This window comes from Haemaphysalis longicornis, unplaced genomic scaffold (assembly GCF_048455015.1).
Source record: "Haemaphysalis longicornis isolate Haplotype H1 unplaced genomic scaffold, Haemaphysalis longicornis Haplotype H1 scaffold_2, whole genome shotgun sequence".
In the NCBI taxonomy this organism is placed as follows: domain Eukaryota; kingdom Metazoa; phylum Arthropoda; class Arachnida; order Ixodida; family Ixodidae; genus Haemaphysalis; species Haemaphysalis longicornis.
This window is the reverse complement of record NW_027526295.1, coordinates 39,971,646-40,043,734: the sequence shown is the minus strand read 5'-3', so window position 1 is coordinate 40,043,734 and position 72,089 is coordinate 39,971,646. Positions and strand designations below refer to the sequence as shown.

The 72,089-nt window shown below is 47.0% G+C and overlaps 1 pseudogene; it reads right to left on the bottom strand.

Annotated features, from left to right (window-relative positions):
• Positions 1-34,598: 34,598 nt before the first annotated feature.
• On the bottom strand, positions 34,599-41,910 carry LOC144167916 (uncharacterized; annotated as a pseudogene).
• Between the last annotated feature and the right edge of the window lie 30,179 nt (positions 41,911-72,089).

Genomic DNA, 72,089 nt, shown 5'->3' with positions numbered 1-72,089 from the left:
GCAAGAAGACGAAGACCAAGCGTTTCGGATCTTTGGAGTCCCTACCACCAGCTGAACAACCATTTGATCTTCTGGCCATGGATACCATCGGAGGTTTTGCGAACTACGGTTCTCCAAAAAGGTTCATTCACTTGGCCGTTGATCATGCCACTCGTTATGTTTGGGCTTTTGCGCACCGAAATGAGACGTGCGATGCGTACATTTCCTGCCTGAAGAGCATCTTCATTGCTGGAAAGCCTCGGAAGTTCCTCTCCGACCGCGGAACAGGATTCACCGCAGGCAAATTCAAGCAGTTCCTCAAACACAACAACATTCATCAGCTTTTCACAACTTCTCAACGACCGCAGTGTAATGGCCTAAACGAGCGCACTAATCAATCCATAGTTACTCGCCTCCGCTGCAAAATCAACGACGAACCGCGAAAACCATGGACACGCCTTCTTCCAGAGGTTGTCGATGAGTACAACAGGACACCTCATGAAGTCACCGGCTACCCACCATGTTTTCTCATGTATGGTACACCATCATACCCCTGTCTCCTCTCCAACACTGCCGAAACCCTGCAAGAAGCTCGCGCAAACGCAGTCCGCAATTCCCTGGCGTATCACGAGAAGAATAAGCTCATCTACGACAAGAAGTTTCTTCCGTCAGAGCTCCAGGTGGGAGACTGTGTGTTATATGAGTCACCCTGGCATCCCAACCGCGGCAAACTCTGCGCGATAATGGAAGGGCCGTATACTGTCCTACGCAAGATCTCTGCGGTAAACTACGAGATCGACCGCAGCGTGGCTCCACTCGGTCGTCAGACTGACATTGTCCATGTGGGGAGGCTAAGACGATATTATCCGCCCCTACACCAAACACTCTCTCGGGGGGAGGGGGAAGCGTGTGACGTCCCGCAGATGGATGGTGCAGGGCAGTTGGCCGCAATGGGAGATTAGCCACCAAGAGACGGTGCGGTGCGATAGTAGTGGACGATGAAGAAGAAGTTGTTAATAAAGGTGTTGGTTCGACGGACGCCATGCCTCCTGCGTTACATATATATACATATATATGTATATATATATATATATATATACACAACGTAAAAGTACGCTCTTCGGATACTTTATTTCAAACGTTTCGACCTGAGACAGGTCTTCCACAGGAAGACCTCCTGATCATCGCGTCTTATTTACAGTGACCGACTCGTACGTTGTGGGCACCATCCTGTGCTTCTTCTTCTTCCCCTCATAATCATCGTCATCACCATCCTACCAACCCTCCTCTTGCGAAGATAATCTTCATTGAAGGCTGGTTCCAAGTCCGTGGCGGTGGCAACGCTTCCCTAAAAACGTCCTCCTGCACCTGTCCCTTAAGGCCCTCTCAAGTGGTGGAGGTCGACCTCGATCCTGTCCTCTACGCCTTCTGATTGCACCCCAAGACATCCGTTCAGGTCGCCGTTCACTGGATCAAGCCATGCAGCGTGAAACCGGGAGCAACCCCACTGGCGCTGCTGCTGCGCCTCCTGCGTTTGCTGTGACCACCCGGCAGCGTGACCCACCGTTTTGCTACGGTTTCCGCGGTGAGGACGTCGATGACTCGCTCGACACCTACGTTCGAGTGAGTGCATTCAACCACTGGGATGATACGGCCAAGCTCCAGAACGTATCTTTTTCTCTAAAATAAGCTGCAGAAACATGGTTTTTTAACAATGAAGCCGACATTGACGACTGGGCCAGCTTTGTCCAGAAGCTGCGTAAGGCCTCCTTCTCTCCAACCAATCGTTCGGACGTGACCAAAAGGAAGCTGTCTGGTCGTATTCAACACACTGACGATACGTATGCCTCATACATCGAGGACGTCCTTGCCCTGTGTCGCCGCGTTGACGAAAACATCCCAGAGGCCGACAAGCTACGCCTCCTTCTCAAGGCATCTCTTCATTTGCATTCAATGGATCGGTCACTCAACATCCTAAAAGCATCAGCGATGTGCGCGAAACTTCTCAACGCCTCGAGAAACTGCAGTCGATTCGCTTGCCACAGGACACCCAGGCTACTCATCCACAAGAATACTTGGAATGACGGGCTATATTCCGCGACATCATCTGTTAAGAGCTGCAGCTCCATGACCAGCCTACCCTTCCACGGGATCTCGTTCAGAAGGATGGACCTCAGTGGCGCGACCTTGTCAAGAAGGAGTTGGTATCCATGAGCAGCCGGTTACCAACGTCGTCTCCTATTCCTACCAGACCCGCTCTGTCGTTATCCGTGATCGCCTTAAAGCCACCCTTACAACAAGAAGCTTCGCTGGCGCATGAGCACTTAACACCGATCTCTCCAGCACCTACGTCACCGAACTATTATTACGTCAACATGCAACCCCCCCGCAAGGCTTTCTCGACCGATCACCCTGTCTGTTATTACTGCGGGATTCGGGGACACATTGCCCGTTTCTGCAGGTGACGTCAGGTGGACGAGTGACGAGGGTATGCACCAGTTCACGCGACGTGACCTTTTCTTATGGGACCCGGTACACCGCACCTGTTTCACCCCCTCATCCAGTCCTCCCCACCACCATCCCCTTTTGACACGGCTCAGCGTGACCGTCCTTCACGGCGGCGATCGCCCTCTCCATATCGCCGCTCTGTATCACCTCTTTGCCCTGCGTCTCACGCCTTCGGCCACCATCCGCAAAACTCCAGCCTGCAGTTTTTCGGAGGAAACCTGCATTCGTCGAAAAGGCAAACACTCCTCCAGCGCAACCGTCGAGTACATTGCACATACAAGTGGAAGGATTTGATGTTGATGACCTCATAAACACTGGAGCCAGTATATCAGTCATTAGTGAAAATTTGTGTTCGCGGCTCAGGAAATTGAGAACCTCTTATACTGGACCTACTTTGTGCGGTGCTAACCAAGTTGTGTTCGAGGCATCCGGATACTGCACCGTACGTGTATTGATTCAGGGGATTCGACACCTCGTCCATTGCGCGGTCTTGTCCAGTTGCTCTCAAGAACTCATTTTAGGGTGGGACTTTCTCTCATCCGCCTCCGCTGTCATCTGCTGCCAGTACCTGGACATTGAAATAACCGCTACAGACCGTATGAACATTTCGGATGTCCAAGAGCAGTGCTTGGTGGATAGTGCGGATTACCTTCTGAGCCCTGGATATGAGATGACAATTTTTGTTCGTGGTGGCAAGTGTTCTGATGGTGACGTGCTCATCGTGCCCCGCTCTCGGCTTCTCCCACGAGGCATCGTAATAGCCACCTGTGTGGTGCGCTTTGCGGAAGGGTTTGCCGCGCTCCTTGCCAAGAACACTAGCCCTGAGGCAATCCTCTTACGGAAAGGCACTGCTATCGCTACCACTGCTCAATCTAAAGCTGTCTCTGTTGTTCCCCTCTGCTGTATCCCTTCAGTGTCGACATCGCCCTCTGACCCACCACGACCTGCTTTTTCCGTCACTATCAGCACCGACCTCACCCCGGAACATGCTAATTCGTTGCTGGACGTCCAAGAAAGGCACAAATCACTATTCGATTCTCAGAGTACCACGTTCGGTCAAACATCCGTAGCCACTCATCGAATTGCAACAGACGGGTCACAGATCATTCGCCGCCCGCCTTACCACGTCTCTTCTTCGGAGCGGAAAGTGATCAATGAAAACGTCGCCGACATGCTAGAGCACAAAATTATTCGTCCATCTAACAGTCTTTGGTTATTTCGTGTGGTCTTAGTGAAGAAAAAAGGCGGACCCGTTCGATTATGTATTACCGCGAACTGAACCAAATCACACGAAAAGATGTTTATCGGATGCCTCGAATCGATGATGCCTTAGACTGTTTACAAGGAGCAAAATATTTTTCCAGTATTGATCTCCGACCTAGTTATTGGCAAATTCTATTGCAGGAGGAGGATAAAGAAAAGACAGCGTTCGCCACCCCTCACGGAATGTAGCAGTTTAATGTGATACCCTTCAGGCTATGTAACGCCCCAGCAACTTTTGAGCGGATGATCGACACTGTTCTCCGGGCCTAACGAAAACGTGCCTATAGTTTAACAGGACTGTGATTTGGGCGAGTTGGTGAATGTTCATGATTGACAATCCAGCGCGCAAAAACACGGCACAAAAAAGAACGAGAGTTAGACAGGACAGACTCTCGTTCTTTTTTGTGCCGTGTTTTTGCGCGCTGGATTGTCAATCATGTGCCTATGTTACCTCGATGATATCGTTATTTTTTCTTCAACCTTTCTTGAACCCCTCCAACGGCTGGACGAGGTACTGACATGCCTTTCCAATGACGGCCTTCAGCTCAACACCAAAAAGTGCCGTTTTGCCTCTCGAATCATAAAAGTTCTCGTACACGTCGTCATCCACGACGGGATTCGGCACCACCCAGACAAGATTGCTGCAGTGGTTAACTTCCCCGTTCCCAGGAAGTTCGCTGACGATAGCTCGCTGACGATGGCCGTCCTCTAAGCCATTTTGTTGACAGAAAGAGCACGGGAGAAGTTCCTGCTTACTCGTTGAAAGGTCATCAAAATTGTGTCTAGCTGATAGTATCCAAGGGATGATTGGCCTTGGCATGCATGGGCTGGATGCAGGATGTGAACTCCAATGATAGTCAAAATGGCGCATCTATCATGGAGTATAGATGGTGTGCCAGCGGTTGCAGGCGCAAGCAGGGCGATTGCAGGTGGCTTTTGATTAGAGTAGGTCTTTACCGGCGTCGCTCAAGTTGATGGCTAAGTGATGAGTAGCAACGTACAATATAACGATACTATAATGGGGCTTAGTTGTTGCCCTGTGCTCGGGGAAAAAACAGTGCCCTAATACTCTCTGAACAAGGATGACCCGCGAAGCTTGGCGCAGGGTAAGGATTGCATCAAACAAGGCGCATTTGCTTGTACTTACCTATCGCGCCTACATCATACCTAATTACCAGAAAAAAACTTGCAAGACTACAGTTTCATTCTATGGACGAAGATGGGGCTTTACGCTTGCCTTCCGCACCGTAGGCATCTTACTTGCTGTGCGATACAGCAACCCAACCACCACACAACTGAAGAAAGCAGTCAGTTCACATCTGGCTGTAAGGCGTCCGCGTTGAAGCTTCCTTCCAGCAGAACGGGCATGTCAACGGTCAGTGCGTGAAGCCTGCCCGCACGTTGTCCATTCTCCCTCTCGTATGACCGCGTAAAGAAACAACAGGCCATGTGCAAGGGACTAAGCGTGAAAGACGCCGGCCAAGACGCCTCTCAGGAAGCACAGCAGATTGGGCGGCAACAGCACTGGCCAAAACGCGACTCCTGCAGTCATGTTGGAAGTAGGCACAAAAGAATTTGTAGCCATGGTACATTTTGTGTAGGTGGGGTTTTGCTATAGCGAATTTGTATTCTATCGTTTCTGGTTCACATGGTCTTTCAAAGGGCGCAAGTTGCACTTGATCCGGGAGGAATTTGCAGCTACTGGAGAGGGTGTAATTAGATGCCGGAGTTGAGGCTGCTGCACGTTATGCAGCAGCGGCTTTTCGTTGTTTCCGCGGTTATTCACGCTTCTGTGCTCACCGACGCTACTTAATTTCCTGCTCATCCTGTAGCCAAACGACGCATGTTCGTCCCAGAGCAAGCTCAAAGTAAAACTGCTGATAACGGTGCTCCCAACCTTATGAGGGTTTTCGCGACTTCTTTAAGAGGATTCAGGAGTGGGGAGTGCTACAAAACATATAATAGAGGCTTCTGTGATGACGCGGAGAAAAACAAGGCACGGAGGCAAGTAAAGCGGCTTCCCCTAACGGGGAGTTGGGGAAATATCCACATATAGCTACGCTGTGAAATATCAGGGGTTGCTATGTGGCATCTGTAGTAGCAGTAGGCATATCAAGTGGGATTGGCGAAACGTGGCTTGAATGTTTGCGTGAAGTGGTGCTGTTGCCTGGACTCCACTTCGCTCACGTCTCGAGATGAGCGCTGGCTCAGCCCAGCTCTAGACTGGTTGCAATTAAGATATCCTTTGTTACTACCATCAACATGGATCAGAATAAACGCATTCTTCACAAAAAGCCCACCGGAAACCCATCCCCATCCAGTGGCTGCCCCTTCTGCGCTAGCACACGTTAAATCAGTCACGGGACCGCACTACGCGCATCGCACATAGCGTCCTTCGTGATCCAGCCGCGTGAGCCTTTCTGCTTTGCGGCTGCTGCATAATGCCTCGAGCGGAATGAGCGGTTGGATTTTTCTACACAGATTCTGGTTTCTGTATGTGGAATATTCATACCATGTTGATACACGCTTGTTTACTTTATTTGTGGCTAGGCCGAGCACATCTTCAGAAGCTTCTAATTCTTTGAACAGAATGCCAAGCACATTGATGCCGGTTTGCAGCAGTTGGACGGTTACTTTGTTCCGCGGCGAAACAAATTCTGAACGAAACCGTTTTAACATGTTGATACAACACGACGGCAACTGTGTGGCGGAGTTTCCTATTGTTTTCACATGCTTTGCACACAATTGCAAACTACGTCCCAGTGAGCAAGAAAAGCGGAAAAATGTGCTTGAAAACTGAGATAGTAAGCTTGGACACAATTTTTCAATGAATTCCTTATAACCATCTCCACGAGGAAAACTTCACACTTTTGTGCGTTTACATGTGAGCTCCAAAAAACAAGTAGCAGCGACTGCACACAAACGAAAAGAAATAATACATATCCATCCCGGAGCTGATTAAGACCTCCTGCAGGAGCTTAAGAAACTATTCAATGCTTAGGCTACGGCAGACCAGTAGCCACTACAGTACAATGATAAAGGCAACATGGAAGTCAAAACGCTGTTCACCAGAAAGGAAAATGACGACGCGTACACGGTTTTACAAAAAACGCCACACCAGGCAGGACAAGATCTGTTACAAACTTCAAAGCATTGTGGTCGCAATCGCTGTCGAAAGTCTGCTCGCATACATGAATGAAAATTGCATTAACGGAACTTTCCGACCGCAATGAAAACACGCGGACATCATGCTGATCCACCAACCAGATGAACTCTTCACACTCAAAACCCCTCCACTAAGTTATCAAACTTACGCCGTGCCTGGGAAACTTCATAAAGTTTTTCATAATCAGTTCGAACATTGAATAAAGTCCAACTATTCTCCGACCAACACGTTCCTATTTAGGCCGCATCTCTCTAATGAAAACATGTTGCAGCTTAAAGACATACTTTAGGAGCTATCAAACAAACCTAAATATTTCATTGTTGAGCTTGACATAAAATGGGCATTAGATAATGTCACGCACAGAGATGTCCTGCGTGCTCGCGCTAGTACCAACTACAAGCACAGACTACAAAACTACGTTGCGACAGTCTTCACCAACCGAACCGCCAGCACGTGCATCGGCCATCTCCGCAATGACACTTTTCCAGCCATTCTCACAAAAGCATCTCAATTATCCACTATTTCAACCTTCCTCTTTAAACTTGCCTTGAAGGGCCTAGCACCTCAGCTCCAAGATATTTCACATCTTTGATATACATTCTATGCTGACAACCTCTCTTGGAACAGCCACTGGCTCAATAACGGTTCAGCAAGACGTGCTGAAAATGACAACAGCACCAAACGCCTTGTTCAATGCTTAAAGCTGGAGTGCGCTCCACAAAAAATCGCATTACTTACAATCAGAAAGTAAAAGAAATAACTGCGAGACCACACACGGAACGCCAAAACCAGAGCTATATAAACAATAGCCCCGTCCTGAATATTCTGAACTTAAGATATTGCGCTTCAAAATACCTAAAGACGAATCCTGCTTACAAGGACCTTCCCGAATTAGAACGCGCACTTATCCACATGAACTACCACGTATCAAATCGTCACGTCAGACTTCACACATATGGCACTACATACATCGTCCAAGCCATTCTCAGTAACAGCTTAGCGGATTGCGCGCCACACATGGAGCTCATTCCACCGGAACTGAAAAACCCCAACACCGCTATACACCAGGCCTACAAGACGGCTGTACGTCTTCCAATCTGAGCGGAAGCCAAGATCCTTCAGCAACTACGGGTGCACAACACATGGGAGAGATAGAAGAGGCCAGCCATGCATCTCAGATACAGCAAGTACAGCTCTGAAGTCGCACCATGACAAAACAAGATTAGAATTCCATGACACATTCGACAACATATCCGCGTGGCACCCGTACCCCTGAATATGCATCAAGTTTTCCACAAAAAGCGGCAGATGGCGCGAGCACGCATTATTCATAAACACCCTCACCACTTTGCGTGAACGCAACACACAGACACATTGTCGTGCCCAATCAGAAAACACATGCAGCCTGCGTCGGCTGCTGCAAAGTCATGGAACTGGCAGGCGTAATCATTCTCACCATATCCATCGCCGCGCCTTGGGAGCAACCATCGCTCTTCCTGCCACAACGGGCGAGGAATTTCTCACAATCATAACTTACTCCAAACCTACTGCCGCAAATTTTAAATGCAGAGCATTTCTTTACCTCACGATGTCACCCGTTCTTGGCGTCCGTAGTTGTCCGCATCGCTCGCAGGTGCGCCCTGTCGGCGCGATCGTGGCGTGATAAAGGCGGTTGTCGGCGAGGCTGGAACGCGCTCATCGCCGCCTATCTCGTCAGCCCCGCTCCTCCTCGCCTACTCTCCGCTCGCTTCGCGGGCTCTCTCCGCGGTCGGTTCGCGCCCAACAGGTGGGGGCGCGCGCGTCGCGGGATCAACATCTGCGGCGTGGTCGTGACGTCAGCATCGCGCGCGTGTGGCGCGATCGTGGCGTGATAAAGGGGGCTGTCGGCGAGGCTGGAACGCACTCATCGCCGCGGTATCTCGTCAGCAGTTGCCACAAGTGCAACAACATTAACGTCACGCAAACTACTTAACGTCGTACGCCCCCAGAAATTCTCTGCATTTGATCGTGACCCTCGCGAGGGGGATGTTTCTTCCACCAGGAAAACGGCTACCGCTGGCGGGAATCGAACCCGCGTCCTCGGGCACAGCATTTCTTCCATCCGCCGTCTTGTCATCATTCACTCAGTTAGGACGGTGACGCTGCTGAGCCTAGAAACGGCCGCCAAAAGGGTGCGCCCTAAAATAACAGCTTCAAAATAACATTTTTTTCAGCAGGAGCATATGTGATTTTACTCATTGCGCAATACATTCTTAAAAACGAGATTTCCAAGTACATCATTGATACAGGCTCATTCGGTGTTGTTCGTGCACTGTCATCTCACAAACACAGAAAAAACCACGAAGTTCATGTGGTTCCTAACACCATCATGTCTGAGTATGCTGTATGCCAAAAAAACTTCAACTAGTTCTCTGCTTGCTGTGGGATAACTAGAAATTGGGGTAAGTAGAAAGCAGGTGGCAGATAATAGTGCATTGGCTGCGGCACTCAAAACACAAAAGATATAGAGCAGTACCCTACACTGACCTCAAACCACACGTGAGATGACCGTGTCGTAAAACATGGCAAACACACTGGACTAAATAGACAACAAAATACACGTAGTAAAACAATACTTGGGACCATTAACCCATGACACACGCAACAGATACACAGAAGTCGCCATGGTTAGGTTACGGATAGGGCACCCACATGCAACGCACCCGTATCTGTTTGTGGGATCTTCAAGACCCCTGTGTAGCGGGGCGGAGAGGCCCTATCCGTAGTTCACATCCAAATAACATACAATGCACTCGACACCACACGACACACACTTTCCGGAACTATGCAGGCAACATTTCCCGCTACATCCATTATATGTTTTTGAATGGCCACATCTCCCAACGTGCACTGAAACTTCTGCGACACGTGAAAACGTTATCACAACTCCAAATGATCTTGTTAACAAGCCGCGAGTGCCTCGAAGAAAACGAGGGGGCACGGTGCACTTCGCGTGCTGACAATCGGCCGTTTCTTTGGACCGTCACCACGACCACAAAACCAGGGCCACACTTCACACATACACAACTTTTAGCACAATACAACAACGAGGGCCGTCACTTTTCTACCAACCCCATCATAGCTAACGCACGACGAAGAAACCACTTAAATATGCGTACAAACCAATTTACATCCCCATAGCACGTTACAGAGACTACCCACGCCGCGCCAGCTGGAGCTTCTGTTCTTTTCAGGACCCCTCCGGTGTCCAACGGATATTGAAGTGGTAGCGACACAAAACGTCGTACTAGCCGATATGAGGGATCGGAGTGCCAGCCGACTCATACTCTCATCACTAATCCCAACCATGTGTATAAGGGTTGGGTGGAGCAGCTGACCAGCGTCGATCTGTGGGACTTTCTCCGACTGCTGGAGCGGGCCCGGACATCAAGCCAACACCAAAAAAACGTTCCTCTCTTCTACTTTCCCTCCTTCCTTCCTTCGTTTCCTGAATAGAAAGTCACTCTCAATGCCGGCGCCCCAACATCAGCTCCTGCTCGAAAACAGTTTTTCCTTCCCTCGTCTGTGCTAGCAAGGTTTTGTCGTAGTTGTCATCTCAGTAAGCTCGCAACCTTTAGAAGTTTGTTTGAAAGTGAGCAGAAGCTGGGGTGTCGTCCCAGACTTTGAATTTGTAGTTATCACTGGAGTTTTAGTTTAGAAACAAAACACGTTGAAGCCGAGATATTTGTGATACTGAGGAGTTCTCCGCAGCTGCTCTCAAGATTTCCCGTACAGCTCGGGTTACAACACCCTTCCGGCACTCAGCTGTCCCCAGGCTGCTGCTGGTTTTTCGGTGGAATAAGCGGTCTCGGTCGCTTCTATAAGTTACACAGGTCCGGATTGTGAATCTGAAGAGGCGTGGACAGCAGTGTAAGCGCGAACAAGTGATCTCAGTTAGTCGCTATGACGTTTCACGCATTGTTATGGTCGTAGAAAGCATGGCCGGTACCGAGCCCTGCTCTTATGCCTGCAGGTGTGGCCTCAGGAGTTCCCCGCCGGTGCGCAGCTTTTGCGCTGCTGTGTGGCTGAGAAAGGACTCAAAGTGGTGTTCCCATTGGCTCTTAGGAAGCTGTATAGTACCGAATGCAAGCCACTTGCTTTTGTAGCCGGATGAAATGTAGAACGTGCGTTCTGTTTCCTTCTCCTCGATGTGAAAATTGTCTTACGGAGTATCCTGTACCTACCATGTATGGATGGGGCTTCTTACTAGTCGCCTTAACAGTGCGCTAGGCACACTGGCCACGGCTAATATGCGGTCTCGAAGATTGATTGCAATTTTTAACGCGCCGACGCTAAACAGACGATGAGGTGCCCCGTAGTGTAAGGTTCAGGAATAATTTAGAACACCTGGGGATCTATAATGTGCGCCGAAATATCGAAGCCACGGGCGTTTTCGCTTTTTGCTTTCATTAGAAAAACGGTCGCTGCGGTCGGGAATTGGCCCCTCGTCCTTGGGCTCAGCAGCACAAGAATTTAGTAAATGCGGTCAAGTAGGTGGCGTCGTTAATAACAAATAGCGATGTAGACGGTGTGATGACTTCCAGCCCGGACGCCAGTAAAATGACCTAACATTGACAATCGGTATAATAGTATATTCTGGTGCGCTCCTTCGTGAAACCACTATGCCTGTTAGTGGTCGCTTCACCGCGTGGCCGACCCTCTCACCGAGAGATTGCTGGGTTGTAGTAGCCCAAGTGACTTCTGGAATTCCACCGCGCTGGTTTGGCCCTGAGCCGATACGCGTCAGGACAGTCCGGTTTTTAAGGACAGGCAGATCAACAATTTCTACGATTACTTTGAGGCTCTAGCCCCGCTGGAATGATGTACCATAGCGCCATGTGTTGCTAAGGGCACTATAGCCGTCGTTAAATACTACAGGTTATTTTTGATAAAATACCCGTCGCCCCAGTACCAAGTAGAACCTCTTCTACCGTGCTGAAAATGCAGTCATGACCACCTCACAAAAAAGCAAATTGCTCGAAGCACCTAAATGGCTGGGACTGGCCAATGCTACTTCACCTAATAGCTGACTCGTCACCACGTTGGAGGGCCGGGTATCAACTGCAGTGTCGCGACCGTATGTCACGGCCCGTACAACTTGTTTCTTGCATTTTAATTACGAGCTTTTTGGGGTCCACGGTGTAGTTGTGCCCATGTAGGTAGCTGTTAGCGGGCAGACCCGGCATTCAACTCCGCTCCCCCCTCCTCCCCCCCCACTTCTCCAAGAGTGGAAATAATAAAAATTTACCTGCCGGGAAAAAGCTACTCGAAAGTTCGTTTGACCACCGTATATAACAAGTGGTAGAAGTTATGCCTTTCCGAGCCACAAATTTAAGCCCGGTACCAGATCCTATCTATGACGCCCATTACACCAACTAAGCTTATCATCTGATCATCTGGCTAGCGCTTGCTTATGCGACAGGCAAATAAAAATGATTTGAAAGGTGCGGAGAAGAACTGTAGGCCCTGTTTCGGGAAACCGATTTAGAAAAATCTGGTTCAAATTTGCTGGTTCCAGCTTTAGATCCCGAACTATGGGAAATTTTACTTCAACTTCGAAGCCTATTTATAACAAAGCTGTGTTGCTTTACTTCATAGTCGTAAAACTCATTCTTTAGTGAATTGCAAAGTATACCTTCACTAAACTTCGTTACATTTGGGGCTGCCTTAAAACTAGTCGTAATAGTCCTGCACAGAATTCACAAATAAATCTATCTTTCCCAATAAACGCCTAGCTTCGTTATTGGCCTGTTACAGGACAGTCGCAGTAGGGGAAATCTTGAGCGCGAATCTTGGACCAGACGCGGAAACCTCAGTCAGTTTCCATCGAGCGCTAATTGGAGAGATGCGACGTAGGCCTCGCATGGCTGGTATTCTATTTCTCTGCATAGGAGTGGTTGAATGCATAGCGAGCGCAACTACATCATAATTGAACACGACACAAAATTTGCGTTTTAAAATCAACAAAACTGAGAATTCTGCGCATGACCAAATGTTTCGTCGTCTAACATTTCGCGGGTGCTCTGTAGCTTTACACAGTAGCTGTATAACTTTATTTCAGCTGAATTCTTTTTTTTCCTTCAGTTAAAATACCGATACTATAGAGGATTTCCCAAAACGTTTTCGTCAAAAGTTAGTTGTTTTATTACCTAATTATACACTCACTTTTTTTGCAAACTCTAGCAAAATTTGCGAATGCTTTAGTAGTAAAAAACGTTGGAGTAATTATGTTTGCCCACAAATCAGGTTTTTTCAGGGGCGACGCATTATCACTAGTCCAGAATTTCAGTCTCCAATATATATAGGTACCGTATATGGGCGACATTAGGAGAAGCTATTTGTAATGCACATATGCTAACTTTATGGCGCAACCAAAAGAGACACCAAAATCAGAATGCAGCTTCTAGACATGAGCATTTACGTATATGCTAGAGGCCACAGTCGGTACACTGTATCTGAAACTCTCGAGTAAGTTTTCGAGCGGGAGGAGCCCTATTTCCTTTATACAAGGTCTGTTAGGCTTACCTTTCCATGGTCAGCGCTTGCATTTTACAAGAATACCTAACGCAGGGGTTGCGCAAGTTTTTAACTTCTCCATGATTTAAAGGTAAGGTACAACCACGTGAAAACAAGCAAAGCGCATAGGTAAGTTCGCGCATTCGAATGGTAGAGGGATAATACCGCTTAAGTTATTGTTTTAACCCGAAGATTGTGCATACCTTTACAACTCGCATGCAGGTCAATAATGATTTACACGCATTAACATGCGGTAACTGGAATCTCAATCCTTGTGTTTCACATTCAATCCCGACTTAATGCCTTGTCAGTATTTAGAAATCCCTGACCTATACGGCGATTTTTTGTAGCAATGCGCTCCTACATAGGCCGTCTAACTAGGAGCGCTCTCTCTGCGGAGGATTTGTTACCACAAGACCTCGGTAAAAGGAGTACGCAAGACGAGAAGGACTCAGGCTACCTACATGTTTTAGAGGCAGCCTATAATAACCATGCAGCGCTTCACAAAGTCGGTCCTCAGGCGTGGATCCTCGAATGTGACTTTTAGTTTTTTTTCTTTGTTTGGGCCTCTTCTTTGAGTTCTCATTTTCGATTGTTTAGACTTGAATTTCTTGGTTAATGTTACATTGTTTCTTGTTTGGTCTTGCCTTATTGTAGTGGAAAGATCACGACACTATTTGATATTTCTTACGCCGGCCACTACTATTCCATCTCGGCTATGCAGTTCGCGTGCGCACTTATGCGTGTCAGGGCAGCTTGTGCTTGTCGCCTTTGCCAAGTGTCGAGTGAAATAGCCTCCAGTTGCCGTTGAACTCCGGATCGCGGCGACCATTCATGTACTTGGTGGGTGTAGGGGAACTATGCTGGAGTTCAGAAACCTGTAAGTCTGAGTCTTGCTCCTACAACAGATAACTTTCTATGATTTTTGCAGGACGAAGTCGTAAAACACGCTGAAAATTTCGGAAGAACTGCGTGATGCTGGGCCGTTTTGCGTTAGCATCTGGTACCAGAAAAGCGCTCTCTAGCTGATCAATGCATCGCACCACCCGGTGGTCGCCACCAATACATCCTACCTTTTTGCGAAGCAGGTGCAGTATATTTGTTGTTTCAGTTGTTGCAGGCACCTCTCGAGGCTCCTCTTTATCCTGATGATTGCTACATTTTCCACAGCTCCCTTCAACGATGTCGGTGTCGGACAGCATTCCGATGACGAGACCATCCGCCTCGTACAGGGTAAATTTTTGTTCACGACCACGTTCGGCGTGTAGTGCAAACTAAGAGTCAGAATGGAGGCCTGCTCAGCTTCCTGGGAAGGACTTTGTTTTTTTGTCTTCTCTGTCAAAATTTCGAGACATCCCCGGTCCCCGAAAAATCGTTTTGAGATAAAGCAAGAAAATACATTGCATATACGGGAGATCAATGCAAGGCAAAACAAGGTTTCGACTTAACCTGTATTTCGAGATATCCGAGTTCCAGTTCTCGAGGGATTACTGTAGATCCTTACAACGCTACAGAATTTCGTAGCGGGAGGTAAGCAGGGAGGAATTCTTTGATGATACTAAAGAAAGTATACTGGTTGATGAAGCCTGAAACCATGACGACAATTGCAATAGAGTTGAAATGTATTGGTGCTGTCATTAGGGAGGACGGCATCCAGCATCGGGAAGCCGCAGCCTTTAAACAAAACATAAGAGTGAATTAGAAAGCATCTGATGGTCGTAACAAGATTAGAATATCGATCTCTAAAAACCAGTGAAGCCAGAAGACATCCGAAGCAACCCATAACTGCATTAGAAGTACGCTAAAAGTAAAGTTTTTTTAAGGCAAGGTTGAAGTCCGCCAGCATTACAACTAAGGCTACTACGCAACGCCACACAGGGGTAGCCGGAAAACAAAGCCGTATTTATTGCAATCAGCATAATAGTCATGATATATTCCTAAACATCAAAATGGAAATCCCGTGCAGTACATCCGGTTTATGCCATAAATGCGGGCAACAGCCCCTGTTCTTGGATAGAGTTCCACTCCTACACTTCACCCTGCTAGTACGGCTCTCCTTCGCACGGCATTTCCAAAAACGCATCTTTTTACTGGGAGGTGCATGAATACTTGCGCGCGGATGCCTCTGAGATACTACAGAGCGACAGTACTAAGCCAAGGAATAATTCACATTAAAGGCTCTCCGCAATACCGAGACACCAATATTGCGAGTAATTCTTATACGCAATTCCTTCGCATTGGTGTTATCTTATAGTCGGCGCAACAGGGTTTTCCCGCACTGCCAGTCTTCCATGAAAATGTTACTTTTTCTATCTTCCATCGCTTACCGAAATAAAGGTCCTGAATGTTGTTACGATCAGTAAAGTTGGGAGTAATCAATACGGATGTCTGTATCCTACAACCTACATAAAAATAATTTGGTGTGTATTGCGAGTGTAACATTTAATCATTCTCGAAATGCAATCTGTTCATGACTGTACTGCTTATCCAGCACACGCAGGGATTTCTGCAGGTAAATGCAGAAATCTCCGGAATGTTGAATTCTATACAATTATTCTGCTCGCTCTTCACCTGAAGTGTGAACAGGTGATAGGAAATCAATTCTTCTGTTAGCAGGTTCTAATACACAGGGAACAAATTTTATACTCTATGATTCATTCGCGGACGGACGAAGCCATTTTGTATTGCCCTGAATGTATGCAGGTTCTTGTTTCATACCTGACTTTCTGTATATTCTAAAATAGCGAAACCCATATCAAACCTCCTGTATGAGATGAAGGCTGCGATAGCAAAACTGAAGTAAGAATTCCCACTTGAGCTGAAGGCTTCTCGTGACTCTTTGGAAAGGCTGCTGCTAAAAGAAATTAGGGAGGTGAAAAACGAACAGAAGGAAATCAGAAGACGACCACCCTTGGGTTTGCTCACACAAGTACATCAGCCTCGAAACAGAAAGCAATGGTAACTTTTTAACCGACAACGAAACTACTCTTGCAAATCTTGCATCCCTCGAAAGTTCAACATAATAAGATTACCAACTCCTACTTCTTTCGGAACAGTATTGCGGTAACAACTCTGAAATTTAAAACTTTCCTCAAAGTTCAAGGTAAAAATCTCACGCAAATAATCTTTAGCATTGGGAAGGCTGTTAACAGACCAGTCACTGAATCCGATATCAAGGTTTCGAACGCGTGCACAAAACGTGCATACAACCCTAATATAATCCCGCAGTTTTTATTGCAAGCACGTTCTGACACTTTCTTGAAGAATAAAATGATGTGACTGACCAACAATAAACTTGGCCTAAAAATTTCCTCACCTGTGTACGTACACGAACATCGATGTCGCACTCAAAAGCAATTACTCGCAATACCAGTCAAACAAAAGCATGAGCTTTAGTGCAATTATGCATGGGCGTTTAACGGAAAGTTGTACGCAAAGCAGGTTGGCCGTTGGAGCAGCGAAAGGGGCGCATGCTTATTGTCTGCCTATCTACCCTGCAGGTTGAAAGTCTCTTGCCACTTCCAACGATCCCGAAAGCCCCACCGCAGCCCTGTTGGCGTGCTCCGGCTGCTGCGACCGTTCTCTGAAAATCCTCTGGTGCTTGGCTCACTTCTGGCGCCAATAGAAAGGACAGCACCATCATCGTCGCAGTATTGCTATCGGGGGGAGCGGAAGAAGTGGACGGTTATTCTCCGTCTGTCTACTGTGCAGGTTTGATGTTATATGTTTTTTTCTCTCCCAATCCTTTTCATTGCTGCCGATGCTGCGTAAATATTGTCTACTTTTGTGCACCGTCCTCTGTTCCGTAGGTAGCTGTGAAAATGAGTACTAACTTGCTAAACTCAAACTTCAATGCCTAGAAGAAATCACAGATCTGGAGGGACGCGTAGAATTTATCAGCACAGAATACGATATTATTAAAAAGAGTGCAGAGAGATAAAAAACGGCGCGTGGGGCAAGGTTCAAGATAGAGCAGAGCTCCCGGCCCCTCTCCCTTCGTCGGAGACCTGGCTGTTGCTTCATCAGCAGCCGCAACCAACAAGGTCCGCTGCAGGGCGAAGACCTCTCCCATGGAACTCCAACCGCTCCTTGCCCACGCCACTCGAGCCCATTCTCTGCCTACGAATTTCCTTCTTTCGTCCTTCCATCGAGTAACGGGCTTTCCGGTTTTTGTAGACCCGTCTCTCGGTGTCTGTCACTCTGTTAGTCCACCGGTTGTCATTTACCCGATTGTTACGTGGCCATCCAGATTCCATTTTTTTCTATAATAGAACGCTGATATCTTCTCCTCTTGTTTGTTGTCTCAGAAAGAAAAATAATTTTATATCTGAAAGTATTACTGCGATCATTAATCCTTGCAAGGCCCGTTTAGCAGGCCTAAGTTTGCTTTCCAGTTGTTTAGTAAAGTCGACATTTTGCAATCCGTGTATTATCACCTCACAATTATTTCTCAACTTGCCGCTAAAAGTTTTGCATAACTGTCAGGCCTGGACTGATTTGTTGGTAGTCTTCACACCTCTCCCAAACTAGACCGTGTTTCCACGTGCAACAATGCGCTGCGGACTCCGAAGCCAATGCCCTCGTTACGAACGCGAAAGAAAAACTGTGCGTCCGGAATTCAATATTAGCTGAATCGGATAGACGCGGGTTTCATAAAGCGAGGAACCTAGGCTCGATCGGGACCATGGGAAGTGTTTTTTTATTGGCGGCACATGTTATTGTTCCCCACCGCTGCTATCTAGTTCCCTCTGGCGTTTTTGGTGGCCCAGTGGTGGGATTGCCGGTTTTACGGCATAAAGGGCCCGGGTTCGGTTCCCGGGACCTCCTTAACCACAGTTTATTTTTAAGGCTTCGAGGTTTTCTGCCTACGACGGACAAACTTGTGTCCACCTAAACAGCTCTGCTGCTAAAAGAAAATGGCAGTCTTAGTTCTTCGAGCAAAGACTTGCCACTCCAGCTCACAGCTTTAAAGCCGACGGTGCAGGGATATTCGTTGCGCATCACTGTCCGGGATATTCGCACAAGATAAACCTGCAAATGAAGGGAATCCCCGAGATAGAAAAGAAACGTTTGATGGAAGTGCTGGGCAAGGTTGAATAGGCGATCGGACCACCTATAACCTAGCAGTATGTCGAAATCTGCCACCGTGTTTCCATACGCAATGATGCGGCACACCCGATATTTGTCGTAACCTTTCAATAAAAAGCAAAGCGCAATGCTGTCATTCAGAAGGCACGGAAAATGAGGTGTATCACGTAACGTATAGGATTCACCTCGAAGCAACCAGTGTTTTTTAATGAACACCTCGGCACAAAAATGAAGAAACTGCTGGAAATTACAACTAAAAAAAAGAGAGCTTAACTGGCCTTTGGCCGCAAGGTGGTGAGATCAAAAACTATCTTCAAGAGACATTGCATTGGTTTGCGCAGCACACCTGAGAAAAATGCCCTTGACCACTACCATTTCTGCTCCACCCCCCTCAAATACGGTAATCTCTTTGCTTAGGCGAGCTTTTTCCCCGATTTATTCGCCTGCCAATAAAAATATCTTAGCGATGGTCGCCATCTTTCTTTCTTCCACTGCAATAAAAATTGCCCAGGTAACAAACACTACGCATTTAGCATTTTTCTGAATGGGTTTTATTTTGATTCAAAGTGTTAATGCTTAACTAAAATTGGCGCACGTGTCTTGATGAAGTGTTCCATCTTCCTGGCTTGAGTAGTTTATTTCTCAATAGATCATTGCGAGGCCGGAGCGGCGTGTGGCAGATTGTATTGAATAAGATCCGTTGAACTGTCATGCAGCAGGCTATCAAAACTTTCAACCATCACATCGAAGTTTGAAGATTTGACACGTCAACACAGAAAGCTTATTTGGTCGGCTGTTTATCTCACACCCATTGGGAACATGGATCCATTTTATTCTTTTGGTACAGCTGGTTGTTTTGTGCTTTTCAGCAATTTTGATAACACAATAGTTCGTTCCTATAATGTTTATCTGCTACACTGTACACTCCTGTCGCTGGATATGCGGTGACAACTTGATGAATTGTTTTGCAATAATGGGATTTATAATCTGACGTGCGTTACCGGCTTTTTGAGAGCATTTCTGACTCGTTTGTGAGGATTATCATGTGCGATAGTGTAATATCTGGAAATGCTATTTCATACTTGTTACCATTATATCTGCACGTTTTATTAGTACAATGGAACACTCGGCAAAAAAAATCAGATCTCTATTACCACCTTGTGCAAGACACATGCATGAAAAATCTAACAGAGTTCTGCAGGAATTAAAAACGTGTAAACTAACTAAGTATTTTATCTAACAGCGATGACGACATGAATGTGATTTATGGTTAAGTACCCTTCCCTCATTTCTTAAACCCTGCCTGCTCTCACTGTTGCTGGAAATCCAGGCTGTCACCTTTGAGGCTTACTACAACCTATGTAAAAAGATCGTAAGACACTGAGAGTAGGTAGATGGGTCTGTAATTGATAAGGTGATTGATATATCTGTTTTTACGACTCAAATAAATAATGTTGGCATTAATCCAAGATATCGGTACATTTTCAGTCCGCAATCACTCGGTTTAGCACAAACCGAAGCAAGCCTTTCTAGTACGAGATCTTCGCCTCCGTGAAACGATCCGACGTTTTGCCGTCGTCAGCTGCAGCTTTTCCTTTGTTGATGCCCTTGAGAGCTCTTTCCACCTACGCTTTAGTTACAAGTGGGACATCGCAAGTAAAGCTCATACGCTCAATAATTTCCCCTGTTCTAAAGTCGCTTGCATACATCCTGGTGTAGAATCGTTCTGCTACCTCTATTATCTCGTTCATGCTGTGCCTAATGTTACCCTGCGTCTCTGTGAGTGCGTTCTGCGTTATTACTGCCATTGAATAGCTGTCGTTTTTTTCTGGGACCATAGGTGTGACCTAGGTACACCAAGAAGGCAACATGCATATTTTATTTGAAATATCTAGCCTTTACAACTGGCTTAACAAGATAATCGAGCAAACGCGGACGCAGTCTCACAACCCGTGTCGGCGGCGACGTCGTGCATGGGATGCCTCTGAATTGTTTGTTACGTACTCTATTCCATAGCAGCGAGTCATTTTTTATACTAGCAGCCATCAGTGGATCTCTGTTGGGTAAGCCAATGTCTCCGCTTGCGCCCTGGGCACTGCGCACACAAAAAAATTAGTACCATTCAATTGTGAAGAACGATGACCTGCGAAGCTGGATGCAGTCCACGGAATGAACGAAACAAAACACGTTTCCTTGTGATTTGCGATTCAGCATACTTTCTAGCCAATTAGCAGCATGAAACTAGGAAGGACCCGATCTTTATTCCAGCGGACAAACACGGAGCTCTCTATTTGGAGCTCTCTACAACGAACAGATCGCAGTGGGCCGTTGGACGTCTTCGTTAAAACCTCACGCGAACACAACGGACATGTTATCAATGAGAGCCAGACACCTATAGCTGCGCGTGCACGCCACCGCCTCCTTCCACTCCCAAAATATGCACGCAAACCGTTTATGTGCGCGTGCTTAGCAGTTGAGGACACCATCGAAAATGTCGCTCTGCTTGCAATTTAAGCTGAAAAAGTGACATTTGCTCACGTCGGCTGTGCAAACCAATGAGTTGCTCTTCATCCAGGTACAATTCGCAGATATTCGACGAGCTGGAAATCAAAGCGGAAACTGAGGCGGCAGCGGCTTTTTGTTGTTTTTGCGCCCATTCCCGCTCCTGTTCGGGCCGAGAGTTCTCAATTCACGGTCTTCTTCCTTGAAGTGAACGACATGCCTCCGTCCCATAGCAATTTAAAACTTCGAAGTCCTCGAGCTTTATTCCAGCGGACAAACATCGTAGTCACCATGCTGCCGGTGTAACGCACCCACCCAGAACCAAACCATTCTATTATAGAGGACAGCTGTCAGGGCGCATTGAGCCATGGACTTCCACGTTTCAATCTCGCACAAGCACAACGGGCATTACCGGTAGCGACATAAAGCCCAGCTGTGCATGCACGTCCTCTCTCTTTACACCCCCACCCGGTGCATGCAGAAACCAGCAACCGGTGATGGGTGCATATTTACGCGTGAAATACCTAGGCGTAAATGTCGCTCGGAAAGCCTTTCAAGCTAAACAAGAAATACTGGTTTACGCCGGCGTTCCAACCGGCCAAGTAGCTCAACGCAGCAACTCGACGAGGTGGAATTTGAGGCGGCAACGGCAGCGGCTATATTTTTGGTTGCGGAGGTTTTCAGTCGTTTTTTACCCTCGTTCGCGCTTGATTCTCCCAAATCATATTATAACGGTGCTGCCATCATTGTCAGCCAATTGTGCAACTTGTGAGAGAGGCGTCGGTGGTGGCGATGGGAATAACAGCAGTAAAAGGGGGGCCGGCGGGGGCGAGGTGGAGCCCCTGGGCTGCGCTGAGTAAAGCAGCTTCACAGGAATAAAACCTGGAGAGAGGGGTATACATATACTGCTTCTCAGTAAAAAGTCACATGACGAATACTATCCTCCCTCTTGCAAAATTTGTGCTAAGCGCGAACTGCATTGACCATTGCTATACTCCCGAATGAGAAATGTGCGCGCTGCCTGAACAGCAGTCTTACAGCTCTAGGCCAAGCGCATATCTTCTGGGTCTAATGATGTTATCCCGTCATCAGTGAACACACGGCGCCGCGCGCTACTCTGGCGTTATCTGACATCACTGCGATACCCCCGAGAAGGTTGTTGCAAATTGTGTTTGAACCTCCCGCGCAAATCTCACGTGGTTCGGATGAGCCATTAACGGCGGGCAGCGTCTGGTACAAAAGGGGAGGACGTTAGACATACTGAGCCATGGCGACGCGCTGGCAGATGACGCCTTAGCGCGCTTTCCAGCCTTCCCCTGACACAGAGGCAAGACACTCCTATCCATCTTCTGTCTCCTGGAGTGGCTCGTTCGCTCACTCGGTTACGCGGAAATCGGCCCCGCATTTGGCTGACCCAAGCAAGGGGCGCCAAATGGTTGGGCCCTAAATAACAATTCCACAGACGCTGGCTTGGTCTCGCCGCCCATGTGCATGGCGACGTTGTCCGGGGGATATTCTCTCTCTGTCGTTTTGTCTCTCGCTTTCTCTCTCTCTAGCTCTACCTAGTATGACTCTAGTTGCCCTACCCATACAGGTATAGAGTGGGGCCTGCTCCGGAACTAACCATAATCCCGTATACCTAAGAGGCTACAACGTTGCTAGTAAGGCTCTCGGGGACACAAACAGCACTCCCTCACCGGAGAAGGATCTGGCCACCCAGATATAGTAGCTGGTCGCTACCTCCCTTGACTAAATAACTCAATTCTTGGCCCTCAGTCCCCAGGAGTGTAGATCACCTTTCCACGGTGGTGGTCGTAACAGCGGTACAGCAGAGGGTGCTAGGAGTCCCTGGGGGCAGACAGCCTAGAACCTGACCCTGGTAACGTTGAACGCACGCACCTTGCCTTGTGAGGGAAGCTTAGCAGTACTACTAGATGAGCTCTCGAACATAAGTGGGATTTTATAGGGTTAAGCGAAGTTAGCAGGACAGGAGAAGGCTTCATGAAACTCACCACCGGTTGTATTCTGCTACAGTGGACAAGAGGCAAGGACACCTGCTGGGATTTTTAAACCACAGAGAAACAGCAGATACGTCGGAGGGAGTTTTACATTACCGAGAGAGTCGCGGCTGTTGTGATGAAGGTAAACAAGCGATGCAGAAGAAAGATAGTAAAGGTATATGCACCAACAATAAGCTGTGATGATGAAACCGCGGACAGTTTCTACGCGGACATCTAATCAGTAATGAAGAAGGCAAAAACACGGTTTGCGATTGTAAGGGGGGACTTTAGCGCAAAGGGCGGTGAGAAGCAAATGGTAGAAAGGTCAGTAGGAAACATCGGTATACGCAATCGCAACGGCGTAGGAGAAACACTGGTGGGATTTGCAGGGAGTAATCAGCTATGGTTGATGAAAACATTCTCCTTCAAGCGAAAGAATAGGAAATGGACATGGAAACCTCTCGATGGTAGAACAAAAAACGAACGCAGGTATTGTGCAAGACGTAGAGGTTCTAAGTAAGATTCGGGGCGGTGATCACAGGGTGGTTAGACGCAAGCTAAGACTGCATCTCACACGACAACGAAGGAAACTCGTGAAAACAAGGAATCCTCGGGTAGAGACAGTCACAGCCAGATAGCATGAGTTTAAAATAACTATTCAAAACAAATTTCCGCTTCAAAACGAGCAGAACGAGGTCAGTGTAGACAGGCAAAATGGCAACTCAACATCGGCTCGCAGTGAAACAGTAAAACCTGTTGGAGAAGCAACAAGTAGGAAACAAAATGGAACTCTAACGAAGAAACTGAAAGAACGAATTGCCAAACGTAAGAACATGAAAGTGTAAAGTACGGTAGATCAAATGGAATTACCAGAGGCGTCGAACGTGAATAATGGAAGTAGAACAAACTACATTCGTGCATATAAGATGGAAGTCATCGAGAACCACTACGAATACGGGGAAGCTTGAAAGCAACTAAGAGAAAGATAGCCATCAGCAAGGGTAGGGTGTAATTACTTAGGGTCGAACAGGAACAACGCACTTAGGGTCGATTAGGCACAACGTGAAAGAGATAACAAGAAAGCAGTACTATTCCACAGAAGACTGTATTGCGGTGACGTTAGACAAGAGACAACTACTGATAGTTCGAGATCAACTTGCGATGTCACACTAGTAACTAAAGACGAAGTTGGAATCGCTCTCAAAAACACGAAATTAAGAAAGGCTGCAGGTGGCCACAACCTAAACAGATATTATACTGGAAAAGCTTGCTTAACTATTCTCGGAATGCTTCAAGACCCAAGAAGGGTCAATAGCCGTGAAAAACTATTTCCGTTTTCTGATTCATAAGAAGGCAAATTCCAAGGACCGCAAGAATTACAATCCTCTCAGCCTGCTCCCAGTTGTTTACGAGCTGGTTACCAAAGTTGTATTTCGCCGCATAGAAGACACCCTGCATTCCAAACAACCCAGAGAGGAAGCTGAGTTTAGTTAATGGTACTCAATCATGGATCACATCCATGTTGTCAATGAAGTGATACAAAAATCCGCAGTGTGCACTAAACCCTTTTACATGGCGTTTATAGATTAAAAGAAAGCGTTTGAGTCAGTACTCATCGCAGCCGTGCTAGAAGTACTAAACGATCAGGGAATTGGGGAAACTTGCATAGTTTTAGGAGACCTCTATAAGGAAGGCACGGGCAGGGTAACCCTCCACAAGCAGAGCGATAAATTTCCGATCCTAAGGGAGTTAGACAGGGAGATACCATCTCGCCAAAACTATTCACAGCATGTCTGGAGGGAGTATTTAAAAAGCTTTACTGGGAAAGTGTAGGGCTAAGGATAAACGAATACTTTATTTATTTATTGATTCATGTATTTATTTATTAAAATACTCTCAAAGCCCGAAGGCGTTACAGAGAGGAGTGGTTACATTTCATACAATATTAGTTACGGCCGTTTTGAATGATGTAGGATGCGGAATGCTGGCGATGGAGGCGGGGAGGTGGTTCCAGTCGTCGCAGGTCTTGGGAATGAACGAGTGACAGTAAGGGTTTGGGCGACACTGAGAAACCCCTACCTTGAACCTGTGATCGTTTCGTGCAGAGTTGTAGGATGGAGCAGAAATGAGAGCCTGTTTTAGAATGGGGTCAGTAAAGTAAATCTTATGAAAGAGGCACAAGCGCGCAATTTTCCTTGTAGGAGCAAAATCACTGAGTTTAAGTGATTTAATTGACGTGACGCTAGCGGTTCGCGAGTAGTTTGTGACAATGAATCGAGTAGCCCGGTTTTGAATGGCTTCCAAGGATGAAGACAACACCACCATATGAGGGTCCCAAATCGATTATGCATACTCTAATTTAGATCTAACAAGGCTTTTATATAGTACGGGTTTTATATAGTAAGAGTTTATAGTAAGGGTTTTATATATATAGCCATTTATATTTTGCGGACGACCTAGTCTAGATGAGTGAAACAGCCGAACACGTGCAAGCAATGCTTGAGGGACTGCACTTAGAAAGCACGATCATGGGACTGAAAAAGATGAAGGAAGCTCACACTAGTGCGTGAGCCTCGAAGGTAGCGAAGCCGTACACAATCTACATTAACGACTATCACGAAGGTTTAAGTCCCTTTTGCAGCCGATTTGCTTCTACTTCACTGCTGCAACGACCTTTACTCCATTACTGTTTCTATGCGTGTGATGGTCTTGCAATTTTTTGAAGTGATAATTATTGGGCATCACCTTTGAGGGGCTAACGCTGTGGCATGGCTTTCTCGTTCCTAGCAATTGTTGCCACGATTGTGGCGAACGCTGGAGTCTTTCTCTTGCTGAGCAAGTGTTTCCACGATTACAGCGAACGCTGGAGTTTTTTACCAGTCTTGGCCACTCTCTCTTAGTGGGTATTCTTGGCTTGACAAACGTACGCCGCGGATGCTGGGCGGCCGCCGCCAGGCGCGCACACACGAGCTCTCTCGGCATTTTGTTGGTTTAAGAGCAACACTTTTAATCTCTACCCGCCAACGGTTCTTTCACGGCGTGCGGGACAAGAAACTCTCAACTCGGCGGAGGCGATGGCGATGGGGGGAGGGCAGGTGAGGGTTTAACTCATGCAGCACACTGTAGATAGCACAGAGAATTAACCAGGCCTTCCCAACGCGGAGGTGCCTGTGTAACCGGCGGGCGCGTCGCGGTACGGCTTTGTCATCTGCTTTAGCGACAGTTGTTTGGGGCCTGTTTTGGTGCAGCTTCGAGTCCATTGTGCGCTTCTTTCGCACGGCTTGATAAACCTGATCGGTGGCAACACCTGGGTAACCAGAACCCGACGAAATTAAGTGGTCGTACGGCAAAGATACGTTCAGGATTGGTTTGCAGGGCGGGAAAACAAAATGTAGAGACCACATAGAGATCTGGCCGCTAGAGAAACGCTACCTTTTGCGCACTGATTACCACGGATGGGACTTAGTTTTCTAAATTGGGGAATACCATTTCGGTTGTTTTTGATTCAGTGGCTGGGGAGGGCTCTGGCACTTTTGGGAGTGAATCCCAGGTAATGGCTGGCAGAATCACTGGTGTCACTCTTTGTAGAGCCACGAGTCCGAATTCAAGTGACGTCGCATGGGCAATTGTTGTGATGTCGTTTACAGCTTCGCTTTCCAACAACCTTCACATCGTGGATTGGAGCCGATTTTTATCTGCCGGATGGCCGACGCAATTGTAGCCAATCTGGCTAGGTGGGTATGTTTGGCTTGATAAACGCGCGCAGGAGTTGCTGGACTGTCATTGCGAGGCACGCACGCACGAGCGCTAGGCATTTTCTTGGATTTGTTAACGGCCGGGCGCTCGCCGCGATGCCCACGCTGGGCTGCGTGCCCTCTCCGATTTCTCGGTATTTTTAACGGCGGTCGTGCAAACACATAATATGCTAAACAGCTTCCTGTTAACATGAATAGACATTAATCTAAATAAATGAGCAATGAGCATGCCAATAACGTCATAATAAGCTTAGGAAAATAAACGCCTGAAGAAGTAAAAGAATATAACTACCTCGGACAAATGGTTAGTGTTGGCCCCAAACACGATAGATAAATCAGGCGCAAAATGTGCATGGGTTGCGAAGCACTGGGCAAGCCCTCCCAAATAATGAAAAGTGATGTACCTCTGCCCTCAAAAGAAAAATCTTCAACTTGTGCATACTGCCGGGGATGACATACAGAGTTGATACTTGGAATTTTCCAAACAACTAGAAAGCAAATATAGGTCGGCACAACGGGCCATGGCACGAATTATCGGCACAACGGGCCATGGCACGAAATAGCAGTGAGGAACAGGAAACCAGCTACATGGATTAAAGACAATCTAGAACGTATATCATAGTTCAAATAACGGAACAGAAATAGACTCGGGCTAGCCATGGTGTGAGACGAGCCCACAAGCGGTGGACAATTATGGTAACAGAGTGAATACCATAAAATGGGTGTCGAAAAAGAGGAAGGACATTAACCTGCTGGAGGGATGAAATGGGGGAATTGGGGGGCAAACTGTGGACTCGAGCTGTGCAGTACAGGAGGGGTTAGAGCTCAGTGGGAGACTCCTTTGTCTTGCAGTGGACCGGAGTAGGCTCATGGTGGTCATGATTTTCATGATGATGAGAGCACGAGTTTTAGTTGAAAGGGGCACCCTTGATGCCACCTTTCATCACCGTGATATAAGTGGAGTGGCTGTTAGCCGAATTTCTGTGCCATTTTATCTAGGCGCGTACGTTAGTCAGGCGAGTGTGTTTGTCGATCCCAAGAAGATTTCCTGTATACGTGGTCCTTGATTGTGAGCTGTTTTGTGCACTTTCATCCCTTGCGCTTTTTAGATGCGAAGTATCTCCAGGTCGGGGCTATGTCCCTCCCTTGACGTTGTCGTTGTTGCGCCATCCACACCCCCACTCCGCATGCTCGGCTTGCTGAACGCCCGGCCCCTTCTACGGCTCCTGGAGCGAAAGTGTTGCCGGTTTCTTCCTGGGCCGGCACGATACGAGCACGCTTCATGCACCTTCGACGTTGCATCGTTGTCGGCAGCGGCGTGCATCGGCGAGTTTCGGCGGGCCATTAATACAAGCAGCCCGCAATCATCCGGGGAACGTGCATCGACCTCATATTCTGAAACTTTAGGGTTCATCCACTACAACAGTCCTTGACTTTACACTTCACACAACACAAGGCGGTCAAAATCAAAGCGGAACTCAAACCACAGCTCAACGTTACCTATGTTGAACATGATGACGATACTGCTTAAGTAAAGACAAACTCATACCACGAATAACGTATCTCTTTCTCTCTCTCTCTTTATTACCTCTCCACTCTAATAAGCCCCCGTCCAATAAAATTACACCACCTTCCCGTAGGGGAACCCTCAGTAGTATGCCAAACAGCCATGGGGTCAACGAAATATCCCATTTCGTAGTTACAGTAAGTGAAAAGTGTGTGTAGTTACCAAGAAAACGAAGCCGTAAATACAAAGGTAGCTACGTACCTCAACGTCACGGAAACGCAATTTCCCATTTCGTAATCACGAGAAGTGAAACGTATGGTAGTTACCACTAAAACCAAACGGTAAATAGTATAACGGTAGCTACGTACCTCAACCTCGCGGAAACGACCAACTGAAAACTAATCGGCACTTGAATCGACCCCATGCCTGCTTCGCATACTACTCAAGGTTCCCCTTCGGGAAGATGGTGTAATTTTTGTCTACCTTTTTTTATATGATGCCCAGTGCTGTATGTTCTTATGTTCAGTGTCTTATGTTCAGTGTCTTAAGAACAGTATCTTATGTTCAGTGTTTGTATGCCACCTTCTTGATATTAAACTTTAGTGGTTGGGCCAGTTACCGCCCTTTTGTGCCGTCCCTTGTCTTCGTCTAATTCGCGCTGGTTCCATCGAAGGGGCCTTTACGTCACCCTTAGCATCCGCAACATGGTACTATTGTACACCTCACCGGCAAAATAAGCTTATTTCAATCCAATACAATTCATTGCGTCGCAATGACGTTCAGCCGCCTGTGCGCAAGCTGCGAATTTTTATCGTTTCGCTTGCACATTGCTTCGGCAAAGAGGGTTATCTCTCAGCGGTGACTAGGGTGTCTGTGCAAGGGGTTCCGCGCACGCAAAGCAAGTTACTACGTGAGGGTTTTACGAGTGGTATATGAAAACAGAGCGCTTAGTGAATTTACCGTAAAGAAAACAACATGAATACTTGATGCAAGCAAACTAAAGCAGTGCTTTGCCAGGTGATTTGAGGCGAGTGGTTCATAGCCTCACCTTCGATTGCGCGCTGGCTCGGCTGCCTGTACGTGCGCCTTTGCGGCAAGCTAACGTATGAATCGAATCACGCCGAGCAGCTAGCTATATAGGAGGCCACCAACTATCAAGCAAAAGCAAACTTCCGCAGAGCCCTGTGTTTATGGCTTTTGCCTCCGCTCGTAATAACTAGGTTTAGATGTGTAACCCTCGGCTATTATTTGACTACAGTGCCGACGTGGTCTAGAACAATACTTCGTTGTTTCCAATCCCTCCTATAAAGCGGGTGCTTTGTGGAAATCGTTTTGTACTTCGACACACCTCACTACACTCAAGAAAGCGAGAATATTTCCAGCGCAGAATGTTCGCTGCAAAATTATGGAGTTATGCCAATCTCGACGTTCGTTTCTTTTGCTTGGTGCTTATTTGGGAATTCTCAACTTCCAGATAAACCTTTTTGGGGTGATCTTCTACTCTATTTTTTCCGTGATGCACCACTTCCTGGTAAAGGTTTTACTTATCGAAGAAAAAACCAATATTGGTTATCTGATTGCAGAACACAACGGATGGCCTGTAATATTCGACGCTTGATTGCGACTCTTCCAACAGTGTCTATATTGTACTACAAGGATCTTTTTCTTTCTAATTCAAGATATCTTCGTGGTTGTAAAACGTCCGACCTTCAATAACTCACCTGATGTACTTGCAAAAGTCGGACGCGCATCGGTCACCACTTGATAAAAAGAAAGAAAGGTAAGTTTTTGTGGTAGTTGGGCCACAACCATGAAGGTGTCCTTCACTGAGTTGAAACGGTTAAGTTCTGACTACACTTAAATGTGCGCGCTTGGCATGTCGCAATGTATACTCCGTAATAGCATCTATTCCTGCTTCAGCGTGATCAATTACCGCGTAAATCTTGGTGTGGATATACTGCCCGATATCTGCCCGTTTACAGCTTTGTTGCTGACCACACCGGCACCTCTATCGTGGCCTGCCTGTGTTGAACGCTACAAGGGTTATTCCCAAAGATTTTTTTCTGGTTAAGAATTGTTCAAACAATCTAAGATAAAACATGCACGACGTTTACTGTGCATACAGTCTCAAGAAACACGTTAGTTCAGATAGCATGACATTTTTCATAAAACCTTCTTCCCCCAAACGCGTGAAAGTGTGTAACAGTGGATATTCGCTACACTTTTGTGAAAGCAGACACCAATGTTAGGAGACATTGTAACAAATTTCTACTGAAAATTTTCTTTGTCTGGAATACACAAAAAATCTGAAAGAACTCACACGCTGGCTTTCTAATGCATTGAGTTCTTAGCAGCTTGTCTAGAGTGTGAGTTCTGTACAGCCAAATAGAGGCGCGTAGAGAAAGACATTGAATTGTTTTATTCGTTTTAAGTTTTAATTTGCTTTTTTTGTCAAATATGTAACTTTAAATCATTGCAGCGATGAAGTGCTTTTACTTTGGTAATTATGTTTTTTTTTTCAAAGGTGCAGGGCGCACTGCAGAATTTCTGTTTCCGCTATATTTTATTCGTACTTTTAACGTTATTTTTGTGGACTTTCTTGGGCTTTAATTTTTCGGGGAGATGTATGGGTTGCATAATTTTGATTTCGTCAATCGCTTGTGAAAATTTTTGTTTTTATATTTCTTAAGTTTACTTTTCCAAAATTATGTCCGAATAATTATACCCATTTGTGCTACTATAAGTTAATTCTGCTAAATCTCTGGCAAGTGATGGTTCGCAATTTTTCTATTTTTGATTCGTATTTAGAACGTTCTTTTGCAGACTTCATTCGTTTATTTTTCGATTTTGGGGGGAGATGTAGAAGGTGCATATTTCGAATTTTGCAGATCACTGTTCCTTACAAAAATTTCTATTTCACCAGGAAAGTGTTTTATGCCGGGTTGGAGCAAGACCTCACCCACGCCATATCCGTCGCAGACATGACATCGCCAGAAAATGTTTTATTGACGCGGCGGTGCTAGAATGTGAGCCCCCGATCATTCTCAACGCAACGGGATGTGTGAAACACTCTTCCAACTGTGCTACGAACTCGTTTTTTTATTCATTACTGTTTTTGAAAAACACACGTCAAGTCAAGGATAGATTAAAAAGCTTCTGCCAAGCTTAGCCTAACGGAAAAACTTAAAATAAATATCACAAGTACACGGCTGTTCCTAAAGTGGCAGCCATTCATTGTCAGGGTCTTGTAACTTCTGGATCTCGTAAAGCATGGTTATCTTTTGTGCAAAGTACTTGCTCACAGTGAGCGCTTCAGGATTGGCACGGCGTACAGCCATCCTTCAGCTCCAAATGGCATGCAGGCCTAGAGCCATGAAAAGATCTTACGGTACACTACTGTCACTTTGTACCGAAACGGGCGGGCGTTTCTTTAAAGTCCTTTGCAACAAAACCCAGAAAAAAATGACGTTCCAGCACTTTGTGAACACATCCTCAACGGTTTCTGACTTCCCACATCATGTGCAATTTGTTGACCAGGCAAGAAACAGACCTTTTCTTCTATTTAAGTTTTAAGGGGGGGTGTGGTGGTGTGCAACGTAAAGACAAATGTTTTCACAGGCGCTGGGATAGACCCCTTTTTTATGAATAAACATTCATCTGCTCATGGTGTAGGGCCATTTCACTTTCGTATTGTACCGATTCCTAAAAAAAGAGAGATAAACCACACTTTTTTTTGGTTTTTCAAAATTCTCTCGCACCAAATATCTCCATTCATGCTAGCTATTATAATAATCAAGGATGTTACTTCCGTCAAATCTGCAAATTTGTGGAAATGCAGGGCACATACACGATTCGCCGCTTTCCCTGTTTTTAATTGGCATTTCCCACGCCTTTTGAAAATTTTCTTTTTTATTCTGCGGTTTTGGGGGGATATGCATAACACGCATAATTTTTCTTTTGTGAAATTCTTTTTTGTAAAATTGTATTCTTCTTTTAATATTTTTCATTTTCAAAATTAGGCCTGACAAATTCTCTCCCTTTACGCTACCATAACAAATGAGGGTTTTATTTCCACCAAATCTGCCTTTTCGTGCAAAGGCAGGGCGATCCACGGTCCTTGCTGTGAAGGTACGCGATAAACAATGCTACGCACAAGAAGTTGACGGGTCAATACACTCACGCCCCGGCGAATACACGGTGTTGTATTCAAAATCGGAGTATTATTTCGCGCACGCTTGATGAGAGAGAGGCAGAGTTTATTGAGATAAGCTGGTTATTGTATGCGTCTCCCAAGAGTCCTTCAGCTTTGTCAGCATCCTCCGCCATTCATATGGCCCAGAATACGGCCGCCCATTGCTCTACTTAGATAAACCTGTGACCTGGTGCTGCTCCTGCGGGCAACCTAGTAGCCTGTTGGCTAGGTCTGCCCTGTCTACTTTTGTGGGACTTCTCAAAACGTTCCCCTTTATAGCAGTATCGATATGATACAAGCGACGAGTGTAAATTTATTTGTGGTCGTGTCCATGCATTCGATTTCACCAGACTCGTCCCAGTCTACTCAGCGACGTCTCAGTCGTCTCAGTAATGATTTGTGACATTTCTAAGTGACTTGAAGAGTCCGTGCCGCACTTATGGGAGCGTATTAGTGAGTGTAGTGTTAGAGTCGATGTTTTCTCAGACATTGAACCCTCGACCGCCATCGCAAGCGGAATCGCGTTCTATGCCGGGCCGGAATTTTCAGGTACTTATATCAGATGCTTATTCCCGGTCCGTGCCGGACACTGACTTAAGAGCGCAAGACAACAGGAACACCAGAGCGCCCCCCGACAGGTTACCCATTCAATGTTTGACACGCAACCAAGAGTAGCTGAAGTATTCATAAATATGTTTTTTTGCGGACGCTACGTACACTACCTATTTACTTCAGAAATGGACCCGCTAACCTCAATGACGGGAACATTGCACTTATTCCAATCTGGGTGTCAAATCTGATTTACCCCATCTCATTTGGTCATGCTGATACTTCCAGGAGCATCGAACACTGCTTTTATTGTGCCACACCCCGCTTAGCTTCTATGAAATATCAGACACTATATGTTCCTGTAAGCTTACTTTGGAGCTCGCTAGATTTATAATTAAGAGTGGTCTTGCGAGGGTGGTCTGGCAGGGTAGCCCCTAGTCCTTCACGCTGATTGGGAAATTGTTAGTTGCAACGAAGAACTGAAAGTTATCGTAGTCTGAGTACCCCTTCCATCAGAGACCCAACCACCCCATCATTTGCTTCGGCTTCCCTGTCAAATAAAAGCTGAGACTACCACACTTCTCCCGGTTTTCAGGTGGCTGCCACAGCTGCTGCAATCCTGTCATGTCCGTGGCTGGGTTTAATTTCACACCGGATAAAGCTTTCGTCTGTGTAGTGCACCCACAGTACCGGGAAAGTAGTAGTTATTCGAGAAAAGGAGTTACGAAAAGAACAGGGGCGGCGATATTGTTAAACTCAATTTGAAGTTAGCTGCACAAAATCCTGCCTGGGGAATAAGGAGCGGGTAGTGAAATGGTATAAATGAGAGGGAAAGGACACAGAAAAACAACGATAGAGGGAGAAGCTGAGATCGAAGCTATTGCTAAAGCAATCGCCCAAGGCCGGCAGGCAGGTGCGAGGCTACAGCCGCGGTGCCGGATCCGTGTTCTCCAGTTAGCCTAAAATGCGCCAGTAGACTACCCAAAGAAAGCGTCCGGAACAGCGGAGTATCGCGTATCCCTCGGGGTGCCACTTGGCACTACAAGTCACTGCATTTCCGCCCGGAGTTTGTCATAGGCGTGTCGTACTTATGGCAGGCGCTGAGCAGGTGCTCCAACGTTTCGTGTTCAGGGCAGCCGCCGCATGGGGGGATCACCCATCAGCCCTGCCGGTGAAGGCGGGCTGCTACGTTGTGGCAGTTCAGCCGCATGCGTGGAAGGATTGCGCGCACGTCCTAGCTGATGCATTCAGTCAGAACTAGTGGGGCGTGGGCGTTAATGACTGCTGGGTGTGGGTGCATCGCCGTTACTTTCCGGGCCAGGATGAACCGAGTAGCGTCGAAGGACATCTCGTCACATGTGGCAGGTGTAAGCGGGCCGGCAGTCGGGTGACGAACAACGGTTATTAAGGTTGCAACGGAGTAGATATAGGAACGAAGGGTGATGTAACAGGTCACGTGATGTTAGCAAAAGGGACGGTTACGTCAGAGTCACTCAGCCGTGCTACATCTCCCCTTTCTTAAGGAAGCAAATAATTACAATTGTCTTTCAGGTTGGGGGTAGCGGCAGGGCTCCCTGCGTGCCCTTGTGCTTCTGCGTAACTCTTGAGAGGGCCAGGAAGCGTCTTGTTGCTCGGACTCAGCGGGAGTGGCAGGAGGACTTTCTTCGCGAAGTGGCGGAGGTGCTTCTCGCAGATGCTCACGAGTGCGTCGAAGTTCCTGACCCTCTTCCGTTTTCACCAGCAAGGATCGCGGCGTCTCAGCTGGCCGCAGAAAGACCGAAAGACCGCAGGTGTCGAGGTCTTTTCGTGGGTGTCGTATGCAGTCACTCGTTGCCCAGGTGACAGAGGAGGCAGGTTCCTGGAGCCGTGGTTGTAGTAGATCCTCTAGCGTTGGCGGACCTCCTGTAGGCGGTTGTGAACGGCTCGGTTGGGCATGACCTCCGGCACCAGGTGGCTTGTGGGTACGGGCAGCAGGGTCCTCGTCTGCCTTCCCATCAGTCTCTGCACTGGGGACTTCAAAACAGCATCGCGATGTGTATTACGCCATTCGAGCAGATCCATGTGGAAGTCGGGCGTTTTAAGAGAGCACTTTTTTAGTAGTTTTTTTGCTTCTTGCACTCCCCTCTCCGTCATCCCATTTGAGCGTGGATGATACGGGCTTGACGTTACGTAGATAACACTTCAGTTTATGTAACATCACTTTGAATTCGGTGCTGTTGAATGACGGCCCGTTATCGCTACACAGTTTAAGCGGTAATCCATGCACAGCAAAAGTCTCGGCGCACCACCACTTAAGCAGGTTGGCAGTAGCGTGGAGGAAAAAAAAAGTTTAGGAGGGAGCGTCACGTGACTATCGTGAAGACTAGTCATAAAAACTAAAAAGAAAAAACTGATCGGAGATGCCCCACCTCACGTGATAGGCAAGCGGTAGTTCTTTGTGCCTCACGTGGCCGCCCGCCTGCCCGCGCAATGCTCCGTCGTTCCGTTTCGTTGCCGGGCCGTCCGGGTATTTGGGTTTCGGCGACGAGTCCCCGTCCGGGCGTTGCGCGCAGCGCTGCCTGCAACCCTAAACTTCCACCGGCTGATCGTGCAGGCAAAGTGTTCAGCCGGGAGAGACAGAAAACATCTTGGTTTATTGAGCTCTGGGATCCGTCGAAGTGCGCCGCAGCCGAAGTGTCGTGTTCCGCCACAGTGAAAAGTGGAGATGTAGTACGACATCCGTCCCTCACATTTTATTTCACACAACACACCTCTCTTCCTTGGTTCTGGTCATTTTATCTTTTCACCTTCCAGGCGTAATTCAGCGTTCGTTACCCATACACCTATCGCACGGATTGAGCACTACTCGGACAACCAGCCTGCGTTCTGCCTGCGACGCGAGGCGGAAAATGATTTGTTCTTCCCGCGCCCGCACCCAACATCAGTGGTTCTGCACCTTTTGTTCTCCAGTGCACTGAAGGCGAGAGCAATGCAACAAGACGACGTCACGACAATCGCGGCACGTACAGCCGTGAGCTGAAGTAAACGGACCACGGGAGCGGTGTCCAAAACTAATCGCTGCGCCGTCTGGTTGCGCGGCGCCGGCTGTCGAGACCGCGCACCGCGCAGGCGCGGCCTACCGGTACAGCACACATGCCGCTATCGCTAGCTTCTTCGCGATTGTCTCACTCTCCGATAAATTGACGCGAGGGGAACCGCGCTGCCCTTCTGCTGTCTGTTGGTAAACACACCCGTGGAAACAGCATGCTCCCGCAATCGGAAGCAACGCGGCTCCACCGGCAGAGTTGGCGCACTGGTGATTATCTCGTGCTTGTAGCTTCATTTTTTGCACCCCCCCCCCACACGTCCTCTATTGAAGGAGAAAATGAAACTGAAAAAAATAACTGCGCAGTCGAAGAAAAAGAGGCAAAACACTATCTTTGTCGGTTTTTAGGATAGATGCTAAATTAGAGCCTCCCGAGAATATCAGCGTACTCGAAATATTATTGGTGCTGAGCTTACATGCTAAGGTTTTGAAAAATACTGCTGTGTTTAGGTATGTACTGCATTGCCTTATGAAACTTTGTTTGTCGTATGCAGCATATGTGCCATTTCGCAATTGCTCGGGATAATTCTGTTTCGCAATTTCTTCAAGTTCGAGGCACCGAAACATACATTGAATGTTCAAAAACTATAATGTGATATCAGAAGCCATTGAACCACGCCTTGAATACCCAGTGACTATCGAAACACATGCAAACTACATTTTTCAACTAGATTTACTGGCGGAAGCCTGTTTCAGTAGGGCACAAGTTTTCCCTGCATCAGGCGCAAACACATCAAAGCAAGCAAAATAGCCCGTACACTATGTTGAGCTAAGAGAAAGCGTGCACGCTGGTTGGTCACTTCTTTCGCATGTATTTACTGAAATGCTTTCCTGCTTCGGCCTTGTGATACCGAAGAATAAAACGACGGGTGGAAGAAATGCTGTGCCCGAGGGCGCGGGTTCGATTCCCGCCAGCGGTAGCCGTTTTCCTGATGGAAGAAACATCCCCCTCGCGAGGGGCACGATCAAATGCAGAACATTTCCGGGGGCGCACGACGTTAAGTAGTTTGCGTTATTTTAATGTTGTTGCACTTGTGGCAACTGCTGACGAGAAAGCGCGGCGATGAGTGCGTTCCAGCCTCGCCGACAGCCGCCTTTATCACGCCACGATCGCGCCACGCGCGCGCGCGATGCTGACGTCACGATCCCGCAACAGATGTTTTTGATCCCGCGACGCGCGCGCCCCCACCTGTTGGGTGCGAACCGGCCGCGTAGAGAGCGCGCGATGCGAGCGGAGAGTAGGCAAGGAGGAGCGGGGCTGACGAGATAGCGCGGCGATGAGCGCGTTCCAGCCTCGCCGACAACCGCCTTTATCACGCCACGATCGCGCCACGCGCGCGCGATGCTGACGTCACGATCCCGCCACAGATGTTGTTGATCCCGCGACGCGCGCGCCCCCACCTGTTGGGTGCGAACCGGCCGCGGAGAGAGCGCGCGATGCGAGCGGAGAGTAGGCAAGCAGGAGCGGGGCTGACGAGATAGGCGGCGATGAGCGCGTTCCAGCCTCGCCGACAACCGCCTTTATCACGCCACGATCGCGCCGACAGGGCGCACGTGCGAGCGATGCGGACAACTGCGGACGCTAAGAACGGGTGACATCGTAAGTTAAAGAAATGCGCTGAATTTAAAAAAGGCTACGGGCCCAACGCAGCCACAGCCCGCTATGTGTGGCAGCGTAGCACCATTATCGCATATCAGGTGAGTCGCATAGTTTTCAGTCATAGGGCGGTCCCCGGCAGTGTTCCCTTAACTGCGCAGTGTGATTCCCCTGGCGCTGATTTATCGAAGCAAGAAGCAGTCGCGAAGAAGCTAGCGATAGCGGCATGTGGGCTGTACTGGTAGGCTGCGCCTGCGCTGTGCGCGGTCTCGACAGCAGGCGCCGCGCAACCACATGTCGAAGCGATTAGTTTTGGCCACCGCTCCCGTGGTCCGTTTACTTCAGTTCACCGCTGTACAACGTGCCACCATGCCGGAGCACCGATAAAGCGAATGTATGCAAAAACGCACGCGAGCGAAACCAAAGCTTTTCGCACCACCTCTGAGCTGATGGGACACTCGTTACAGCGCTATGGTGTAATGGGAAGGTGGCGCGATAACTCCCAGCAAAATTCGAAACGCAATCGTCAAAGCACACCTGGCAAACACCACGCACCCGTAGGCCGCTCGCTTGTGAATGGTCACAGCGGTGCGTTCGAGCGTACCCGGCCGTGGTTCCAGCGGTGAGCATCAAATTCGGCTCGCAGCTCGTGAAGGTGCTCCCTGAGCATGGGATCTACGTATCGTGTCTCTTTGAACAGCGACAGTACTTCCACGATACGAGGGTTGGAGCGCAACGCTGGCAAAAAATCTCGTACGGCGCCTTCGGCAACGCCACTCACCTCCACCTCCACCGGCAGCCAGCCGGAGCCACTAAATGCTACCGCGGGCCTGAGAGTGATGCATCTTCCATAATGCATTGCGCGGGAGTAGCCCGAGGGTAGGAGAATGCGGCGTCAGGGGAGGTTGGCTTGCCAAAGCTGGGCCGCCTGACGTCGTGCTCCCCCCTAACAATTTTATTCCTCCATGGCCAGTGGTATGGCGAAATTCCTTTATTTCGAAAAAGAAGAATTAGAAGTCAACTATAATAGCAAGCAAACTGTCGGCCCTCGTAAAACAATAGGTCCATTCCTACAGCCTCCCAAGGTAAGGTTAGAACATCAAGGCTCAACAGCGGCATCTTTGCATTTCGTGGCTGATGATTTTGGCATATTTCGCAGTTTCGGCACAATTGTTCTATGTCGCTCGCCATTCAGGGTCAAAATATAATGCTTCGCGCCAGAGCCTTCATCTTCTCGGCTCCAAGATGTGCGACATGCAGAAGAGCCGATATTTCGTTTTTCATCGAGCGTGGTACGATTACATTGTTGCTGCGAAACAGAAGACCGTCTTGTGCGTGTATCGCCTCCTTATAAGACCAGTAGGTGCGGATGGCTTCTGGAACCTCATGTTTGCTGTCAGGCCAACTGGTCACCGCATATTCCTGCAGCATGAGAAGCACGGGTTCGTTGTTTGTGGCTGCAAGAATGCTTTTCAGACGGGGTTCCGAGGCAGAAAAAAATTCTAGCACATTGACTTGAAACTGCTCCATTTACTCACGCATGCTCACTGTGCTCGGAAAACGCGATAAAGCATCCGCAATAAAAAGATCTTGGTCTGGCTTGTACACCAGTTTGATCGGGTAGCGCTGCAAGTTCAGCCTCATTCGCTGCAAGCGCAGGGGTCACTGATGCAGCGGGTTGTTAAGTATCGGTACCAAGGGCCTGTGGTGAGTCTCTAGAATCACCTCTGCCTGGCCAAACACGTAGTCATGAAACTTAGTGCAACCATGCACTATCGCCAGCACTTCTTTCTCGACCCGCCGCGGTGGCTCAGTGGCTAAGGCGTTGCGCTACTGAACACGAGGTCGTGGGTTCGATTCCCGGCCGCGGCGGCCACTTTTCTCATGGAGGCGAAAAGCAAAAACGCCCGTGTGTACGAGATTTCGGCGCACGATAAAGATCCCTGGGTGGTGAAAATAATCCGGAGCTTTCCACTACGGCGCCCCTCATCGCCTGCGTGGCGTCGGCGAGTTAAACCCTACAATCAATCAATCAATGTCTCTCTCGATTTGCCAGTTGCTTTGCTGCGCATCTGTGAGCGACCGGGACGAAAAAGCGACAGGGCGGCCGTCTTGCATGAGAACTGCACCTACTCCTAATTGGCTTGCGTCGACCGAGAGTGGGAAAGCTGCTTAGGGTGAAAAGCTGCGAAGTGTCATGTTCTGGCACTGCATGGCGAGCGACATAGGACAATTGTGCCGAAACTGCGTAATATGCCCAAAGCATCAGCCACGAAACGCAAAAATGCCGCTTTTGAGCCATGAGGTTCCAACTTTACCCTGGGAGGCTGTAGGAATGGACCTAATCTTTTACGAGGGCCGACAGTTTGCTTGCTATTATTGTTGACTTCTGTTCCTTATTTTTCAAAATAAAGGAATTTCGCCATACCACTGCCAACCTGCTTAAGTCGTGGTGCGTCGAGATTTTTGCAGTGCATGGATTACCACTTAAACTGTGTAGCGATAACGGGCCGCCATTCAACAGCACCGAATTCAAAGTATTTTTACATGGACTTGGTGTTACCCACGTAACGTCTATCCCGTATCATCCACGCTCAAATGGGATGACGGAGAGGGGAGTGCAAGAGGCAAAAAAGCTACTAAAGAAGTGCTCCCTTGAAAGGCCCGACTTCCACATGGCTCTGCTCGAATGGCGTAATACACATCCCGATGCTGTTTTGAAGCCCACAGTGCAGAGACTGATGGGAAGGCAGACGAGGACCCTGCTGCCCGTACCCACAAGAAACCTGGTGCCGGAGGTCATGCCTAACCGAGCCGTTCACAACCGCCTACAGGAGGTCCGCCAACGCTAGAGGATCTACTACAACCGCGGCTCCAGGAACCTACCTCCTCTGTCACCTGGGCAACGAGTGACTGCATACGACACCCACGAAAAGACCTGGACACCTGCGGTCTTTCTGCGGCCAGCTGAGACGCCGCTATCCTTGGTGGTGAAAACGGAAGACGGTCAGGAACTTCGACGCACTCGCGAGCATCTGCGAGAAGGACCTGAAAGACAATTGTAATTATTTGCTTCCCTAAGAAAGCGGAGACGTAGTACGGCTGAGTCACTCTGACGTCACCGGCCCCTTAGCTTGGTATGTTGATTTTTGGCCGAAAAAGAAAGCGCAACCTCGCAAGCCTTCTCTAGTAGATCCGGCAACTTTTCGGTGTCCCTCCTTGAAATGAAGGAGCAATTTCCGCCGTGTTTAATTTGCACATCATTGGTTGTTTTTTCAATGTTTACCGTCGCGCTCCAGTAGTCTAGGCTGCTCACCGTGTTCACTGTTAACGTTTGAAGAAAAAAATCATCGGCGTCTGCGCAGAGTTGCCGTAGTTCTTTCTTTTTGCAAATTTCCGTGAAAGTAGCGCCAATTTGCAAGCTCGAGTGAAGTGGTTGAACCCTCCGCACTTATTGCAAGTTCCGCCAGTGGCGGGGCACCTTTCGCCCTGGTGTGTGCGATAGCCGCAGCTGCCGCAGGCATCGCCTTTCTTTGCAACTGCGTTAACTGCCATGCCGTGCGCAGTCTCAGCGGCTTCGCTGATTTCGCGAAACTGCTGTTTCCCTTGCTCTTGCGTGCGGCAGATATCGATAGTTTTTTGGTACGATGGGTTCTCAGCAATCAATCTCTGCTGCAGGCCCTTGTCCCGAATTACCAGAATAACGCGGCTGCGCAGCATCCTCTCTTGTACTGCCCCAAATTCACAGTTTCTGGCATAATGCGTAGTTCTGTGAGCCACTCATTGAAAGGTTCGGCTTCCCTTTGGGTTCTTGACCCAAATCGGAATTCATGATATGTCAAGTTCGTTTCCGGCTAGTAGAACTCTTTAAATTTAGCAATTTTGACGTCTATGTTATTTTTGTCCTCCTCTGCTTCAAACGTGAAGGTGCTGTATACCTTCCTTGCTTCTTCACCAATGACCACTAGCAACGTGGCTGCTTGCACGTCTTTGGCTTGCTTCGTCAACTGGGTAGCAGTGGAAAATAGCCTGAACTCACTTTTCCAAGTTTGCCATCCATGTCAGGCGTTGCCCGATGTATCCAGGGGCTTTGGTGGCGGCAACATCGCTGACGGCAGGGGGGCTGGCGGCGTGGTAATTTCGACTGGGCACCGCTGCCACCATGTAAGCGGACCGGTAGTCGCGTGAGGAAACCGTTTATTACGGTTGCAACGGAGTAGATATAGGAACGAAGGGTGACCTAACAGGTCACGTGATTTTAGCAAAAGGGCCGGGACGTCAGAGTGGCTCATCCGTGCTACAGCAGGGATCCCCGCCTAACGAGCAGAACCACCTCACAGACAGTGATGCCGGCGTGTAATGGGGATGAGTGGAGCAGAAGGTTGCCGCCGCGAGATTGCATTGTGTGCGGCTGATCCACACCCTCCGCGAGCCGCAGGAGCTGTACGGCTGTTCGGAAAATCCCCCGTGTAGGGAGGGAGTACCCAAAAAGGTCATCAATAGCTAAAATAGCTAATAGTAGTCAGTGCTGTTGACCGTGTTCACTGTTAACGTTTAAAGAAAAAAATCGTCGGCGTCTGCGCAGAGTTGCCGTAGTTCTTTCTTCTTGCAAATTTCCGTGAAGGTAGCGCCAATTTGCAAGCTCAAGTGAAGTGGTTGAACCCTCCGCACTCATTGCAAGTTCTAGTTATTGCAAACTAGATACCGCTGGCCTCCTCGCACCGCGTCCGAATAGCCGACCGGGGCTGCGATTGGGTGAACAGCGCCACGACAAGCCCCAGCTCCGCGCGGGCTACAGGTTCTGTGCACTTGGTGTTGGTAGTGTCTTCGCCAGGGATACTGAGACGCCGAAAATATCTAATATGGCGTCTTATTTTGCGACGCACTCACTTCTGCTCGCTGTTCTGAATTATCAACATCTCTCAAAGCATTCCACACCAGGCAAGATAATTTCAACAAAGGTGAAAGGAGGCGTTGGGCAATGCGACGGTGGTCTGCACATAGAAGCAACGAGGAAAAAGTGCAAGGGCGGTGGTGAGAAACCAGATCACGAGGGGAATAGAAATGAAGATGAAGAAGACGCTGGTGGCACGCTGAGCACGAGGAACGAGGTTTGGGGAGCGACCAGCCGGACGCGAACGTTCGGGAAACTTACGCTCCGGGTCGCACATTCCTGTTGTATTCTAGGCAACTTTCAGCGGAAACCTTGCATTCCCGTTGGATTCTAGGCTATTAATTCAGTTTTGCGATGGCGCAAGAAGGTGTCCATTAGGAAACTCAGATCAGAGGGTCTCAAATTATGCAACAGAATAAATCTCAGTCGTGTAGCAAAAAGCATAGAAAAGGTGAGGTCGGGCTCTCTTGAAGATATGTTTACTGCAAAAAGCCACAAAGTGGATTGCCCGTTCAGAATTATAATTGCGGAAAATGGCACATGGCCAAAAACAGTGGCCCTGTTCCTTCAAGAAAAACTGAACCTTTTAGCTATTGATGACCCGTTCATGATAAGGAATTCTCAAGAAATTATTGATTTTTTGATGCTAAATAGTGACAAGTGTTTTCTCGCATTGATCGGTTTGGCTCGGTGAGTTTCCTTAATGTGGCTTTGGTCGCAGTTAAAGGGTTCCTTGAGTTACTAAATTTTTATTTGAGGTCAACTGTTGCTGAATGGGATGGGAAATTTTATATTCAAAAGCAGTGAGTGTGTTTTGGTTCATGTTGGGCTCCTGTTTTAAGCAACCTGTTTTTTGCCCACTTGGAAAGGTGTCTTGCAGACCGCTTAGATGATGTGCATGTTGTAAAGATTTGTAGATACATTGACGCTTTTGTGTAATCTTTGACAACACTGTTGCCAATTTTCCGATGGCTATTTTGAAGCTGTTAGCTCTATTTAGTGTTTTAGTCCTTTGGTCTTACCTCATGAGAATCCGGACAAGGTGCTATAGTTCCTTGATATTAAACTGATGCTCTCTGAGCGGCATGTATGCTGGGCTAATCAACCGAGAGCAGACAAGGGCCTGTTGCCTTTTCATTCGGCTCACTCCAAGCTCACAAAAAGAGGCATAGTTAACACAAAAATTATGTGCATTCAGTTAAGTTTACTACGCACTCACATTTATAATGGTTACCGGATACAGCTATTAATATGTCGCCGCTACGGTGTCCAGCACTGTAACATCAAAACATTGAGTAGCAGTTGTGTCAGAAGCAAATTTTCAGCTCCGCACGGCATCGTTCAGTCACTCCTCCGTCAAAATTACAATAGAGAGATTTACGTGCCCATTTTGACGGTCCGCTCTACTCCGACAGCAAGCGGGGGCGCCATTGTGCAACCGTGACGCGCTTGGCCGCGAGCGGCATTGACTGCTTCCGCTCCGGCTATGCTGAGCGGTCCTCTGGGAGAGGAGCGCATTATTCTCACTACATAAGGTTACAGAGTATCGGCACTTTTTTCTACTATTGTTCCGTGCCACCACGTGACATTTGATTACCTTGCGGCGGTTCATGGGCACTGCCGTTTTATTGTCATGAGTTTTATGTCGGTCAACTGTGACAGTCTCAGCTCGTCCAACATGCTCTGCGGCTGCGCGCGACTGGCCTGGTTCCGAATGTCCATCAAAGATAACGCGCTTCGCAGCACTTAAGTTGCAGGATTCTGTCCGAAGATACCGTGTTGGCGCGTCTTCGGCAGTTTTGTTTTCAAATGACCTCGGCAAAGTGAGTGGTGAGGCCTCAGACGCGGCAATCTGGCAACATTGATGAACACCAAAATGGCCGCCGTCACTCACTTGAGTGCCTTAGTGACGGTACTCTGTAGCTTATCTAGTGACACTAGTGCGGACCATTCAAGGCGGTCAATAAAACTCTAATATGTGCGGTAGTTGTGTTTTCGGCCTTTAGCAAGTCACTCCTATAGCGAACAATGCGTATGCTGTATTTGTGATCAAGACGTGTGCGCATGTCCACGAGATCTTACCGCGGCAGTACCGAAGATAGGTTCGGTTCATTTATTAGAGCTTTCGTTGTCGTCGTGATCACACACAAATGTCGTGCACCTGTGATCTTCATGTTACCCAAAATAAAACATCATTATTTCTGATGTTCTCGTAAACAAGCGTTGCTTTTCCACGCGCTTTTCTTACGTCGGCCGCACTATTCTAATATTCATTTTTTTGTCCTCGTAGTTGCTGACAGATCTTCCACAACCGAATTTGGTTTTCTCTAGAATGCGTATATCAGAAAGAAAAAATTTGCAAAGATGGCCCGGGCGACCTGCGGTTTCCGGCGTCAGCCGAGTTTTCCAAATTTGGGCTTTTTCGCATGGTAAGGTGTAACAGTTCTCCATGAAAATTGTTCGAAAACAAATTCTACATCTTCGTGAACCACGCTGCAACCGCGCTTGAACTGCGCAAACACTACATCAAAATTACAAAAAGTTAAAAGCAAATTTTGTGTTCTTCAATGAGCAAAAAATAATAAACAATTCGTGAAATTGGACCTGACGCTAGACTTTAGCTTACTTTGATGCCTCATATCTTCGTATCTGCAATGCCGACCACCTTGTAAATGATAGGTAACGTCAGCGGCATATTTCTCGACATATTTCTAAAATACCGCTCATCTAGAAAAAAACAAATATCGGTAAAAAAGGTTGACTGCTGCGCTTCTTTCTAACATTTCGTAACTTTAAAAATCAAAATTAGAAAAACCGGCTCTCCATCTTTAAAATTAGTGAAACGAGACTCCTCAAGAAGACCAACGTTACTACTGAAAAACGTGTGGCATTATATTGTTTGTACAGAAGTTAAAAGCGGCTGAAATCACGCGTTTGAGACTCATGACCGTGCCTTGAACTCCGCTACTGCTACTGCTTTTCTGACTTTGCACTTTGATAAATGAGTGTCGTTACGCATTCTGCTGCCGCACCAGAGACTACTGAACCTTTTACGTCTTTCTGAAAACGAAATAAGTGTTTTGAATCCTTTATTATTAGGGATGATTCAAGTAATAAGGCCTAGCTCAGCCACGACTGTTGGGAAGACCCGCCAAAAACGTGCTCTTGGGGGAGCAACTTTCTTTCAGCAAAAAACAAAGAAAAAATTCCCGCGCCTTCCCGCGAGGGGAACACGAGTAAATGCAGAGCATTGGGGCCTCAGTACTGATTGAAGGCAGTGTTGCTTCCATCGCTTCTTCCGTGATGCTGGAGTAGCAGACACGAGTAAACGTGGGCACGAGCGTCAACCAAGGAAGGAAGGAGCAACGCAGTGACTGAAACACGAGCGACCGCTAGCCGCTATATTTGCAGCGCGCGCAGTAGAGGGAGAGCAGTACGGGAGAGCGAACGGGCTGACTACGACGCATGCGTTCGGCAGCTGCTGTTGAGAGAGAGGAGGGAAGGAGAGGCGCACCTGCTGCGGACGCGGAGCTGTTGACACCGTCCGACGCAGGAACAGGCCAGGCTAAGAAATGCTCTGCATTTAAAAGGCAACAAGACAGCATCTTCTTGGTGCGACGAGTGCCGTAACTGAACCAGTGTCGGGAAGGTGCAACAGACGGGTACATTGACCTCCTAATTGTAACTTTTTGTGAAAAACTCATGGCCTTTTTCAACGGACGCATTTCCGCAGGCGACGCATGTTGAGCGCTCCAGCAAGAAATGACATCTGTCTTCGCGGTTGGTGCAGGTACTCCGACTATTTAAATAAGCGATAAGGTGGCAAGCTAATGTGCATGGGTAACCAAGTTGGTAGCAGCGTCTGTGACGGGGCCATTCTGGGAGATGCGATTGCTTGAAGTTTTCGTGAAGGTGTGTGAAAAGCCGGTTGCAATAAAACACCTAACAGGTTGAGCTGTTAAAAACCCCTTTTGTTGTCTTTACAAAGTCAGTCATGTCTATTCTTCGGATAAATATCACAGTTGCAACGGGCACCTTTTATTTTCATCTTAGAAGAACTTCGGCGTGCTGTATTTGCATGTGCGAACGTCCAAGTTGTAACGAAAATTTTATAAGCATATCCCTTTATTTTAGGGCTACGATCATGTCTTCTGAGAGGCTTCAATAGAAAAGAAATTCTTTGGAATCGGAGCCACGTTATCCAGCAAATTACCAGGTGTCCGCGTTATTTGCCTTTAATAAATGCCTTCATGCCAAAACGCTCACATCTACAAACAGTTCACTGCTGCTGTGACCGGAAAGTTATACCTGAATTGCACAGGGGGCTTTTGCACTCTATAAGCGTGTCTTGGTAACTGTTTCTGTTTTTCCCAAATAGAAACCAAATGCAGCTCCTACTTGTTTTTACTGTGTAACCCACAGCCCAATTTTGAAACAAGAACTCCCTATTTAACAAGTGGCCGGCTCGTGGTCAGGTACGGCAGTTGACAGACCAAGGAACTTCTTTGTTTCGTTACTCTGCTATTTTATTTTGCTAAAAGAGAAGTCACGACCGCAAAGGCGCGCTTTATAGTAGGTCTTCCCCACAGGTGTAGCAGTTCTATTGTGTATTCACTAAACCGTCGCCAGTAAAAGCGTTTATAACGCGGATTTCTCTTCCATAGAATGAAGTAAAATGTTTCAAAGTCTCTGGTAGTGTCGCAAAATATAAACAGGCACTTCCTAATCGAAGTGTCACGCCAGAAGAGCAGCGGCTGTAGTGGAGCGCACGGGACGGAGACGTTTCCTGAACGCGTAATTACAGCCGCCTAAAACTTCGGTACAAACACAATATTGCGCCATATTTTTAACATTGTTGTTGGCACTCTTTGCGGATTGTCGTTTCCCTAATTTTCGGGAAAATCAAGCACGGATTTTTACCCATTTTAATTTTTAAAGTTACGAAAAAAAAAGCACAGCAGTCAATCTTTTTGGCGCGTGTTTATATGTTTTATAGAAGAGCGGTATTTTAAATACATGTGTAAATCTGTGTGGCGAACATTACCCATATAGTTACCAATTGGTAACAATTGCAAATACGAGGATAGGGGGCATCAAAGTAAACAAAATTCTTGCGTCTGGTACGATTTCCTGCTTTTTTTCCCAAACTTTTGTTCGCTGTAGAACGTGAAGGTTGTTTCTGCTGTTTGTCATTTTGGTGTAGTGTTGGCTTTCAAATTTGAGAGAACTAGACTTTGACATGTGCGCATTCACAAATATGAAAAAAAAAATCCAACGACGCTCGGGGTTCACCGTGCTTCTTCCAGGGGTGCTACGTGTTTCTAGGTTTTATTTGGCGTTGCGATGTTTTGCGATGTTCTTATCAGGCTAGGCTCAGGGGTGAGGCCAATTTTCGCCGGGTATTACAAGGCTGTTTCAGTGTGTCCGCCCACTGACAGCGGATCCACGGAAGAAATAAGCTAGTTCGAGCCCCAGCTGTGCTGTTTCTCCAGCCTTGCGCCATTAGTGCAAGCTCCACCATTTCTTGTCTTATTTTTTGCGTTTTAGTATCACAAAAATTCCTGGCCATCTACTTTAACGTAACAACTCGAGAGGGGCGAAGCAAGCAGTGTATAAGTGTATTCTTGGCGACTTGGCATTTTTTTGCACCGGAGATGAAACCGTTGGGCGGTAGAGGTATACAGCTTTGCTGTAAAATTCTCTTTACTTTGAAGCACGAAGCGCTCCAGCGCGAGGTGTAAACGAGTGTTCAGGTGTTTTTTTAGTATGCGTTGTGTTCTACCGCGAGGCATGGACTAATTTCCCGGTGTTTTAGTACCGTGACTTGATGAGACGACAATTACGATGACAGGAGACAACAGCCCCAGCGCCTAAGGGGCTGCGCCCCTAAAAACTGCAGCCGTGGGATACCGCGCGTCACCTGTGCCGCCTTTTCAACTTCTTTACGGGCGAAGTATGCGTGCTAAATCAAAACGGGTTGCAGCTTTTGTTAGCTTGCGCATATCTCACAAAAATATTGGGGAAAAAATGCGCGTGTACCCTCATGTTCAATCTCTTGTGGAATCAGCCTCCTGCAACTTCTGTGCATGGGCTCTGTACGCGATATTTGAATAGCAAGCACGTTTTTAATACCCCTTCAACTATACTTTGCGTTAGATGCTCAGTTGTTTCTCCAGGCTCCTCAGCAATTACACACACTAGTACGTTGTTATGGCGGCTGGGATCCTATAGGTCAGCCAACTGGTTTTCGAAGCTCGGCACATTTTTTCTAGGCTGGAGAATATAAAACGTAGCTCCTCAACGTTGGATGCAAGCGCCTCAATAGTTTTCTGTTTTTTTGAAGAGCCTTTCTGAATTTGTTTTTCATCATTGGGAACGTATTTCAAAAGTTTTTTGACGGGACGGATCGGGTTGCGTTCAGCATCCATACGCGTCATCATTCGAGACAATACAAAACCTTCAACGAAGAAGCAAATTGCATGTGGGAACTTCAGCTGAATAAACTCCATAGTATAGCTATCCTATAAACACAAAAAGTGAAGGTGTTCATTTCAGTATAACGTCTTGCGAACGGGAGAGTTCGAAGGATTGCCCGACCCTTTTTTTTTTTAAATCTGTTGGGAATGGTGTGCCCATTTATCACCCTCCCCACGAACATAGCGAGGCCTTCAAGTTGATGAAGCCCGGTTACAATTGATGGAAGGGTGCTCCCAGGAGCCGATGGAGTTACGCTATCTGATGCCCGCCATTATAAGTTAAACTGAGCATGCCACTCCATCCGTACCCGTGTCAGGTACAAACCGTTGATTTATTTTACCGTTAATTTGATTCACGTATGTGTTCATGATGAGGTGCAGCTACATAATGCTGTAGAGGGTTGAAGTCGTCCAGTGGTATCGCAAGAACGGAAGCAACATAAGGAAGGTGGAGCGCCATTTCGAACAAGAACAGAACCGTGTGCGAGAGTGGAATACCAAGTACCAACTGCTCTTACAACAGTGTCAGGGGAAGAATGGTTGGAAAAGACCGACGAGCAACTTGTTATTTCAGAATTTTTTACAGTTATCGAAAGATCTTCCACCATTTTTTTACTCACATCATAATGATAAAAAGTGTGGGCTTTCGATCAGACTTGTACTGTAAGGTATTCTGGTGCCGAGAGCGTAAGCTGCGGGATAACGGTTCTTTTCTTCGTGTTTCTCTTTTTCAGGACAAGTGGCCCAAGGACCTTGTAACATTTCCTAATAGTCAAATTGCACGCGTCTCAATAGTGAAAAATGTACAAGACAAATAAGAAAATACCGGGCAACGCCATAAACGTAGCACTCAGGACCAGAATACCGACATTTGTGCGCGAAATAGAAGATAGCTATACGGCAAAGTTATGATGCTAGTAACATAAAGTACTTGGATTACTCACCTGATCTATATGGAAAATGCTCTTCTGGTGGCACCCAACCTAAAGAGAAGCATGGTGAAGGTAACTACTTTACGATGAATTTCATATTTTGCAAGTTTTGTTGACAGGGTGGCCACGATCTAGTTCCGCCTACGACATGAAAGTACGGCGCTGGCAGGCGGCGATGCCACTCTCAATATTCGCTGTGCTTCCCAAGTTCGGTTACTTCACCTGCAATTGTCAGACGTTATGTTGCCACCCGTTGAATAAACAACCTTCCCGTCAGACAGGCAAAAGCTTTCAGCGCCATTTGGTCGCGTAAAACTTTGAATGAGTTTTCTTCGAAAGATTACAGCATGATAGTTTCTTTTTTTTCGGTTTTGTCACTTTTTTGAAACAAGTTGTCCATAGTCCTTGAACACTTTTCTAGTGGATAAATAGCACACGTCTCGATACTGAAAAATCTTAAAAGTCAAATAATGAAATACTGGACAAAGTCCTCAACGTAGCACTCACTCAGCACCCGAATTCTGTGTTTTGGGCGCGAAATATAATATATCTATAGCGCAAAAATATGATGCTAGTTACATAATTTATTTTGGATTGATTACTCACCGGATTTATGTTGTACGTTCTGTTGTGGTGGCACCCAACCTAGTGAGACGAAAAGGGGAGATATCTTTATAACTAGAGTCAAGTTATTATAGAGCAAGTTTTCTTCTTTGGGTGGTCACGGTGGACTTCGGCCTTCGACATCCAAGCCGCGGCCGCTTTTCTGATGGAGGCGAAAACTGAAAACGCCCGTCTGTTTGAGATTTTGGTGCGCGTTATGTGTCCCGATATGGCCAAAATAAATCCTCAGCCCTCCAGTACGGCTCACCTCATCGCCTCTGTAGCGAATCTATCGCTGCTATCCGCGGAACAAACAACCTTCCCGTCAGGCACGCAAAAGCCTTCAGCGCAAATTGGCAGTGCATTGCCTAATGGGCATTGTTCGAAACATTAGAGTACAAGATGATAGCTTTTGCAGTTTTGTTTCTTTTTTGAAAGACGTGGTTTAAAGTCATTGGAACACTTTTCTAATAAAGAACTGGTACACGTCTGAATAGTGAAAAAAACCTCCTAGCCAAATAAATAAATACAGAGAAAAGTAATCAACGTCACACTCATTACTAGAATTGGGTGTTTTGTGTGCAAAGTGATAGCCTTCGTGCAAAATGTGATGATAGTTAAATAATTTATTTTGGATTGATTACTTACCTGACCAATATTGTACATTATCTTGTGGTGGCACCCAACCTAGTGAGACGGAAAGGAAAGAAAACTTGATGAAGAGACTTAAATTTAAATTCTGCAAGTCTTGTTCATTGCGTGGTCACGATGGAGTTGAGCCTAAGACATTAATGTACGGCTCTAGCAGGGGCGATGGCACCCTCAGTATCGGCTCTGCTTTCAGAGTTGGTTTACTTCGCCTTCAATTTTCAGGGCGACGCTGTGGCTGCCACCCGTGGAATAAACACAATCTTTTCGTCAGACAGGCAAAAGCCTTCAGAGCCACTTGGCAGTGTAGCTCCTAATGAGCATACTTTGAAACATTGCAATATTTTGGTTCAAAATATTGCTGCAAATCACGAGTACAATAAGTCGCGGGAAATCAGTACGTCAGCGTGAACTGTTCGAAGCGTTTATGGAAATTTAAAATAAAGACTCGTGTCCGTGACGTTTGGTTGCAATATTTTGGTTTCGGTTGCTAATTGGTTTTCCCACGTTGTTCAAAATGTGTGCTTTTACGGAAAAAGCGTATAAATGGGATGTTTTGTGTCAATACACTTGTTCTTAGTCCAGTGGGGTCGAGTGCGTGCCTTCTTTTTTTGTGCGGAATCCTTTCCGCTGGTTCCTCTTTTGTAAGGGCGTATTTGTGGGGTGGGGTGCATATGGCAGACATTCTCAGATAATGAATAGCAGCCTACCATTGTCGCTGAAGAAGAAAGTGTATGAGAGCTGCATCTTACCGGTACTCACCTACGGGGCAGAAACTTGGAGGCTCACTAAGAGGGTTCTACTTAAATTGAGAACGACTCAGCGGGCAATGGAGCGGAAAATGATAGGTGTAACATTAAGGGACAGGAAGACAGCGGAGTGGGTCAGGGAGCAAACTGGTGTTAAAGACATATTAGTAGAATATAATAAGAAGAACTGGACGTGGGCAGGACATGTAATGCGAATGCAAGATAACCGCTGGTCATTAAGGGTAACAGAGTGGATCCCTAGAGAAGGCAAGCGTTGCAGGGGGCGGCAGAAAGTTAGATGGGCAGATGAGATAAAGAAGTTTGCGGGGATAAATTGGTCACAGTTGGCACAGGACCGAGGCAGTTGGAGAATAATGGGAGAGGCCTTTGCCCTGCAGTGGGCGTAGATAGGCTGGTGATGATGATGATGATGATGATGATTTGTTTTGCAGGTAGTTGGTTTGGGGACATTAAGCAATTCAGAAGGTATGAATCTAAACTAACTGCTTTTCAGCGGGCTCTAGTTAGTGCTTAGAACTGGCGTCATTGTTCTGTGGCGTTTTTGGAGTAGCTCATTAGGAATAACGATTTCGTTTAACTTTGCCACGTACGCTCCGTCAACGAACAAACCTTATATTGGCAGCCCGCTGCTGATGCCTTGCCACAGTTGGTTTCTAATATATCGCGTTTTTTTCAGTGTCCATTTAATTTATTTACCGGTTACCTTTCTTTTTATACGTTGTGTTGCCATGTTTAGGATACACTTTGTTGTGTGTGAGGCGTTACATCTTGCACTACTCACCCGACGGAAATCCAATATCCCCTTCTTGTTCCATCCAACCTAATGAGGTGGGAAGACAAATCTTCATTATGGTACTCATGTAAAATATAAAAATATTTTGATAACTTGGTGGCAACCCGGGAGTTCGTGATTATGACATGAAGTTCCTCACTCGCCGGCGGTGACGTCAGCTAATACCGTCTATGTGCAGAGTTGACTTGCTTCGCCTGAAAACTCAGGTTTATGGTACTGCTCCTTTTGTGTTGGAGAGATGGCCGCTTTCTTCTCACTGGAGAGTGTCGCACTGAATGGGCATTCTTAATCAATACGGAGATTTCCTTTCAGAAATTTCCTTCAGAAATTATTTGCGATGTCTTGAAGAAACTCAAAATATTGTCAACTCTGCGCATTCTCTGTAAGTGGAGCTGTATGCGTGTACCCTCTAAGAAGTGTTTCAATCTACGTGCCTCAAACTCTCATAAACGATCATTAGGTGTAACTAATAGAAGAGAGCGAGTGTGATACACCAGAACAGCGCGTGCACTTGTATGGGACGTCCTTAAGTTGGTTTTCCGGCGAAGCTGTATACAGCCACCCTCTCAAGGTGGTTGATGTCCGCCCGTCTTCGGATCACTAAGCCACGAAAATATGTGTCTCCGGTTCCTCGCAAATGCTCCGTAGCTCTCACTCTAACGTCCGTATTATGAAAAAAATCTTACTGAAATTGGCAGCTACGTGGGCTGTATTATTATGCCGTGTTTGATTTACCTGTCATAAGTAGTTGTTTCACAGTTAGGTTTTAAACGTTGCTGAATTGCAATCAGCTATCAATACGAACGTAGCTATTTTGAAGAAATCTGGGTAGATTAGACGTTAAACGAATCCATCATTGAACCGGGTTTCATTTACTTGTCTTTAGCAATGTTGTCACCATGAAGTTACAAACATTGCGGAATTCTCGTCGGCCTTGAATAGATAGCCGAATACGCAGGGAGTATGGTTGCAGACAACAGCTGTGGTTCTTTTTTAAAACCCCCACGAGATTTGTTGTGTGATAACCAGCCGCTGGGGCTACCTTATTATGCTACTTTATTATCTATTATTCTTGTTCACGCAATTCACGGTGAAGTTATCAATATTACGTAATTTTTGTCAACAGGAAGACATGGGCTTCTGCGGAAGGAAAATATACAGCCCCATTTTGGCCCCTAGCATAGACCTTATTTCGTAGAAACTTTCATTCACTTATTCAATGAAAAGTGATTCAAACAAACGTGTTTTGGTCTGCGCAGAGATGCAACAACTCAGGTTTACACAGCTTCTTTTCCCAACCTCCTTCACGGAGTGGAGGGCTGATGAACCTTTTGTTGCTTTTAGTAGTTGCCTATGATCGACTTCTTACTATCTCTTGCATAACGTTGTTGACAACTTCCGAGCCTGAGACGAAAAAAAGAAGCCTGTCATGTGCTGAAACATTTCGTAGCAACAGGAAGGCTGAAAACGCCCCATACTATGTAGCGCCCCACTCGGCAAGACGGCGTTTAGGACCAGTCAGTCATTTCTTTACTCCCGGCGTAGCAAGGGGGAAAATAGTAAACCGGCGGAGGGCTGCAGGAACGTTTACTCCCGATGGGCGTATTCTCGATGCATTAATTCAAGTTGAATAACATTGCTTTTGCGTAAGCAAAACGTAACCAATGAGTGACGTGATTCCCGTATAGCTATGACGACATGAAGTGTAATTTGACGCTTAGCTTATAAAGATTACAACCAAGCTATCAGATATTGCACATAAAAGACAAGAATATTTGGCATCTATTAAAAACTTTCGGACGGAAGCTGAGGCCGGCAGGAGAAACACATTTTTTCAGGTCAATATTGTCGTCAACCCCCCAAGGCGATCAAGTAACGTTGATGAAATGCGACCGAAAGGCGGATGTTGAGCTGAAGAACATACCTCAATTTTTAGATGCGACGCTGAGAGCATCTCTTTTCGGCGGCCCTGTCCTTACTGCGTGCGTCCGATGTTGTTGTCCGCGTGCGTCCGTTGTTGTTGTCCGCAGCCACTCTCCAACTCTCCTCTCCAATAGCGAACACTCCCTCGCGAGGGCCATTGGATTGGATTCGATTGGATTGGCTTGGCTTGGCTTGGCCTGGCTTGGATTGGATTGGATTGGATTTGGATTTGGATTGGATTGGAATAAAGTGGATTGTGTTGGATTGTGTTGCGTCATAGCCGCGGCACTCTCTCTCTCCACGGTCTCCTCTCCTTCGGGAGCGCTGCGCATATAACCAGTGTGCCGCTCTCCGGCGGCCTTTCGGTCGACGGTTGCTCTCCGCTTGCGCTTGAAACCTCCTCAGCGTCACATCACACCAGGGTTGACGCGAGAGGAGGTGGGCGTAATTTTTTTACCCATGTATTTATTAATTTCAATCGCTTTTAGTGACATAGTTGAGCTCTCTGCTTCAACGCAGGCTTTGTTCCGTTATCACCTTCCTGGCCATAACTACCAGCCCGCTATCCTCTGCTGCTATGTTAATCGTTTATGGCGTGATCACAGAAATAGACGGCCGTGGCCATCTGTTGTATGACGCGGTAAGGGCAGTGAAACGCTACGCTAGATAACGGCTGGAACGTACCGATGCCGCCGATTCGTTTATTCGTCAAGCTCGAATTCAGTTAGCGCAGGAATCAATACAACAGAGTGTTTTTGTTGTTTTCTCTTTAATTCGATCGTGTGACCCAGCAGCTTACAAAGAGGAGTGTGGACAAATGCCGTCCATTCAGTTTTTTCTAATATACAGGCTTGTACTGTCTATTGTGCGTTTGGCTTAAGTACTGCTGGGCTAAAAATATAACTACTCTAGTTAGTTATGCTCGTTTTCTATCGCAACTAAAAGCCTCGCAGAGCTTCAGTGTGGATTTGTTTTCGCAATTGGCGGCGATGCGCTTGTGTCTTCCCGTGTTGTTCTGTTGCTTGCCTGACCAAGCCAGAGACGTTCTTGGGGAGTCCAATGACCGGCCCGGTGAAGCTCCAGCATGGTATCGTACAGCCCAGGCCTGGAGTCGAGCGTCCGCCGAGCACTTCACTTCGAAAGCATTCTTCCGGACAACGGTTGAAGACCCTCATACATCGGGATTTCGGGCCCCTGGCGGAGAAGCTGTTACAAATCAGCTGGCTTCTGTGCTTTGTTTCAATGCTTCTAGGCTGTGAGGCAAAGCCTCCACTACATGCGCCTTTCAAGCCGGCCTAACATATTGGTGACTCACGTTTGCAGCCGACAATTCAAACGCGTCGCTACACGTCTGGATAGGTGGCGCCTCGTTATCGGCGTGATCAAACTTTGGTGGCGTGCCGACGCAACACGCCGAGACTTGTCTGAAGGACGTGGAAGCCCCGGGTCCGCTGCGGAGACCTCCTCTTCCCAACTCTCGGACTCAGCTTGCGCCGCTACTACAGGCCGCTTACGAACTCTGCAAAGAGTGTTGTGTGCGTCTGTGCCGTTCGTGTCGTCTTCAGAGTCTAGAGGGAACGCTTGTTTTGACCGTTGGCGCTTTGGGGGGTCTCATCCAGGATGAGACCCCCCAAGGGCTGTATTTCATTCCTGTTTGAGCAGTGAATCAATGCTGTCCCTCTGCTCCAGTCTGGTACTGTAACCTTACCCGCCAGGGTATTGTTCCTTGGCTTCGGCTCATCTCTCGCTATGAAGTAAACATGTTACGTTTGCCTTCTGGTTCTGGTCTTCGAGGCAGCAACATTGGCTGCCCGCTCGCTACAACCCGCTACCAAACCTATGCCGGAGGTGACGGAGTTCGGCTCGGGTCGGCCTTCCCGGATGCAACACCGGCCGGTACCCGGCTGCCAGATATTCACTTTCCTTTCGGCGGACTACGTCTCTGAAAAAGAATGGCCCCAATACGGCCTTGGGGCATCCGTTTTTCTTTGTGAAGCAGTGTTCCGCCAAAGATCGGCAAGAGGCCGACCACAGAATGGGCGTATTCTTGCGGCGGTTTGTAATCGGCAAATCTAGTAGAAATCCACAAGGTGGAGTAAGATTCTGCAAAGTAAAGTTTGACATCCACCTGAATGCAGCCGTACGGATACAAAAAAAGCTATATACCTTTCACAGAAACTTCGCAGTTGAAGAAAAATTCGTCCTGGCCCAGAATTCGAACCCGGGACCACCGCTTAACCGGATAAGTCGCTCTACCAACCGAGCTAACCAGGAGGCTAGTCGTTTGTTGCGCGAGAGCGAATTGATCAACAACTCGAAATGAAGGACCTCTGTATTCGACCAAATTCAGGGGAACTCCCAAGGTGGAGTAAGATTTTGCAAAGTAAAGTTTGACATCCACCTGAATGCAGCCCTACGGCTACAAAGGGAAGCTATACAGCTTTCGCAGAAACTCCGCAGTTGAAGAAAAATTCGTCCTGGTCCAGGCTTCGAACCCGGGACAACCACTCAATCGGAGCAGTCACTCTACCAACTGAGCTAACCAGGAGGCTAGTCGTTTGTAGCGCGATAACGAATTGATTAACAACTCGAAGTGAAGGACAGGTGTAATCGACAAAATTAAGGGAAATCCCCAAATCAAACTTTCTTTTGCAGAATCTTACTCCACCATGGGCATTTCCACTAAATTTGGTCGATCACACCTGTCCTTCATTTGGAGTTGTTGATCAATTCACTCTCGCGCTACAAACGACCAGCCTCCTGGTTAGCTCAATTGGTAGAGCGGCTGCCCCGGTGAACCGGTGGTGCCGGGTTCGAGGCCCGAACCAGGACGAATTTTTGTTCAACTGCGAAGTTTCTGTGAAAGCAGTATAGCTTTCTCGTTTATCGGTATGGCTGCATAAAAGTGGATGTCAAACTGTCCTTTGCCGTGGCAGTTTGTGTTCGGAAGGATACCGGCTGGGGTGCGCCTGCCGTGCATTCGTTTTTTTTTTACGGCGAACCGCGCGTCCGGCGGTAGAAATTTGTTTTCTTCGGGCAACTGGTGTTATAAAGGAGACCGACTGACGTACGGCCCCATAATGTACGTTTTTCATTCGGTTAGTGGTCTTCGGCCGAATCACGATTTGGCAAGCGAATGGCCGCAGAATATTTAGCAACTGATGCTCAGGAGCTGACCAGGCGACGTTTATCCGTCACTTTTTTGGCAAGCGGTGTACAGCCGAACATCGCCACGCGTCTGGGCGCCGAGGACCCATGCCCAACCTGTTCGAAGTAGATTAGCTGGCCAGTGCGCGATCGGTTTTTTTCTTGGTTGAAGAAAAAGCGGTCAGGGAGCCGAGCGTTGCAGACCTGTTCTTCATCCGCTCGGTGTCTCTATGCTTTAAATGAATACACCTAGCTTGTCAAGCAGTAATGAATGGTACTAGAAGAACCGGCAAGGTGCAAGGAGTCACTGGACATTTACAGTTAACCTTTCAGGCCATCCGAATGATATTTATTTCCACAAGAAGACCGGTGCTACACTGACAGGTAAGCTAAGCCTCGCCAGTCATCACGCTACCTGGCCTTGCCCGGGGAGCTCGTCGACACATCAGCTCGAGCCGTCGAGATATGGAGACCATTGGAGACATCGACCCGGTGGAGATGTACGGCACGAGATGGCCACGGTTTACCGACAGTAACTGGCAAACAATGGCGTCGAGCAAGCAGCCACCATGGATGAGCTCCATCGGTGGTATGTCAAGGACTCTCCACCAAAGAAAGGCAAGCGCGCGACAGTGCAAATTTTTGGCAATTGTTCTGACACTAATACTGCAGAAAACAATGTTGCATTTTTATGTTCCGAAGAAATATATAAGAGGCTAAACTCGTGCACTTTTAGGCTCAACTTTGTTCCCTGCCCTATGTTTCTTCATCAGATTTTATGACTGCCTATTTAAAAACAAGCGTTATTTTAAATTTGGGATAACAACAGAGCCTTGTCAATGACGAAGCCTGGATTTTATTTAGTTGCGGTATTTGAAGGTGAGCTCAGCTTCACTTGCGATATGATACATTTGCCTAAATGTAATCTCCAGCATCCTAGCAAACACGTGTTTTGTCAGGTTTTTCTTCCTCAACGCAGCCTGTTGTGTCCGCGCATGATTTAGCTCTAGCAGTAGGTAAGCCTTAAGTTGTTGACTGTATTTTCTTGGGCTGCAAAAACCAGTTGACCTTGTTCAATATGGCCTTCCTGTTAGTTCATTGCGGGCTATAAGCTCAATAAATCGGTTATTGCAAGGATAGCCCAGTACATGCTGTCGGAAAACCTTCGGCTACATCAAGGACTTCTTAACAAGAACAGCAACCATCAGGATACGGGAAGAGAAGTCGGAACCTGTCGAGCTCGGCGACAGAGGCACCCCTCAGGGGTCAGTCTTGTCGCCTTTGCTCTTCAATCTTGCCTCCTGCCCCTGCCCAATCTACTCAAGTAAATCTAACTCGTGGACCACGCGCTTTACGCAGACATTAATACGGTGTAGAGGAACCGAGCCGGGTGCGGTGCCTGGGCGTAAGAAGCCTTGCAGAGGGCGGCAACGACCGTACAATTATATGCATAGGTCTGCAGGCTGAGCAGTGCTCCCTAGAAACCGGAGCTGCTCATGATTCAAACGAGACGACCCAGTTAGGAACTGCCCACGGACGTGACCATCACCATCGATGGCACGGCCATTAAACTGACGCAACAGATCAGAATCCTGGGTCTGCTGCTGCAAAGCGACGGACGAGCATGCGTGGCCATCACGAAGATCAAGTACACCTCGGAACAGATAATAAGCATGATCCGAAGTGTTTCTAACCGTGACAGAGGCCTAAAGGAAGACGACGAAATGCGCCTAGTGCGGGCGTTCGTCATGTCGAGGGTGACCTACTCTGCCCCGTACCTCCAGGTAACGAAGGCAAACAGAGACAGCCTGAACACGATGCTGCGTAAAGCAACCAAGCAGGCAATGGGCCTTCCGATCTACTCGTCTACGCAGATGCTGCTGGACATGGGCGCCAACAACACGGTGGAGGAGCTGATTGAGGCTCACCTGTCCAACCAAAGGGTACGGCTAAGCCAAACGGAGCACAGCCGGGTCGTCCTACGGAAAATAGGATGACAGATAGAACCACTGCCAACCAAGGCGCCCATTTCCCAGCTGTGGAAAGAGGGCATTCAAACCAAGCCCCTCCCCAGGAACATGCAACCGGGGAAGGACGAGGAGTGGGGGACCGCACGAGCCAAGGCCCTGGCCCTAACCCTAGGTTACTCTAAGTGGACGCCTCGCTCAGAAACACGACGACCGAGCAACGGTGGTAGCCACATCCATCGACAAGCTGATCGTCAGCGCGTCGCTGAGGACGACAGATCCAGCCGCTGCAGAAGAAGCAGCCGTGGCACTCGCACTCATGCAACCAAGTCTGGACACCGTGGTCACAGATTCGAAATCAACCTACGGAAGCTTCCGAAGGGGAGTGATCCCTCCCGCTGCGCGAGCCATTCTATCCAAGCACAAGCCTCCAGGAGAAGCCATCAAGCTCGTGTGTGTACCGGCTCACTCGAAGATGGAAGGCAACGCCCTCTCCGACCACCACGCCCTATTACTGTCCATCCGGGCTGATGACTAGCCGGCCGAGCTACCGTATCCCGTGACGAGCTTTAAAGACATCACTCAGATGTAAAGAAACCCGATGTGAAAACTTCGGGACCAGCACCCGCAGTTAACCAGGCAACAGCAAACGATCCTGCGGCGCACGCAGGTTGGATCTCTCGCGCATTCCGTTCTGTTACACCGAATATACCCGGCGGAGTACGATACACTCTGCTCTTTCTGCAAAACAGAAACAGGCACTCTGGCACACATGATAGTCTAGGGCAAAGACCTCAAGAACCCTCCACCTCCTTTTCCCCATTACCCCTAACCTCCACCCCCCGAGCGATGGGACACCTTGTCCAGCCCCGCCCTGCCAACTCAGCTCGCACTGATGGCCAGGGGCCACGACTTGTTGGAGACATATGGGTCGCGGGAATAGGGAACCAGCCCTTCTGCTGCCTGCGCACACCATCAAATTTTCGAGCTCAGTAAAGTTGACTCTGTCTCTCTCTCTCTCTCTCTCTCTCTCTCTCTCTCTCTCTCTCTCTCTCTCTCTCTCTCTCTCTCTCTCTCTCTAAAACAGCAGTTCGTCGTTCTCAAGGGTTGTTCTCCCGGATGTGTTCCCGTGACTTCAGGAATTCCCCAAGGCTCAATTTCGGGCCCTCTTTTGTTTCTGTTATATATAAATTATATTATTAATGACATGAAATCTTCGTTCGAAATGTTCGCGAATTGCCGTGTAGTTTACAGGACAATAAATAATGAACGTGATTCCAAATACCTGAGCATGATTCTGATTTATTTTCACGCTGGTGGGCTGATTCAGAAATGTTGTGGAATGTTAAAAAGTGTGTTAACAGCACCTTCGCAATTAAACCTTCATACCAGTTGAATACGTATAGCGTAAATGACGCTGCTTTAAGAACGGCCAGGCAATATAAATAACTAGGAGTTTACTAACGAGTCGGTTGAGGTAAAGTAGGCCCGTTCACAACATAAAAATTTAAGGGTGCACTTGTTTTGGGTTTTCTGGAACAAACTTTTAGCGACACTCCATGTAACTGAATGAACGACGGTATTTCACTCATTTACGCTCAATGTGGGAGTACGCATGTGTTTGCTGGGATCTATAAACCAATGAGCTGGTTGATACGCTCGACAACTTGCAGAATAGGGCAGTGCGATTCGTTTTAGGCAATTGGGACCGTCAATTTATCATGAGGCAAAGTAAAAGTAAACTTAAATGATAGACGAGAAAGATCACAGGCGAACCTCAGGTTGAAATTTTTCGTAATATCTATCATTCGCAAACTTCAATCGAAGGGGAGGGGGATATGCAAACGCTATTCCATATATCCCAAAGTGGACCACAACATTAAAGGAAATTGATAAATTTCCATTAAAGGTGAATTTCGCAATTCATTTTGTCCTAGAATAATACGAGAGTGGCATTATCTTCTACGTAGGGTTGTAGCCATTGTTTATAATAACGAAATTCACCGCGCTTTGTAGAAATACTTCGTTATTTGGTCTCAAAGGTGATGACTACCTTGATGTATCCCTCTGCTGTAATGCATGCAAATGGGAAGCAGGTATCAAATAAATAAGTAAATAGAGAGACCCGGTGAAATGGGCCTTTTTCGGGGCACCCTTTAGCAAATGGGTACGAAAATTCAGGGTACGAAAATTCAGGGTTCGAAAATCAGGGTACGAAAATTCTTTTCCCTTGGTGCCAATTGCGTTAACAACAAAGGACCAACACGCAGCCATTGACGCTGCTGAAAGTGCATAAACGGGGTCACTGGAACGGTTAGAGTGCAAACCACAGCTGGTGCTGTATTGGAGGGGCGTTCGAGAAAGCTGGAAGAAGGTGTGTATACATAGGGCCAAGCCGCAAGTTAACCTCCGAGGGTTTGAGAGCCTTACGGAATCAAACTCGACCAATGAAATATTGATTATTTGTCACTCGTTGCAGTATGCAAGGCTTGCAGTATGCATACTAACATTGCTATGTTATTGGTTTTATGAAACTGTAGTCTTAGGCTTTTCCTAGCGTTAACACAAAATAAGATTAAACTGCAGCCACCAGTAAAAGGGCAACATTATAAGTACGACATTAGAGGAAAAATTGAGATGTTTTGGACTATAAGTGGTGTGCCCATAACTCAAGAAAACAGCATCAAAAATGAATTGAAAATGAAGGCAGTTCGATCTCTCGTAGAATCATCACTGTGAAAGCTCATAAGAAAAGTCGATCGAAGAGAAAGTTTATTTTCCAGAAAAATGGTAACACTCTGGACATATCTTTTGTGTGAAGGAAATTATATGGAATGTTCCTGATTGTTTTGAGGAGTACCAAAGTGCTTCGTAAAGACAATCGTGCAGGTTTTGTATGCAACTAAACTGGTCAAGCAAATGTTGTAAAAATAGTTGTATAAGTTAAAGCATGGAACTGTTCGGGAAGTGTGTCCTAAAAGAAATGTGCTAAAAGCGGCACTTTTGTGTTTGTCAAATACAACCCACAAAAGAATGCGCCCTCCGCTACTCCCCTCCCGCTTATTACAGCTGGGCCGGCCCACGAAAGATATGAGGACCTGGACAATACAGAATTTCAAGCTATCGCAAAGAAATAAGTATTTTCTGCATCCGACAGTAAAATAGGCACAGCAATAATAGGGAAGACATGTTGTGAGCAGTGTTTAATAAATTAATTTTTCTGTCATCTGACGCTGATAATTAAGCAAGGCTGTGCTGAGGGCTGGACGGCTGGAGGTGCCGTGCTGGCTCACTTTGATATGTGTGCCGTGTACCCAAAATGGTGGTTTGTGCTGTTGCACAGGTCGACGTAGTCATCAACTTGCGTTGATTGCAGGGGTCGTCCACCGGCTACAGTACAGTTAACGTACTGTGGCTGAACTCCAGTGTTTGCAGCATGGCTGAACTTCCAACAGCTTTAGGCCGGGTGGAGTCCGACAATCGCATCTCGGCTCTCCTTTGCTGGCCGCACTTCGGCCGCACATAGGTAGCTTTCGAATGGCCGGAGCCGTACGGCTGGAAGCAGGCCGTATGAACGTAAGCCGGTCGTGTGGCCGACGGAAACTGGCCGTTGGATAGCCATGGGAGTACGGCGGTATACGGCCAAAATGCCCACATTTGGACACAGGCCGAACACGTCTGCCGGGAAAAGGCGATATAGACAATCATTTGCCAATGTACAAACACCGGCTTGAGTTAGGCTGAACGGTCCCGTGCTGCCTGGGTATAGAGCTACGTTGGTCATCCAGATTGGCACGGCATTTTTTTTTTACTACCGGTTTCAGACATCACAAAAACGTGCTACAGATACCAAACGCTAGCTTTGCCTAAGCCAGCGTGTTATGTCTAAAAACGGGGCATAAACAAAACCTTCTCTACTTCCTGCAGCCACTCGGGTGTACAAGGTTGACCCTTCCACATTTGTACAATGCGATGAACGCTTTCACAGAAATACTGCCTCGCGGGCCGTCCATCAACGTCCGAGTAACGAGCTGCCAATCGAGACCTCCATATTCCGTGGAGGACCAGCAACATCAATAGGTCGTAAGGCACTCCATTATCGTTCTCAACTGCCAGAAACCGTATACCATGAGGATCCAAGGGGAGTTCCTTTTTCAAAGTTCTCTGAAGTACATCCCACAAAAACACCGCATCCCAACAGTCCAAAAATACATGTTCAACAGTTTCCGGCTTCTTGCATTGCCAGCAGTCTGCTCCCCAGGGCACGATCAAACCCTTCTCAAGCATCCACTTTTTAACCGGGAGCACACCAACATGAAGCTTAAAGAAAAAACGTTTTAACACCCGGCGGAACAACCATTGCTTTAACACGTTTCAAAACATTTTGTCCTGGTCCACTTCGAAACATGGATCTGTATAGTGGCACAGGAAAGCAGATTTCAACGAGATCTTTGTACAACTTCTTCTTCGACACTGAAGTCAAATACTCTATGGAAAAACGCGAACATACAAATTGTGTTGCACGGCATAGCGGCTTCGAATTTTTTAAATGCACAGCATTTTAGTAACTCACAATGTCACGCGGCGTTGGCGCGCCTTGTCGTAGTCCGCAGCCAGGCCACTACACTATAAAAGAAATAACTGTTTCCGCCGCCCGGTGTCGAACCCATGACGCCGCGGGCGGAACGCAAGGTGCCCGGCGCACTACCGACTGAGCCACGAAACTTTTTTTTTTCTTTAATGCCGGTCTTCGACACAACACAGAAACACAAAACAAACTTATTCACATGAGCACCTCGAGCGACAAGCCACCAACCTATATGAAGGCTGATGTCTCTCTAAAATTCCCTAAGCATAGTCAAGGGTTCTATCCTTGACAGCCACTCAGGAGTGTATGCCTTGCGCTTCTGGACTTCTACGTACTGGGATATAGACTCACGAAAACATTGCCGCGTGGGGCGGGCGTCCACATCACCGTGGAGCAGTGGCGGTCCCAAGGGGGGGGCGAGGGGGGCGATCGCCCCCCCCAAAGAGGTCCTCAGCTTCTTATTTTTTTGTTTTTTTCGAAGCATTCCACTTGCGCGAGGTTAAATCCCACTTGTGCGAGGTCGCAAAAGTGTTGCGACCGTCAGAAATACGGGCTCGAGTCAGCCGTTGCACCGCCTACGGGGAGTCAAAAACCACTGTGTCGCTAAGTGATTTGTGCGCAAGCGGGTTACACCACATACGTGCACACGCCGGCATTGTTGTCACCTCCTCCGCAGAACTGGCGCAAGGAGAGAAGCGGTTCTTATTCGCCCCCACTAAAAAAAAAAAAAAAAAAAAAAAAAATCGCCCCCCCTAAAACCAATCTCTGGGACCGCTACTGCCGTGGAGCCAGGCCATGCGCGAGCGCCATATGCTATGCAAGGCCACCAACATAACGAGGTCCAAGGGCGCCCCCTCCTCGTTTTCGACCGCTAGATAGCGTATGCCATGGGGGCTCAGCGGGAAGTCTTTATGAAGGGTCCTCTGGAGGACATCCCACAAAAATACCGCAGCCCAACAATGCAGAAAAACGTGCTCTATCGTTTCTGGTTGTTTACAAATTGAACACTGAGTTCCCCATGGCACAGATATCCCTCTATCCTGCATCCAGGTTCCAACAGACAAGGTGCCTGTGTGTAATTTGAAGAAAAAGGTTTTCACACCAGAGTGAACCTCCATTCTATTGACGCGCTTTAGCACATTTTGGCCTGGCCCAGCACGGTAATTATATCTATACATAGGGACGGGGAAAACAACATCGCAAATGTCCTTATACAGTTTTTTGCGTGTCACAGAGGACAGGTGCTCGCCAGAAAAACGTGCGAATAGAAAACGGGCCGTCATAACTATTTCCTTAAAATACCCATACACGCCTCCTGGCATGCATCATGTTGATACTACATATTCCGGCATAGCACGCGCCAGCCGTACTTGCACGACACTCTGCAAGAACGGGTCACGAACATCTCGGCAAAACAAAAACCGGTTTACCAGCTGTCGCACATAAAGGTGCGCCAGCCCCAAGCCACCATTTCGGACTCTCCGAAACAGGTTTGTTCTGCTGCACCTCTCCCATGTTGAGCCCCAAACGAACACCGCAAATACCCGGTGAAGCCTTTGGACGTTGATTCGCGAACAATGCAGTACCTGCATGATATCGGCCATACCATGCTGAATACGCCGGTTCTCGTCTGAGCCACGAAACCGACACTTATTTCGATGCACCGAACGCGCCTTATATCCTTCACTCATTTCTGGTTTGTTTCGAAAGCGCCACAAGTTGTCCCGCGCCTCCGAAAGATGGCGACACGGGTCCCGCGATCGAGAGATACGACTTACCGGCGCACCTCCTCGGAAATGCTGTGCATTTGATCGTGCCCCTCGCGAGGGGGATGTCTTTCTTTGTAATGGCTTGCGCGATGGCGTGTCTTCGTTAGTAAACACATGTTCTTTACTGACTGAATTATTTACTCAATACTCTTGGTAACGAAATGCCGACACAAAAAGTACCTTCGCCGGATGCCAAAAAATTGGACTGCGTGAAGCAATTTGGCTGTTTTTAGTTTTTCCTATAGTCTCAAAACAATAGATTGGTGAGGGGAGCCGCGAGTTACCCCTGGCGGCATGCCTTTTATCGGGTTTTAGTAGCCTATCCTCCATCGTCAATGGAAATTATGATCTTATGAACGATATTACCAGTTGTAGTTGTATTTATTTCGGAACACGTAAAGTCACCGTTATTAAAATTCGGTCTCTGAAATATATCGTTGTTTTGAGGGCTGTATGTAAAATACATGTGCTTAATTAAAAAGTTCACAACAGTATTACCTATAAGTATACACTGAGTGTGCACATGGCTAGTGAAAGCAAGTTACTTCAGCAATGCTAGACTTAAAACATATTTTTCTTGAGAACTTCACCGAAATTGCAAGTGAACTGTTAAAATTTATTTTTGTAGGAGCAACTAAATTACGGCGAAAAATTTTGATATAGCGTGCTTGGCGTAATTTATAATAAACAGTTTAGTACCCGCCCATTTTTTTTACTCTTATTGAAAAACCTAAGCTAAAGTGCAAAAAGCCAAACCAAACTGAAAAAATTGATTCCCCTGCATAACTGTCGAGGCTTGAGTAGAACGACTCTAATGTGAACGCAGAATTGCTGTGAATAGGGCCGGAAATGGGAAACGTAGTGCAGGTAAATAAATGGTTATCTTTTGTATTTACCCCCTATATCGTGAAACGGCCCCTTAGAGCCCTTAACGAGAGTTTGTGGAAAGGGTGTTCCATTGTCTACAGTCAACAGAAATTTTTTTACGCGAACAATCATAAAACAGTTTTCTAGAAATCGTGGCTGTATATGCGCCCTGGAGCATGCTCCCACATACCATGAGTTTTCATTCTTGCCCTGAGAGTCGTCCCAATTTCTATTTTTTTTCATAAAAAGCTGAAGTTCACCGAACAAATTCAGCGATAAAGAAACCGTTGACTTCAGAAAACGGACTGTAGATAGTTTGCGCGCCCGAATCTGAGAAGGCGTACCGCTGCTGCGTCATCCTGACTGCAATGGCACCGCAGATGCGTGTCGGAAGAGGGTATCAAGCGCGACTAGGTTAATCGGTAGTGATACTAGAGGGAACGCTCACGAAGCCTACTTCTTAGGTGAGAAATCGAAACAGGTCTCTACCACGAAAACTGCAGGATTTGATGTCCTGGTATGGTCAATGGTTGATTCGCTAATTCTTTATATTGCAACCATATCACTGTGTGTCTTTGAAGTCGTAATTAAAACCTTTTGGGGGCGGTGGAGTCAGCTGAAAAAATTGTCAGCTTTCTCAAATGCGAGTGCTCGTAATTGTGAGCCGCTGATTTTGTTATCTCTCCTCCGACATGCCATATGAAGCAGGGATGAGAGCTCGGAGTGTATACGTTCATGCTTGGTAAAGGGTGAGGCGACCTTTAACTTTGGCGCAGGATGAACTCACTACTAAAACAGCTTTTCACCGCTCTAAAATCAATATTCTGGAATTCTTGCAACGGACTACTGGTAAGTTATTCTTTACGTACGCCCTTACGTGTAATAATTTCACAATGGCTGGTGTCTGTCATATGTTACAGTTGCCGTCCGGTTTCGTATATGGAGTCCTACATCCGGTATGAAGCACTCCCGTTGCTCTGATGTACTGCCCGCACTCCTTTATTTACTCCTCCCTGTGGTTCTTTCAACTCATCTTTATCATACTTCAGAATGCTAGGCGAGAAACTGAAGTATCAACACCACAGAAAAAGCAGGAGAAACTTCTCACCACATAAAAAGAAATGGTCTACCAACACAGCTCTGCAAATTATATTTGTTCCTGTCAATATGTTGACTGATAAAAATAAATACTAATCTTGTTTTCTCGTTGTGGATAATTTCATTTGATCTGACCAGCTACTTGTGCGCAAATATACCGGTAAAAAATTATGGATCGAAGACACCTTCATGAAAAATAAGGCCCAACGCTGGTTTTGTTACCAAATGGGGGAGGTGCGTTGGAAAAGCTTAGTCAACCATTTCAGAATAATTGATACGCAGTACTAAGAAGTTTGGTCACATAGCTGGCAACAATTTATTAATCTTCTATAAAATATACGCTTAAGTATGCTATCTAAAACACCATTTTGTTTTTTCTAATGCGATTGTTGCACCCTTACACTGCTGTCCTTGGAGAAAGTTGATTTAAAAAATTTTCTTAATTTTGATGCTCTAGGTACTATTTAGTCATACAAACATGTTCGCCATTTTCAAGGCTCAGGATAAAAAGTGCGATGTTGAAGGCGACACGTCATCTGTGTTGTCTTGTGGTACACTTATTCTTTTCCAGGTGTTCTCTAGCGAACGGGGTCGACTTTTGGCCTGCATATTCCTTCTGCTTGACGTGTTAGTTGCTGATAAAATTCCAAAAGCTATGAGCTGCCAAACAACCCTAACGACTGCAGCGTGACAACTGCTAGCTGACTATGCCCATGACATTTGTGTCTTGATTGCTGATAGTAGACAGTACCGACGGTGTACAAGTTTCTTTCCTTCGTTGTACAGTAGCATTTTTTAAGGCTTGTCATCTGTGTATAACCCGTACGACCTTCCAAACGTACCTGGCGAATATTGCACATCGAGTTGTGTTTGCATCCAACCTAGTGGGAGAGAAAAACAGGCGTCGTTAAGCTACCCTTGTTCAAACTGCGAAAGATTCATTTAATGGATGCTAACAAAGGAGTTCTGGCCGCGACAGGAAGGGGTGGCACTGGCAGGCGGCGATGCCCAGCTTTTGTATGGTATCACATTCAAGACGGGTCGTGTCACTTAAACTGTAAATGTGCTTGGAAATATATTACCCCAACCACTGCGGCACATAACTTTTGTGTTAGACAGACAGCCTGCATCGTCGCAACATCTCAGCATCGGACCTAGTGAGCGTTCATAGAAATATCATTGTTTCCTCTCAGAACAATCTACCAGAGCTAAAATGTAATCGACGCAATGCTTACGGTTGAGTTGGGGTAGGCGATGCATTTAATTCTCAGGGCGCTACATTTTAGAGTACTTGGGGTAATGAAAAGTAAACGTTTCTAGGACTGTACCCTAGCGCCAAGTACCGCCAGGGGTGAAATAACAAGCTTTTTGTTTGTTTTTCTCGTGCTTTCAAGGTAAGCTGAATTACATTGCAACACGTTGCTAAGTGGCGAATTCTTCCCTTTGCCGCACAGGAAACTCTGACTAACCAATTAACCGAAGTCCTTGTCACTGGGCACACTCTCCGAAACAATAAGTCCATTTAACTCAAAATTTAATTCAAAGTGCATTTAACTCAAAGTGCCTTTAACTGTTTAACTCAAACTTATTTAACTTTCTTTTGTATACAACTTCATTGCCGCCAGATTTTGGGCACAAATGTTCTTTCGAATGAATCACTCAAACATATCTACTTAACATAGGTCAATCAGTTTCTACACACCTTCCTGCGCTAGTGTTTTATGAATTATAACGGTCAACAACGCAACCGTGCTTAGTAGGGCAGTGCGGGACATTTTGTCCTTTTTTTGGAAGTTTCGCGTTGAGTTATGCCTGAAAATAAAAAGTAGTGCAGTAATGAACACTTTTGTAAAAAGCCACTAAGAGTAGCTCCAGTGCACTATGAAAAAAAGAGGATTCAGTATTGTGTCGAAGAGCGCCATGTTGCTGTGTTGCCATTTTCGCATCTAATGGCAGTTGGAGGTGTGGGTTGTGTGTTTAGATGAAAATATCTTAGAAGTTAGGCATTCTTTCTGTCAACTTTAAAGGTAGAAAAAACTTCTTACTTTTGCCTTTGCCTGAATAGTTATCAGCAATGTGCCGCATATGTTTGACACTACAGGTGGAAAGAGTTCTTCAACGATCAGTTAGGTTGTGCGAACGTGAACGGAAGAGCGATGATAAGACCACGTAAACTAAAGCTCGCGTTTAAACACAGTCCTCTGCTCAGCACGCAGTTGGCGTGTTGTAAAAAGAAATGCTGCTTGTAACGCGCGGGTACTATGCAAACAAAGGCTTTGGCTCAGAAGCAAGAACCGTTCGCATGTGCGGCCATCGCTCCTAAAACATCAACTACTATTTCTACTGGCAATTATCCTGATGATATCAGGCAAATACGGCAACTCACAACCATACATGTTTCCTTTTTCAAAGCAATCACAGCCCTCAGAATTGAAATAAAGATTTAAAAAGGCAGATTTTCACATATATTCCCCTACGATCATATCAAGCAAACGATTTTTTTACGCAATATGTTAGGAACTTTTGGTTTACCAGCAATTGCGGCAGTACGGAAACATACGCACTCTATTGTTTTTTGAATAAGTCACCAAATATATTTAAAAGTAACCTCAGGGGCTTAATTGTTTTTTCGCTTCAGTCTTTTTCTAGCTGCGACATAGCATGCAGATATGAATGCACGGCGTGAGCAAAATCAGATCAACAAGGATCATCTAGAGTAATTTTTTTCAATGAAACACGCAACTAGTCTCCCCTGTTATATATGAGAAACTTCGCTACTTGTACAGCTTTCAGCTACAAGCTTGAAAAAGCGGCCAAGCTCAGTGAAACTTTCCATCAGCTCTTTATAAAGCCAAGGATGTAGCCGCGTTTTATTCCTCAATCGCTCACTCCATTTGTCGCCGCACTGCGCCCCCAACTGTTTTGACGAAATCGTTGCTCGCCACATACATGAATGGTGGCTTTTGTTTTCGTCTGGCAGTTCTGCATTCCAAGATAGAACAAAGGTTTGCCCGACAGATGAATAAATAAATAAATAACTAACGTCTTTAAAACGCACCATTGTTAGTTTTTCGACCAAGTCTGCGATGCATGTACAGATATAAAATTGTGTGCACGTGTGTCGTTACAAAGGCATTTATGGCACAATGTGGGAACCCACAAAATTATTTTGCAATATTGTGAGGACGGACGACATACGTATCCGAAGAACAGAAACATTTTCATGTGGAGACAAGCCATGTTTTGTTAGCCGCTGGCGAAACAACTCCACTCTGAGAGGCTCATCACTACCTCTATGTTAGCGTGACTTGTTTCCTGAACACACTAGGATTTCAATACAGCCATCAAGTAACCTTCGATCGCAACGTAAATTGAACAACGCAATTTAACTAAACCATGGTTCTCCCTCACAATATAGAACAGACAGTAATAAACAGATGGAAAACTCAGGCTGTTTTCCGCATTCCTACTCCCTCCCGATTTCCCATACTCCCGATGGTAAACCTTACATTCATGTGGCAATACAATATTGTTTAGGAAGAAATAATAAATATTTTTCTACACAATTTTCTTTAACAATGCATTGTTTAAAAAATTAGCAGTTGCTTAGCTCGGCTATGCCAGGACATACGTAGCGTGAGTTAAGGTTCAGCTGGTTATTCTTAGCTTTCCTGGTTGTATAGGATTAGCTTGATCCTCATGCTTACTTCTGCTTCAATGACACACACACATGTTATACGCATTATGTAACACATGTATACTTATAAAGAGGATCCGGTGCAGCGTCACCAATCGCCCCAGAGCTAAGCTGGTTCCATAGGCGGATGCCGGTGTTTCTGCGACGCACGAAACATCGGCTCCACACCCG